Source organism: Ammodytes marinus, assembly GCF_949987685.1.
Source record: "Ammodytes marinus genome assembly, chromosome: 17".
Lineage (NCBI taxonomy): Eukaryota > Metazoa > Chordata > Actinopteri > Uranoscopiformes > Ammodytidae > Ammodytes > Ammodytes marinus.
The window spans coordinates 19,058,401-19,130,245 of NC_137221.1; the positions used below are offsets into that span (position 1 = coordinate 19,058,401).

General features: G+C 43.1%; 4 protein-coding genes across 5 annotated transcripts in view; 2 read left to right on the plus strand and 2 right to left on the minus strand.

Moving 5' to 3' along the window:
• Nucleotides 1-1,560: 1,560 nt before the first annotated feature.
• LOC307264466 (progranulin-like) lies at nt 1,561-7,086 on the plus strand (the record flags this gene model as incomplete). The annotated part of the gene is made up of 6 exons (XM_080045878.1): nt 1,561-1,581; nt 4,632-4,781; nt 5,216-5,401; nt 5,707-5,880; nt 6,129-6,275; nt 6,812-7,086. 6 exons carry the CDS (start codon nt 1,561-1,563, stop codon nt 6,938-6,940), a joined length of 807 nt encoding a protein of 268 aa, XP_079902004.1. The 3' UTR covers nt 6,941-7,086.
• Nucleotides 7,087-8,203: 1,117 nt separating this feature from the next.
• LOC307264261 (serine/threonine-protein phosphatase 6 regulatory ankyrin repeat subunit A-like) lies at nt 8,204-30,782 on the plus strand. 2 transcript variants are annotated; one of them, XM_080045612.1, is made up of 29 exons: nt 8,204-8,337; nt 15,353-15,436; nt 18,429-18,507; nt 19,761-19,831; nt 20,394-20,594; nt 20,676-20,763; nt 20,910-21,052; nt 21,216-21,323; nt 21,416-21,520; nt 22,129-22,207; nt 22,833-22,947; nt 23,321-23,403; nt 23,495-23,558; nt 23,752-23,820; nt 23,978-24,118; nt 24,481-24,592; nt 24,789-24,815; nt 25,224-25,298; nt 25,440-25,641; nt 25,822-25,909; nt 26,170-26,287; nt 26,670-26,889; nt 26,978-27,065; nt 27,169-27,252; nt 27,348-27,496; nt 27,596-27,678; nt 29,062-29,144; nt 29,257-29,348; nt 29,461-30,782. In XM_080045612.1, the coding sequence occupies exons 1-29, from the start codon at nt 8,311-8,313 to the stop codon at nt 29,760-29,762; spliced, it is 3,180 nt and encodes a 1,059-aa protein (XP_079901738.1). In that variant the 5' UTR covers nt 8,204-8,310; the 3' UTR covers nt 29,763-30,782. The 2 variants fall into 2 exon arrangements, with proteins under 2 accessions (XP_079901738.1, XP_079901739.1); XM_080045613.1 differs by lacking the exon at nt 8,204-8,337 and adding an exon at nt 13,388-13,549.
• A 191-nt stretch (nt 30,783-30,973) lies between these two features.
• Nucleotides 30,974-34,309, minus strand: LOC307264468 (biotinidase-like; the record flags this gene model as incomplete). The annotated part of the gene is made up of 6 exons (XM_080045883.1): nt 30,974-31,246; nt 31,542-32,141; nt 32,254-32,431; nt 32,557-32,708; nt 33,212-33,361; nt 33,992-34,309. The coding sequence occupies 6 exons, from the start codon at nt 34,307-34,309 to the stop codon at nt 30,974-30,976; spliced, it is 1,671 nt and encodes a 556-aa protein (XP_079902009.1).
• Nucleotides 34,310-57,017: 22,708 nt separating this feature from the next.
• Nucleotides 57,018-71,845, minus strand: part of LOC307263942 (biotinidase-like) — a 15,722-nt gene continuing 894 nt past the window's right edge. The window contains exons 2-6 of the mRNA XM_080045245.1: nt 59,979-60,128; nt 58,708-58,859; nt 58,420-58,597; nt 57,703-58,314; nt 57,018-57,422 (exon numbers count right to left, since the gene is read on the minus strand). Coding sequence (XP_079901371.1) covers nt 57,150-57,422; nt 57,703-58,314; nt 58,420-58,597; nt 58,708-58,859; nt 59,979-60,128 — 1,365 coding nt within the window. The 3' untranslated portion in view covers nt 57,018-57,149. The remainder of the gene's footprint in view (nt 57,423-57,702; nt 58,315-58,419; nt 58,598-58,707; nt 58,860-59,978; nt 60,129-71,845) is intronic.

The following is a 71,845-nucleotide window of genomic DNA, read 5'->3' on the forward strand; positions in this document are numbered from 1 at the left end:
TTAAAATGTGCCCTCCATTAAGGGCCATTGTACGGCACACAGAATTCTATTAAAACCACACTTTTTGACCCTGCTGCCAAAAGATGAGAGAAACTGATTTTTTTTATTATTCTTTTGGTTCCTTGTACTGATGTCTTGACATTTTCCATTTTTTGTGTTTTTTACTAGTTGTTGCTAATTTCACACATATGCCAGTGTTTCAACTACAGGCTAAAATGTAAATTTGCACTCCCTTGCTACTTAGGCCACTGCAGGCCACATGAATAAATTATTTAAGATAACATGCTCTGTCTGGGTTCTTCATAATAGCATAGAGTAGTGTATATGTGTATTTCAACAAATATGTATTTGTGAATATGTGTGCCTGTGTGTTTATCCAATAACAGATAGTGAAATTCACATAGAAATACAGCTCAATGTAAATCCATGAAAACAGCATGTTTCGATCCCATGGTTAATTGATGATATATTTGTGAATATGGTAATATTACACATTCATCCTGCTCTTATAACTTGAAATTTAATATTTTTATGATTTTTTCAGATGTTTTATGAATTAAGTCCTGCCTATAGCCTTTACAACTAATAACAATACAAAATGAATCACAGTTCCCTCGTTTCCACTAGGGGTATCTTTGCTCTTCAGGCCTATAAGGATGAAATTCACGCATCAGCTGTAAAATAGTAAAAATGTAAAATGTCAAGGTATAAGAACAGGATGAATGTCTAATATGACCAAATTCATGTATTTAACCTCAATTGACCATGGGATCAAAACATGCAGTTTTTATGGATTTACACTGAACTGTTTTTCTCTATGTGAATTTGAGTGTCCGTGTTTGGATACACACACAGACACGCACACACACTTATTTGTCGAAAAACACATCTATACTATACTATGCCATCACTAAGAATACAGAGAGAGCATTTTAGCTGAAACAATTTATTCATGTGGCCTGCAGTGGCTAAAGCCTGGTCCAACCAGACCATCGTATTTCATTTCATTTGTACAGAAGGGAAAATGAAATTTGGCCGGAAGTAGGCGGGCGGGCGGAGCCAGGCTAGTGGCTAGTAGCAGAGGAGAGCAATATTAAATCTCAGCCTGTAATTAAAGAAAACTGGTATATGAGAGAAAACCGATGCAATTTAAAAAAAAACACAAAAAATGTAAATTTTCAAGACATTAGTTGTTGGGGTTATAAAACCTTGCGTGTAAGACAAGAACCAGGTGTGAGTTCAAACAGACCAATGAGACACAGACACAAAGATACACGGAGACCAAGAGCTCTTTTTACTTGCCAAGGAGAGTGGTTTAGGCAACTGTACGTCGTCAATCTTGGAACCAACTTTGTCCAGCCGCCTTTTATTCACCTCTTAGATAGTGTTTTACAAGCACATTGTATGTTGCAGTCTACTAATTTTCATTTTTCATTTAACTTTTATTTATCCTCGAGAGACCAATTGAGGCCAAATGATTGACTCTGGAACTTGTTTGTTTATCCCAGCTGGGACATATGTCAGCGTGTCTTGACTGCTGGAAACCGGTCATTCCCGGTCATGGCGATCCCAGAGTACAGAGTTCGAAACGTCACGTATCAGCTCACTTCGGATCACATGCTTACACAATGAAAACATTAAGCAAGGAAATAAAACAAAACAAAAAAATATCAGCTATTGGCAGCAGGGTCAAAAAATGTCGTTTGAATGGGAGTCAATGAGGCGCTTATTTGGCCAAGGAGGCTGAGTGTGAGGAAAATTAATATACAGGGCATTATAGTGTAAATCAATGAATTGAGGTTAAAATTCATAAATTGGTCAGAAAACATTAGCCTTGACCAAATATGAAGCCATTTGCATGAACACAGCCTCAGCAGTTGTGAAATGAAAAACCAAAATGTACCAAAAAAGGCCTAAGATGCACTGAAGGTTAAATGTGCACTATGCGGTTTTAGAAGAGGGGGCTTGCAGAGCATGCAAATAGTTTCCATAACGTAGCAGTGTTAATTTTGGCAGCACATTCTGATTTAGTCTTAGTCTTAGTCTTTTGAATATCACACCATTTAGTCTTAGTCCTATTCTAGTCATCTACAATATTTTAGTCTTAGTCTAGTCTACTAAATATAAGCAGATTTTAGTTTGACTAAATCTACAGCGGACTTTGTCGACTAAGTGTTTTTCGTCATTGAATGGTATTAAGGTTTGATCAATACAGACACAGATTTAATGGTTGTAATACAAAACATTATATTTCATTAGTAATAATCTCACATAAAATCAGTGTACCTGACTGGATAGGGGGAGGGGGGGCTTTAAGAGCCTGTGCCCGGCGGTCCATTATCTCATGATCTGTCTATGAACCAACTGGATTCCACAATCTTTTTTCTTTTTGCGGGGAGCATGCACAAGCATTGTTTATAAAAAAAAAGAAAATAAAGAAAATATTTTAAAAAAGTGGGGGGCCCCACACTAGGTCTTGAAACAGGCCCCGAGATCGTTAAGGCCGCCCCTGGGCAGCAGCAGCAGCACGCAGTTGAGGTGCTGATAAATTTGAGCAACTGCGCCTTCCTTTAAGCAACACTGCTGCCGCCAGTGTTGGGAAAGTTCTTTTTCTACGTGAACTAGTTCAAAGTTCAGTTCACACCCTTTAAAATGAACTAGTTCAGTTCATAGTTCATAATTCAAAATTATGAACTAAGTTCACAGTTCAAAAATGAACTAGTTCATAGTTCTTTTTTTTTATATGTTGCTGCAGGCTATTATTTTTCTAAATAATTGCCACATACCATATAGAACCACAGACAGAAATTATTTCAATAACATTCAGTCCACACTAGAAGCCAGCTGCAGCTTTTACCCCTACAGTATATTCTCAAAAACATGAGGAAAAAGTTGCTGTTTGAATGATCTTTTTAATGAAGAATTATTCAAACAAAAACGGTTAAGGTGCAAATGTTTTCCCATTTTTATAATTTTCCAAACCTGGAAACAATTCACATGAAATTTCATTCAAAGAAAGCAATACTGGAAAAATATACCAGGCAGGTTCTACAAACAAATTAGCCTACAACTTAAACTAGGAAAACCCTCAAGGAGACCATTCGAAACTGCAGTGTAGGGCCTACTGTTAACAACAAAGTCCAGAAAATGTGTTGACACACTTATTAACACAAACACAATCTGAGGTAGGTAACAATCATACGAAGAAGAGGGTATAGCCTGAGGCTAGGTCCATGGTCTGAGTAAGTGCTGCTGCATTCATTTGTTTTTGTTTTTTTCCGCGGTGTTTCGCATTTTGATGACGCAGCGGCGGTGCGACGCTGTGGTGGCATGTGTTGCCAGATTGGGTGTTTTTCAGCTACATATTAAGGGCTGTTTACGCTGTCTTTTAGCGGGGGTTTTCTTTGGAAATCGGGCACTCGATGAACGATTGAACGACTGTAAGAGCGCCGTTCACGAACGCCAGAATGAGCGCGTTCGCAAAAACGTTCATGAGGCAGAAATACATACGTTCAGTTCACGTTCGCCCCCAATATGAACGAGTTCATGAACGAACGTTCATTGAACGCGTTCAGGCACAACACTGGCTGCCGCTGTGTGTGTTCGGACTTCTTTTGCATCAAAGCCTTTTAGATAATACAATTAAAGGTTTTAATTGAACGCTGTCCATGCGTCGGAGTTGATCTTAAAAAACAGAAACTAACGGACGGAGGCGGCAGTTTCACATGGCTCTGTGTATTCAAACTCGAGACAGAGCCTACTACAAACAGATCGCGGAACTTAGCCGTTCCCCTAGACATCGTTAACGGGCAGGATATCCCTGACTATCATTTTTGTCCATCATACCGCAGAGTTTTTCAGCACAGCGGCTCACTCCACCCGCTCACACCTGCGCGGTCTCCCGTCGATTTTCACCGACACAGGGTTGAATTCGCTGCTTTGCACTGATTGGATTTCTTCCCAACTTGTCCCACAAAAAGAGTAGTTCTGATTGGATCTCTTCTCCATTCGTCCCGCCCTAACAGTTTTCGTTCCTATTCGTAGACAATAGTGTCAGTTAAATTAGTCTCAGTCTTCGTCATCACATCTGCCTTTTTATTTAGTTTTTATTTAGTTTACGTCCGTGAAAAAGGTTCGTAGACGAATATTTTTCGTCATAGTCTTAGTCTACGAAATTAACACTGTAACGTAGGCTATTCATTATCCATGTAATTCTTAGTATTGAATAATTCTATCATCATAAATCAAAACTGAATTATTTTGAGGTAACTGGAACCAAACGTGAGACTAGAATATGTTTGTGAACCAAACTGTGGGCCCTGCTGCTGAAAACAACAACAATGAAACAGTAACTTTTCAGGAAACTTTCTAACTTCAAACAGTGTTACAGGGATCCAATTTTACTGTGAGGAAAGTTTGCTAATGCCATTATGAGAACAAACCTTAGAAAGTGTTCCCTTCTCTGGCAAACACAAAGTTACATAGTGCACCTTTAAGTCACGGAATATGACTTAACTGAAAAGAAAGCACGGACTTCAATGTTTTTTCTTTCTTTTTTTCTTGAAATGGCACAAAATGTGTCACATTCACTTGATTCAAATATACTTCATGTGAATGCTTTCCTCTTGCAGATTCTGAGGATGAGCTTGTGGGTGTTAGTGGGGGTGTTGATGTGGGGGCTGGCCTCCTGCTCCATCACCTGCCCGCATGGGAACGTCTGTCCTGATTTACAAACCTGCTGCAAGTCTTACCATGGATACAGCTGCTGTCCATATCCAAATGTAAGTAGCACGTGCCAACACATGAAGCGACTTCTTCACCTGTAGTTACTAAGACTGTATGTACGATTTTCAATTTAAATTTTTTTTTTTCATTATTTTTGTCTACAATCACCATTCACTGACGGTGCACTGCACCGTATCAGTCAGCAAGTCAGCAGTGGAAAAATCCTAAATGTAGTGTACATTGAACAGATATTAAGTTATTAGGTAACCATCTATATACAGGCCGAAAAAACTTTTTTCGGTTGCCTTTGCAACAGTAACGCTCATATCTGCAACAGCGACGTCTCTCCCAAACTTTTTAAAATGACTGCTCTGACGGGCATCTCCATAAAGTTACAGAGTAACTATGCATAAGTACCTCATACAACCCCACTTGAAAACATACTGAGCTATCCATTTAATCTGTGTGTCTGTACTCTGGTGTCCTGTAGGCCGTGTGCTGCTCTGACATGGCACACTGCTGCCCCTCAGGGTTTAGTTGTAACCTGGCTGCCAAGATGTGTGAGCATGTATACAAGCCGTGGTTGAACGTACCCATGGTGGGGAATGAGGCTGCAGAGGATCCCAGAACTCCCTCTTTTCCGCAGTCTCCCGTCGGAGAGCCCCAAAACGAGCAGGTTCCAGACCAACTAAAGAGTTCAGTTGTTTATTGTGACAGCTATACCGTCTGTCCCGACCGCACTACCTGCTGCAGACACCCTGCAGGCCCCTGGTTCTGTTGCCCGTACCCTAATGTGAGTGGAGCCGAATAGTGATTTGCAATAAGAAACGTGACTTTAATTACAATTACAATAACTCAAGGTTTGCAACCTGTTTCAATTTTGTTAAATTTTGTTTGTTCATTTCATTTTTGCAGTCACAAGTATTGGTTACATTGTGTTGTACTCTGTATTGACTGTTCTATGACATGTGTGCATTGCAGGGCTGGTGTTGTCTGGATGGCTTCCACTGTTGTCAATATGGTTACCACTGTGACTTGACATACACACACTGCATAAGGCGAGGCCTGCCGTATCCTTTCAGCCCCAGACAAGTCCCGTCTTCGGTCCCTGCCTCTTTCATTCCTATTCCAGAGGACAAAGGCAGCTTGCAAGAGGTAGGACACATGACGGCCAATGGGCATAGATGGCTGTTATCAATACATTTACATTAACAACGATAATGTGTGAATGACAGTATTGTGTATTAAAACCAACAAGTTTCTGCTTCCACCTAGTGGTCAAACATCCATTGTTGCAGGTTAAAATGATCTAGTTAATAAATACTTGTTATCGAATGTATATTTATGATTAAATATTTAGACATTAGCCAAGGCATAATGGTCCATTTGTGTTTACCTTTTAGCAGACACCGATGACCGCTCTAACAGAAGCCAGTGGCGGCAACCAAGCGGCCGGAGTCATTCGCTGTGATTCCAGGTTTTACTGTGCTAAGGGGACAACTTGCTGCAAAGGGTCCACGGGCCAGTGGGGCTGCTGTCCCTACCCACTGGTATGGAGCATGCATCAAATATTTAAGCCATCACAAAACAATGCTGCAGTGATCTGATGTAAAATCATTTTGGCAGATGTGCTCAGACAATGCACAGAGCAGTTAACAGAGCAATATGATTGGTTAGGTATGAATGAACTGCCTTGTTCTGAACACAAACCTACAAATGAACCTGCTTGATGCCTTTAAAAAGGTGGAGTCAGCCATTTTGGCGAAAGCCTGTTGTCAAATCACTTTGTCAAAATCAGTGAATATCTAAGCTCTATAAACAGGCGTGTTGCAAACTACAGTTTGCCCCATTTGTTTACATATGCTTTGTTTACATAACCCTTTACAGAGCCCTACACTGTGTATTATTAACACTGGATTTTTTTCAGCGAGCAACACAGTACAGACTGGTTGCGGATAGTGAGATATTTGCCGATTTTGACAAAAAGTATTTTGGATTACAATGACTGAGTATGCCTTTAATTGTAGTAACTTATTAGGTATTAGTGTGTTTCTTTCTAACATGGAGACTTGTGATTGTGTTTCAGGGCATGTGTTGTGCTGATGGTAAGCACTGCTGTCAGTATGGATACACCTGCGACCCCAACTCCTATAAATGCAGAAGAGGGTACTCCCAGATCCCCTCGGGAACACAGGAGCATGCCAAAACAGACTGATGACATGTTGTGAACGTTTGTGCACTGTGATGGCTTTGTTGTTATTACGCTACATATTTCAATCAAATCTAACAATGCATCATAACACAAACCGGAAAGGTTTGGGGTCAGACACTGGTGTTTACAGTTTGAGTAAGTAAATTGCTAAAATATCTCAAGACCTTTTCTTTTTCTTTTTCGATGATGAATGTCATGTAAGGTGATTGGTAAGCCTACAATATATTCTGTGTTCCTCTCAACTTGTTTCATGATCTTTTCTCGTGAACCAGAAAATGTAAAACTTTAAAAACAATTAAAGCACACAAATGTGAGTGTGTTGTTTTTAATCTATTCAGTTTTCTCATGCCACCTTAACTTAACCTTCCTGTTGTGTTCGTTACAATGTGTTTTTATTTCAATCTTATTTCAGGCAAATGAATCAAGCGGTCACACTTTCATTTGGCGAGGAAGGGTGCCCAGGATAATTTAATCGTTAGAGATACAAATTTGCAAACCAGACCCTATGGCTTCACCAGCAATCCGATTGTTCTCACCAAACTAAAGATTTCAATTTCAGACTGATGCTATGAACAATGTTACATACCTAATACAAACCTACATACCTTCATTGTACATTTACCAAAATCCCAAACAACAAATGCAGCACCTGCATAACTATGCAATCACTTTCAACAAAAGTATGCAGCTGTAACATCTTTGATTTGAAATCATTGATGACATTTCTTACAACAGTTTCGACAACGGTGCATTCATTGTTATTGGAGTGTCAGAAGGATGCAACCCTTTTTGGACTAAAGGTTAATTAGTAGCCTAGCGCTTTCTTTCATTTTTCTCTTTGCTTTCTGTTACTGTGAGAATATTCTCAGCTGTCCTTGCCACAATGATAGCCTACCCCTTTCACTTAAAAAGAAAAAAGGAAATGTGGAAGAGTGAGGAATGCAACACTGTACTTTTACCACATTTAAAAAACTTGTGACGCAAACAGCAGTTTGTTTTTTTGTTTACCCCCCTTTATCAACAGTGAGTCATCCTGAGTTGCAGTACTCAGAACAACTGCAAATCAAAGCAGAGCAAGTAGCCTACTAAAATGCGACAGTCGAATTGTCCACATCAGTAATACAATAAATAGTTAAATAAAAGTAATACATTATGCTTAGTGCAGTTTGTTTACTTGTTTTAGTCCTAACCTTCCCGTGTAGTCATTTCTGTCCCATATGTGGCCAGTGTGTCCATTGCAGGAAGGAAGGGAGGGGGGGCTACACCGTCTGACTCCGCTCCGCAGAGTCTTCACTTCATTCCTCATTCAGCTTCACCCGGTTAATTTACTGTAACTCCGGGGCGAGTCACTGCCTCCTTTTCCACAGGGGAATATGGCTGTGTTGAAGATACAAGACCAGGTTGGTAACTGTAGCTACCTAGCTTAGCTATCAAGTAAAGTTTAGTTAACGCTTTGGTGATGTTAAACCAACCCACACTACTTTGACGCTGGTGTTTTCATGTGAGGTTAGTTAAGTTTAACATCATGTAAATATACAGTTCTTCGGTGATAGCGTGACTTTACTATCATGAAACAGCCAAGTTAATTTGTGGTCATTTAACCAACAATGCAGTTGAACAAAATAAAGGTCTAAAGGCTAAGATAATGTAGCATAGGTTTGCTATCGTTACCGTTAGGTCAACTGACATCTGACTAGCTAACTCGCTAGCGGTGAACAGACAGACAACCGGGTTAACGTAACGTCAACTTCATGTCATCGGTCGCCTTTCCGTTAACTTACATGCGTTAAAATGGCAGTTCCATGTCAAAACAATGGTCACACGACCGCTTACCCGTTTTCCTTGGTGTTATTTACATTTTGCTGTGTCTGGTGATGATGGACTAGTGAACACAGCTGGATAGCTATGAGGTTAATATGGTGGCTAATTATCTTGCCCTGCTAACGTTAGTCAGCAAAGTGTTACGCCATCCCACGGTCAGAGTATTAACGAAAGTTGTGGAAAACGTATTGTCTTGAATTAGGGAGCATTAAACCGAATTCACCGACTGTCAGCCAATATTGTACTCAGGGAGGGAGCGTTTCGCTTTGTCAGCTGTCTGCTTCAGCTGCACATTTTCTCCAGGGCAGCAGTGTCAGTCACCTGTTGCTGGAGATAAGAAAGGCTGTCAGACTAAAATAGCAGGTGGTGCTGGCTCCAAAGCCTCCAGCTGTGGTCGTGAATTACTACTGTCCACAAGTTAAATTAGTTGTCATGAACACTGCTGCTGTAGGCTAAGTAATGGATAGTTAGGTAGGCCTATTGTGTATAACATTTTTTCTTTCTTATATGATAGGCCTAAATGTACACAATTTAACAGTCAGTAAACAATTGCACTCAATTTACGATATTATGAAAATAACCTGAATAATTTTTAAGTTATTCAATCTGACATTGTGTCAATCAATACAAATGTTACTTTACATTTATTATTGATTATTTTCATCATCAAATACTTCTTGGATAGTCCATACATATTTTATAAACAAAATATTTTTCCTTCTTTGCTATTCCCATTATTGTAAATTGAGTGCAATTGTTTTCTGACTATTGAAACATAAAATGTAAAGTTACTTTGGGTTCTTTGACTTATGATAGGCATTCTCCTGATAAATGATGTATCAATGTATATTAATGATCGATATAAGTTATTAATTGAATGAAATAAATTGTTAGTTGCACTAAAGTCATTTTGGACAGAAATATATATATATATATTTCTTTTGGCTGAAATGGTTATAATAAGATTTTTATTTAAACATTTTTTTGAGGAGAGTCTGGTAAAAGAAAATAACTCCAGTCAAAGTAGGGCAATGATGGGCGCTCCGGTGGCGTAGTGGATAGAGCGCGTACCATATTGTCTCCAGCCTTCGTTGCAGTGGTCGCGGGTTTGAATCCGACCCTTGGACCTTTACTGCAGGTCATTCCCCCCTCTCTCTCTGTCTCCCCATTTCAACTCTGTACTGTTAAATAAAGCTTGAAAATGCCCAAAAAATATCTTTAGAAAAAAAAGTAGGGCAATGATTGTGCAGCTCTGTGTCCTGTCCTGGTCTGACCGGTCTTCCGGGCGGTCAGCGGCGGCACTCAACAAACAGAAGAGAGAGAGAGAGAGAGAGTGTGTGTGTGTGTGTATTTGTGTGAGATAAAGCCCCCTCTCTATTCTCCATTGTTCTCTGCAGTGCTTGCTGACAGAGAGCCAGACAAAGAGACAAAAATAGTCCCATTCAGAGAGGGCAGGACTGGGGGACAGGAGTGCGTGAGTGTCACTTTTGGCAAGGGCTTCTATTGTCCTCTAGAGGGCGTCCTGTAGCTTTTGGAGCATGCAGATTGACCTAACACCATGCACACTGTGGCAAGAGAACACACTTAATGTAAACAGAGGGGCACTCTTGTAGTTTTGTTTGTGTACCTGTACCTTTTTCTTTTTTTGGATGTGTCTACAATGCATACCATCAGAATTATGATGTTAATGGCTGGTAGAGGGCGAGAGCCTCGAATGTGTAAAATCGTGTTTGTGCAAAGGAAAATGTGTGTACAGAAGAACTGCGTTTGGCAAATGTAAATGATTCAATCTCAGTTTGCCATTCAGTCAGAGTATTTTATGGATTGAAGTGGATGAATGGTATGAGTGTGCATACCTACACTTCGGGACAAAAAAAATAAAATTTTGGTAGATCACCCTCCGTTGATCATTCAAATCTTTTGAAATCTATAAAGGTTCTTCATTGCTGCTGCCTGACACCCACACCCACACATACACCCCCCCCCCCCCCCCCCACACACACACACACGCGTACGTGCTGGCTTTTGTGTTTCTGGACTGGGATTACATTACACACAGTGCATCCTGTTGCTGGGTCAGAGCAGAGGTCAGTGCAGGGCCGGCTGCATACTTTCACTTACAAATGCCGTGAAGTAAAGCTCGCTGGTTGTGTTGGAAACTGTATTTGTGATAAATACTGTGCTTGCATCATCTTCTTGTTGTGCTGGGATCTGGTTGACCTACTGTATGTTTTCCTAGTTTCCCCTTGTGTTCTAGGAGTACCTGCTCAGCATTAATGGAGCAGGCATTGGAGCCCTGCCTGCCTTCTGAAAGCACATGTCCAACACATCATAAAATGAATTATTGCTGCCACACAGTCACGTTGCTTGTATTTTGGAATGTTCATCTTAGTTTGCTGTTGATCACACTACTGTAAAAGCGTTCCTTTCTATGATACACATGTTCTTGCCTGGCTATGATTTAAATTCCCTGATTACCTGAGGCACAATGAGAATATGCATGAAGTGGTTCGTGTGGGAAATGGCACCAAATTAGTTGTAAACATCTTTGGGCTACGTTCCGGAGAGAATGCCAAGAGCTAGCAAGCAGGGTAACCAAACAAGAGTGTTTGTTGTTTACTTTTCTTGACAGGCGTCAATCTTTATTTGTGCCTTTGAAGCAAATCTCTGCTGTCAACTCAGTAGTGAGATCAGAAATACTGTCTTAGGCTGTGTTTCATATAAAGTTTAAACTTTATAACTGGTAAGTTGATTACACTCAAAATGTGGGCCTGCACAAAGGCTCCATCCAACTGAATGTCTCTTATTCTCATTCGCCCTCCCCGGCTCCCTCCCTCTGAGTTAATAGGGTTGTGTGGCTTGGCAAGATGGCTCTTTTTAGGATCTGTGTTGAATATGAAGGAGACTGAGAAACACACACTCTCACACACACACACACACACACACACACACACACACACACACACACACACACACACACACACACACACACACACACACACATACATGCACCCACAGACTGGTCTTGTTAGCTGCACTCACATACTCTGGCACAGCCAGTTTGTTCCAGTTTTATAATGAGGAGATGGGGACTTCTGAAGCTATGCCACAGATACACCAAAGAGGATAGTGGGACATGCACAGAACCATCTCTCTCACATTTGAATGACCATTTCTCTTACAGCACCAACTTATAAAGATGGCGCCCACTTATTTAGCAACTTCTAAAAACAGCACAACATTTTTAGTACTTTTGTTTTTACCATGTAGCTTTTATGATTGGCTTTGAGGAGACTTTCAGTGTAGCACACCATTACTTGAATGTACAATACCATAGACCAGAGCCTTGTTGAGTGGATTAGCATCAATTAACGTGAAAGAAATGTATCAGACAATGACATTACAGTTGTAAACATTCACATATCCGGGCAGTATTTAAGCTTTCAACAAAAAAAATATGCCGTTAGTTGCTGAATAAAGCAGGGCTTTCAAAAAAGAATCAATAGTGCTGCACCATCCATCTCTACATTAGCGTCATCATTCCACTTTGCACTCTTGGTATTTTAAATGAACTCACATTGGACGCCTAGGTCAGCACTATTGCCAGGAAGCGACCTGAAAACTAATAGGTATCGAAATAAATGTTTATCAGTCCAGTATTTCTCTAGTTGTTTCTTGCCATTCATTTGACTATTACTTTTTTCATCTCTTGTATCCCCCTCTTTATCCCGGTCTCTTTACATTATTTTGAGTCATTTGGTTTCTAGGTAACGTTTTGTGACCACAGCTTTCCCCCGGTCCGGTCTTTGTCCTTTACTCCATTCATCTTTATGTGTCTTTTTGTGTGTGTAGTGCTCTACTGTAGGAACCTGCCTACATTTACTCTCTCCCCTTCTGCCCTCCCCTTTCCTTTCTCTCTCTCTCCCTCCCTCCACCCCTCCTCCTCTCCCTCTCTCTGTCTCTCTTCTTTGAAAGAGCTGGCTTCAGCAGTCTGCCTGAAACGAGCGACGCATGCCCACACATACACTGACTGTCTGCTGCTACAGCCCTCGTCCACGCTAATCACAGGGTCTGAGTGTGTGTGTGTGTGTGTGTGTGTGTGTCTGCATCTGACGTGTTCTTGTGTGTGTGTCCCTGGCTGCAGTACAGCAGTGAGGATATGAAGCTTTCCGGTGCGCTGCTGCTGCTGCTGCTGCTGCTAGGCATCCAAAGCTGATTCTGCCGCATGCCGCTTATACCGCCACCATTACGCAGAGGAATTCCCTGCTGCCTCCTCCACTACCGCTGCTCCTAGAGAGTGTGAGTGTGTGTTAGAGAGACTGGAGGAGAGGAGAGGAGGAAGAGTGGAGACATGCAGGAAAGAAACACTGACAGAGAGAGGACAGAACTGGATGGCCTTGTTGGATTTTACATCAAGATGTGCTGTGTTTTTATCCAAGGAAACTGCTCTGCTTATGGGATTAATTGCTGATCTTTTTTTTTGGGCTCCTGAATTGCGCACGTATGTAAGAGGGGAAGACTGTGTATTCATGTATGTGTGTGTGGGAGAAAGAGAGAAGGAGAGACAGGTAATGTGTGTGTGTAAGTGAGTGTTTGTGTCGGTGTGTGTGTGTGTGTCTGAGTGTGTTCCTGATGCGGTCAGAGCGGGCTAGCCGTGTTTGTATCGTGGTGCTGGAGGAGGTGGAGGAGGACGAGCCCTCTTCGTCTGCGCTCCCACCTCCTCGGCCCAAATCCTCCCCGGACCGCAGATCCCATCATGCATCACGTAGGGCTGCCGCTCAGGAGGACAAGGTGAGGTGATGATGATGATGATGATGATGATGATGATGATGATGATGATGGGCGCTTCAGTTGTTTGCTTCTTTGGCTATCTATAGAGTTTGCTGAATCAGTGTTGGAGGCTTTTCTACGTTTAAGGTTTTATTTACAGTATTCTGTGTGAATGACCATCGCACTTCTCATAACTGGCCTGAAGTTCAAACCTTTGCTGAAGTATACCGACGCATCCCATTGCACAAAAAATACAATGGACTGCCAACACCTGCCTTACCGCGCTAAGTATAGCACCACCAGTAATAAGCACCGATATAGCCCGGCTGCCATATAAGATGACTGCTGGTTTGTATAGATTAGCAGCACAGACTGGGCCTTTGTAGTCCCTAGTGTTGGCTGTGTCAAAGGGCAAGCCTACCATTGGAAACATGGCAGTAAGGCTTTTCATCCTATTAAAGCTGCCCCTTTGAAGTGTACACAGATATAAAGGGGTAAAGCCAGAGAATATGTGACGGCTCAGATGATAGTACTCTTCTTGGTCCATGGCTGTCTACCTTCTCCGATCTGGGACATAGTTGAAGTAGTGTAATAGGCGTGAGGCAAAGGCCAACGTGCCTGGCAGTCCCATTTATTTTTAGTTGGTTTGAAATGAGAGAGGGATGGGAGAAAACTGACAGTAACGATGCAGATCTACATCTTAGTACTTACTGTTAAGTGCTACTGAATGGTAAACATACCTAGGCAGCCCTTGCTGGAGGAAAAAAACGTGTGCATATGACAAAATTGTATCAATGAGACTTGTGTACTATCCTAGTTGAAAAGACTTGATGGCAATAACGAGCAAGTCATGGTTGTGTGGTTTATTGTCCAGCAATATAAGGTAATACCAAACCTCAGCTGTGTAACAATAAGTTTACATGTAGCTGCAGCAGTTTGCGGACTGTCATGTGAAAATAACTAAACTATATAATGAGGCAGGAAGAACACACAAAATATGGTGGGAATTAGATTGACTTTGCGTTTTTATAATAGGTATAATAACACCAATAAAGAGATATATTTTGAACCCAGTGTTATACAGAATGGAATTGTGAGCTTAAACTAGTGTTACTACTTCCCTTAACCTTTTATTATGAATGAGCTCATGCTCTTCTGTTGCCCACACCAGTACCTCTCAAAGGCTTAGGTGACTGCTGAACAACACTGCTTACAAATCCCACATGCCCTCATGCCCACTCTTTACGTTCACACACACAGACAGACGTACAGAAATGAAACTAAAGTCAGTGAGAGATAGTCTTACAGAGGTGTGTGTTTATTGTTTTTATTGTAGCCTACGTCTCATTTGTTTTTCTGGTTTCTTCCTTCTAGAGGAATGTGTCACAGCTTCTTAGGAACTTGCATACAACCTTGTAGTACTTGTTTAAATTCAGTAGTATTTTTGTCCCCAGTTCCCTTTGTACATTGCAATTTTATTTTCCTTATCCCATAACAAGAGAGCACGGCTTTAACCCCCTCATAGACACATTACATTGATGCAACAGTGTACACATGCATGAGTAATTTGATGTCATGCATAATGCAGCTGCTACTGTCATAAACAAATCTGTGATACACAAGCCATTTGTGACCTATGGCTCTCTCCCAGCTCGGGGTTATGTTGTCTGTGACTGTGGGACTCTTCCATTTGGAACTCTCATAACTCTCACTGATAACACAGGTGTCGTCGGCATAGAAAGATATTACCAGCATTGTCAATCCAGTCTGTGCTAGAAGTAGCACGCCTCAGCATTTATTCCTGTCCTTTTTGTGTCTCTGTAGCCGTCTCTGTTGAAAGCTATCTTCAACGTGGACCCAGAGGAGGTTCGCTCCCTCATATTCAAGAAAGAGGATGTCAACATTCAGGTAAGCCACACACTCTGTTGTATTCCCCCCCCCTGAGTTTTATCCAATATATGTGTATTTTGGTGTAGTTACTGTGATGACACTGCAGCTTTACACACACGCACACGCACACACACACCATGACGGATATAAAAACACCAAAGAGAGACGCAGTCAGCCAGCAGGCTACAATTGATCTGGGTTCTTTAGATCAGGGGTTCTCAACCTTCTGCAAGCTGGGCCCCCCCAAAGCTGGGTCATTGCAGTTGGGCCCCCCCACCGACCCTGACAACCCCCCCCCCCCCCCCCACCCCCCCCCACACACACACACCACCCTACACAGATAGATAGATAGATAGATAGATAGATAGATAGATAGATAGATAGATAGATAGATAGATAGATAGATAGATAGATAGATAGATAGATAGATAGATAGATAGATAGATAGATAATCTATTATTGTTATTATCAAGGGCTAGGCCAGTGGCGCACCTTTGAGTTGAACATTGGGTTTAGGGTTGGGGTCCGGAAATTTCTTATATTTTAACGTTAAATTCTGGTGCACTTTAAAAGCTAATTATGAGATTGTATCAATGAGACACTGAGGAAATGTTTTTTTTTTTTTAAATCTCCTTAGAAGAGAAGAAAATAGTAGCCTAAATAGAACATACACAGAATACATTCTACAATAGGTATACCTGTTATGAAAAAGCTTCACAAAACAAAGTCTATGATCAATGGGAAACACTGCTGTCTGACAACCCAGTTCAGAGAATGTTTCAACTATTGAGTCTTGGATTTGGAAAGTGGCCAGATTTAGCTCAAAATGCTACCTGCGATTAATGTGCTGTGCAGCCTGAACGCGGAGTTGTGTGTCTCAGTGGCGATTCCAGGAAATTTTGACTGGGGGTGGCCAAGGTGGGCCACAGAGCTAGAGTGGGGTGGCCATCGCACCCCTGAATGAATAGCATGTGATATGCTGTACAACCAATTCAAAGATGATTTATAATCCCAAATGCCCAAATCATGTTAGTATCCATTGTAATGTTTGTCAGAAAACTAAACCCCTGAAGGGGGGTCTGGGGGCATCCCCCCCCCCCAGAAGATTTTTTTGTGTTTTTAACATGTAATCTAAGCATTCTGGTGCATTCTGGCGAAGATAATAAAGGAAAAAGTCAATATTTATTTCAGTTCAGATGAATAGTAAAATTAGCAAGACAACATAACTTGCTAGCAGCCAGATGCCTAACAACTGGACAGAGGGACGGATGACCACTAGCTTTTGACCAAATATCTTTCTAAAAAAATAAACCTTTATTTATGAAATTCTGCCCTAAGAACATGTTACACTTGCTAACTACAAACTTACATTTTTTTATTCAGATTTCAAAAATCTGCTGGGACACGTGCCCATACACATGCATGGGTGGCACGCATGTCACAAGCACACTTATGCTGTTTTCAAGACCTTTGCTGACCAGAGACCAGTTCTAGTGGCCACAGTCCTACCATTAATTTAGTACTTGAAAATTGCAAACTGATCTCATATCAGTGGATTGGAGTGTTTGTGTGATGAACTTGGCAACTACCTATCAAAAAAAGTTAAGAAAGAAAAAAAATACATATCATCTCTGAACTAGGCTACATATCAGGAAAAAAATTGAAATTACAAAAAAAAAAAAAAAAAAAAAAAATCTTATTTTATTTATTTATTTTTTTTTCATCCCCCTCGCGCCCCCCCGGTAGAGGGTCCGGCGCGCCCCACCGGTTGAGAACCACTGCTTTAGATCGATGGACTAACTGAGAGGGCCTTCTGGCAGCTTCTTACCTTACCCATCCTTAACAGCTGTCAGCCAGGGCAGGACACACATTACAGCAGCCAGTCCAATACTTTAAAGAGGACCTATGATACTTTTCGACTTTTATGACCTATAAACGTTGTTATAATGATTTAAAGTCATGTTTAACCATACTAGAGTATCAAATAATTACGTACATGCATTTCGACGTATTCCCTGCTGACCGTCTGGGGTGGCTATGCAGAGCTCTAAAAACTATGGCAGCCGGTCGAGGAACAACTTGTTCAAATTTCCGGGTTTTCTCTGTCACGCTCGGGTCGTTTCTGTCATGTTTCCATGTATGGTAATGCTGCTCAGGCAAGCTCCGGCTGCATGCCCCCACCTTCCTGGAAATTTCCCGCTGCTGGAAGGAAGGTAACCAATCACAACGGAGTGGGGTTTGCAGCAGGGGGGGAGGGGCGGAGAAGCTCAAAGCAGTGTGTAGAGAGAGACTGCTGTGCTCGCTAGGGTAAGAGGAAGAGTGTCCCGAAAATCTACATAGTTTTTTGTGATGTGATTCGTGTCAGGTTGCTCTATAGCAGTTTTTAACAAGAAATTAAGACCAGAAAAGTAGTATAATAGGATCTCTTTAAGGACATAACCTTCACTTGATATCTCTCCTTTTTTATTCTCCTATCATTTTCACTCTCTGCCCCTAGCCTCTTTCTGAATATATTTTTCTCTCTTTTCACTTTCTGTGTTTTTCTCACTGTGCCTCTCTCTCTCTCTCTCTCTCTGTATTTCCACCGGTCCGTAATGCTGGGGTCATCACAGCAGTCTTCCTAGAGTCAGCAACACTGGCCCAGGCCTATTACAGTCACGTGACGTTTGTTTATAGCCCCACTTTGTTGATTGCTCTCCACTGCACTGAAAGGAAGAGAGAGAGAGAGAGGGAGGGAGGGAGGGAGAGAGAGAGAGGGGGGGTGTGGTGGCTGGCTGTGTTGAAGTGATGGAGCGGAGTGAAGAATAGAAGTGAACACATGATAGACGGAGAGTCCCTGTGGCTCTAGTCTAGTGTTACTTGTGGTCTGTGACAGTGTGAGATCCATATATTTTTTATCAAGGGCATGTCCATCCCTTCATGATGTCTCCCTGGGCCTGTATTTATACCATAAAGACAAATTATACATATTCTTACATTAGTTATTTTTTTTCTGTCTTTGGTGATTCAGGACAACGAGAAGCGGACGCCTCTGCATGCTGCAGCCTACCTGGGAGACGCTGAGATCATTGAGCTACTCATCCTCTCAGGTAAACCCTGAAGACCAGCTTTGACACCTACAATCTACTGTACCTATCTGCTCGGCCATCTATTCCATTTAACTTCTATCAAATGTCCATCCCCATCTAGTTTTATTGAAGTTATTTCAGAAGCTTACTCATCCATCCACACCAGCTGTAGTTTGCAGCATACCCCTGTAGGCGTACACCTGGTCCTGTTTTTTCATCTGGACATCCGCATTCTCTAAATTGTTTATTAAAGGTACAGTCTGTATTATAGGAGTATTTAGTGGCATCTAGTGCAATGCTTTATGTAGGTATAAAAGGCTTATTCTAAAGTTATAATAAAGAATTCAAGCAATTATACACCAATTTAATCATAAGTACGTTTGTCATATTTCTACCTAGTCTGTACATTCTACACACTGTACCTTTTTAATTCCCTTGCATATGTAAACAGTCATTCTTTAATCAAACTGGTACTGAAGTTAACATACAGCTTACATTAACTCTAATCCTACTTTTTGCAAATGAGAGAAACATCTATTATTGGGGACAGACCATTTTTAATTGTTAATTGTCGTATCTCAAGGTAAATTCACTGGATTTCGTTGCACAGTATATTTTTTGCAAGGAATATTGAACTAATGTATTCATTTTCAGATTTGAACGAGGTAAAACTAAATTAGAGACAAATTCTGGTAAAGTGTTTTGACTTGTCTGGTCCTCACCCTCGCATGTTTACTACTTCTAGTAGTATTTAATTCCTGTGTGTCAGTGTCACCCTCTCTTAATGATTCATCCATCATCTGATAGGGTCTATATCGGCTTGACTCTCTGTGAATGTAGGGCCCACGCTGTTGTAACGCAAGCGTAGTGTGGAAGAGTGTGTGTGTGTGTGTGTGTATATATATGTGTGTGCGCCCCCCCTCAGTGATCTCTCAATAATGTGGAGAGGAAGCAACAGGTGCAGCTTCGGGGCTATTTAAACCCCATGCTGTGCCAAAGAGAATCATGGGAGTTTTATATCTTTAGGCAATATTGGCTCACAACACCAATTTCACATAGATCATGCAAAAAAACACATTTGAATTATACATTTTACTTCTTCTTTGAACTGTTTATTTTGGGTCTGTTTAATTGATCTTTCGAGGATTGGACATTTTTACAGGTTTCTGCTATCTTTTCCTTTGCTGTGTGTGCTGTTGTTGACATGTCTCTCAACATCTCTCTCTCTCTCTCTCTCTCTCTCTCTCTCTCTCTCTCTCTCTCTCTCATACAAGGAGCAAGAGTTAATGCCAAAGATAACAAGTGGTTGACTCCTCTCCACCGAGCTGTCGCCTCATGTAGTGAGGTAACACATTACACAAACACACATGCTAATGCTCACTGTGTTGGCTCCACTTTAATTGTGTGACTTTGCTCTTCTCTGTCACTAGCAATGTACTGTACTAAGTATCACAATAAGGTTACTACAGCTCCTCGTACCTTAGAGAAGCCCCTGCTTGATCAGACCAATTCAACCATACTAAAGGGCAAACTTCCTCTTTCATTCTAAATACACATTCACATTGGAGTATCTTGTAGCTACTTTCCTGGCATCCTGGAGAAAATATTCACTGCCTGAATAATGTTTACAGATTTGGACTCTGGCCTAAAAGGTCCAACGTGCTGGTTGTTTGATAAACCTCAAAAATCTTTTTATCTATTCTGCTTGCTGGTCCTAGGCAGCTTGCCTGCACTAACACAGCTTCTTGTGCTGTTTCTCACTCTCAGTGTTAGAAGGAGTCGACCTCCCAAGAATAGCAAAGATTTTTATAACCACCCACACACAGCCACCTGCACACACTGGCATGCAAAAGAAAAAAAATAAACTCTGTTTGCACACTCTGAACTATTTTCCCTCCACATTCCAGGATGCAGTTGCAGTGTTGCTGAAGCACAGTGCAGATGTAAACGCGCGGGACAAGAACTGGCAGACGCCGCTTCACGTTGCAGCTAGCAGCAAGGCGGTACGCTGTGCAGAGGCTCTGGTCCCGCTGCTTAGCAACGTCAACGTGTCCGACCGGGCGGGACGTACCGCCCTGCACCACGCAGCCTTCAGTGGACACACAGAGGTTGGTCTCTCTTTAAGACACACGGACATACACTCGTATGCAGGTCAAAAAACATGTAGGTCATTTGCTTTTGTGTGATAGATGGTGAAGTTGCTGCTGTCCAGAGGAGCCAACATTAATGCATTTGACAAGAAGGACAGGAGGGCCATCCACTGGGGAGCCTACATGGGTGAGACTGTTATAATGTGCGGTTCTAATGCAATCTTTTATTAGACTATTTATAGCCTCTGTCTCTGCCTAGTCACACACACACACTGCTTTCTAGAATGGTTCAATTCCCTAGTGTTTTGAATTGAATTCCCTTCTCTGTTCCAGGTCATCTGGAGGTGGTGAAGTTATTGGTAGCCAGCGGAGCAGAGGTGGACTGTAAGGACAAGAAAGCCTACACCCCGCTGCACGCAGCCGCCTCTAGTGGCATGAGCAGCACAGTGCACTATCTGCTGAGCCTGGGAGTCCACGTCAGTACAAACATACACACACACACACACACACACACACACACACACACACACACACACACACACGCACAAATGGTGTCATAAAAAAAAGCCTAAAAGTTATATTATATTGTTCCTTAAAAAAAAACACACATAAATATAGATTTCTTCTTTCCTTGCACAGGTCAACGAGGCGAATGCCCACGGAAACACGCCCCTCCACTTGGCCTGTTACAATGGGCAGGATGTGGTGGTCAGCGAGCTCATCGAGGCAGGGGCCAACGTCAACCAGGTGTGTGTGCACGCGTCTCTCTTTGCTAGATAGTAGCACGTACGCAGTGACTGTGTGTGTTTTAATTGGTTCATTTTGGTGCCACTCCTCAGGTGAACGAGAGGGGTCTCTCTGCTCTCCACTTTGCCTCCTCCTCACGCCAGGGGGCGCTGTGCCAGGAGCTGCTGTTAGCCCACGGAGCTCACATCAACATGCGGGTGTGTGTGTGTCCATAATACACCGATACGCCTTCATGCAAACACTGAAACACACTGGTTTAGCTGAGAAAAACAGTATTAGCTTCATATTGATACAGATGTGAGTGTAAGTGTAAAGACATCCCCTGTACATATTATCAAAGGAAAACGATTCTAACAAACAAAAACAGAACTGTGCGTCCTCAGCTCTTACCAATGTGAATGCGTCGTCTGTCTCTAGTATAAATTGATATGACAGTGTTGTTAACACTTTGGTTCCAGTGATGGAAACTGATCTGAGGTCCCCACAGCCTCAAGACGCGAGGCCATATGGAAGATGACGGGGGGGGGGGGGGGGGGAAGTGGGTGGATCCCTGAGGCGGCAAGCTGCTCAGGGAATATGTGTGTGGGTGTTTGTGTGGTCCAAACTGGGTTCTAGGATAGCTTCTGTTCAGTCTTAAGCTCTCTCACACTGCGGTAGTACACTTATAATCGAGTCGGCTTCCCACACTGCACCTATGCGTGCGACACAACACGGATATTAAGGCTTAATGCTCCACAGGAAAATCAAAATCATAATCTTTGTCCCTCTCTGCCCCTCTCCACTGTCTCTCCCTCCATCTGTCAAGAGTGAGGACGGTAAGACTCCCCTCCACATGGCAGCGACCCATGGAAGGTTCTCCTGCTCTCAGGCCCTCATTCAAAATGGTGAGAGCCCGTGCAGTATGCCCTGCATTCAAATTAGTTTGTGTGTCCTGGTAGTGATTTGTAAATGGTATGTTATGAAGCACAACATGCAAAATTGTCTGGATTTTTTTTTTAATACTGTATATCAGACCCGCTCCACTGACATGCTTATGCTTTATGTCCCACAAGCCCGGTCTGAGCTGAGAAAGACAGCTTTTAGCTTCAGTGCCCCTAACTCCTGGAACAACTTACAGCAACAAATTAAACTAAATAACTTCATATCATTTAACCAATTTAAACAAACTATCTTAAATCTGCCAAACTCTACCTGTAACTGTTTTAATTAGGCTATATTGTACTTTCACCCATTTAATTTTAATTGCTGCCACTCTTCACCACTGTCTAAATGTTTCAATTGTTTTTCTCTTCACCTCTTGTTGTGTATTTGATGTATTTGCGTTGAATATTGTTTATGTATTGTTGTTTTTCCTTTGAATTTGTTTGAACTCGACGTCATTGAAAATGAGGGTCACCCCTCAATTGGTCTCTCGAGGATAAATAAAAGTTAAAAGAAATGAAAAATGAAATATGTATTATTTAATAGATAATCCCTTATACCCCTGTATTTTGCTGTATGTGTGTGTAGGAGCTGAGATTGACTGTGAGGACAGGAGCAGAAACACAGCCCTTCACATCTCTGCCCGCCATGGCCATGAGCTTATCATCACAGCACTCATCAAACACGGAGCCAACACCGCCAAGTGAGTAATAACTGACATGCAGCCATCTGTCTCGATTTCTCAATAGACCCATTCACTCAGAGATTACGTCATATTGACCCAACGACAATCGGCCGATATGCTGGGCTTTGTTCATTTATACTCACTTGACCAATCTTACAACCTCCGGGGTAGTAAAATTGCCTGGACATAATATTCCCGGCCTTCAATGGGCAGTGTAAAAGGGGATTATGCAAAGAAATCTGTGTTTTAGTAATATGAAACGCCAATAAAAAGGCAAGTCGGGATAAGTCTTTTTTGTTTTCTCATCAAAATTGCACCCTTTGCTCTCACACCTTTACCCTCCATGTCCTGTGATGACTTGACTTCTCTTGCCTTCCATCTTTTTTTTCAGGAGAGGCGTTCACGGGATGTTCCCCCTACACCTGGCAGCTCTCAGCGGCTTCTCAGATTGCTGCAGGAAGCTGCTGTCCTCAGGTACATTTCCCTGCTGACACTATGTTTCTGCCACTAGAATCACCTGGTTGACATGGTAAATGATGCCCGATGCATTTTTCTTTCTGCGCAGGGTTTGACATAGACACCCCCGACGACTTTGGAAGGACCTGTCTACATGCTGCTGCAGCTGGAGGGTGAGTCATCATTTTCCCCGCTTAATGCCATGCTATTGTTATATGAGCCTCCTTCTATATGCTTTTCATTCTTCCCTCATTTAACAACACTCAGAAATCTCGTATGCACTAAAATCTTATCGATCCACTTGGTTACATCAGATCGGTTTTGTGAAAGAGAAGATCATTGTTGAAGTTGTTTCTCTCCGAGCAGGAATCTGGAGTGTCTGAACCTGCTGTTAAACATAGGAGCGGACTTTAGCAGGAAGGACAACTTTGGGAGGTGAGCCAAGCATACACTGTAATTGTAGGAATGCTCGTAACGGGAAATAATATCAGGTCTGAAGACAGAGGTAGAAGTTTGAACACATTCTGGGGAGTGTGAAGTCCTCGCTGGGATAAATAATAACAGATGTGTTGACTCTCTCTGATCATGGTAGGACTCCACTACACTATGCATCGGCCAACTGTAACTACCAGTGTGTGTTTGCCTTGGTGGGCTCCGGGGCAAGTGTCAACGAGCTGGACCAGAGTGGCTGCAGCCCCCTGCACTACGCTGCTGCAGCTGACACTGATGGAAAGTAGGTTGTATGTTGTGTTTGATTCATACACTTTGATACTTGAAGCTATAGTTTTTTAACTTTTTCATATAAATGAATATCGGTTACATTCAAGCCACTGCCCAACGAGTTGAAACAAAGTTGATTTAATCAGCTCCACAAAACTCTCTCTGTATTTCTCAGTATGACAGCGTTAACAAACTGGTGTCACCCCTTGACACTGACGCAGGAGCTCAGAAAAATACCAAGAAGCGCCCAAGAAATGTTTCAGAAAAAATTAAATCAATTGTGCGCTTACCTAGGCTACACACTATAGCTTTAACCATAAACTGAATCGAAGAACGCTCAGTATCAGAAACAGAAATCCCCTTTCTTTTTGTCAGGTGTGTGGAGTACCTGTTGAGGAACGATGCTGATCCAGGAGTGAGAGACAAACAGGGTTTCAGTGCAGTGCACTATGCCTCAGCCTACGGACGCACACTCTGCCTGGAACTGGTGTGTACCACAGCTGCAACACTGAGTGGAAAACATGTTGCATGTCCTCCGGAGGGTCAGAAAATCAGACAAATCTTGCAGATTAAATCTGATCTCTTCCATGTGCTAAAAGGTTTTTTTAACTGCAGTGAAAAAAACTACAGCACACACGAATACTAGTCATTGTATCATAACAGTCCTTTTTGTTTTTTTTCAGATGGCAAGTGAAACACCTCTTGATGTGGTAAGAAAGATATTTCCATCTTCCGCTGTAACACAATGAGCCATTACACTGATTCTTTGTTTGTGGCTCCCTCTGTTGATCAGATGGGGATTGTGGTAGTCAGATCATCTGGTGGGCAGATGAAGCTACTGTGGGATCTCTATCGTCTTGTTATTAGTTGAATAACCATTTGTGGGTCAATGTTGTCCACATTGTACAACATTACTTTTGAACCTAAAACACACACCCTTACAAATCACTCTTCACATCTAATCCCATTCAGCTGCTTCTTATTGTCTTTTAGTTAACACACAGAGCAGTGTGACCTTTGTTTAATGTCTGTACCGCGTTGACGGGGCAGTGACTCGTTGACATGTGTGTAAACCTGGACCTGAAATGAGCGATATGTGAACAATCTCTTTACCACAGTTAATGGAGACATCAGCAACAGACATCCTGAATGACTCAGACAGCCAAGCTCCCGTCAGCCCACTCCACCTGGCGGTGAGTTCAAGGACTTGTCAGTGTGTCTGCATTTGGCCGTTTGTCTCTGTCACACCCAGGATTTCGCTGTCTCCGCCATTTCTGCTTCCATTAGACATAAACGCAGTGTGTCTGTTGCTGTGTGTCTTCCCATTGATTCAGGCTTACCACGGACATTGTGGAGCTTTAGAGGTCCTCTTGTCGTCCCTGCTGGAAGTGGATGTTTTCAGCCCAGAGGGCCGGACCCCCCTCAGCCTAGCCTGCTCCAAGGGCCATCAGGAGTGTGTCTCCCTGCTGCTGCACCACGGCTCCTCACCCATGACCCGCGACTACACCCACAAAAAGACAGCCATACATGCAGCAGGTATGCTATCCACACAGGCAGTTACAGACTCATTACAACCACATCAATATGTTTGGATGCAACACATTGTCATGTAACCCTTTGAAATCTATTAATTACGTGGCTTTAAAAAAATAGGAAAACATGTTGTCGCTTTAGTGAAGTCATTCCTAGCATGCTTGTGATATCTGTCTGCCGTAGCTATGAATGGCCACCCAGAGTGCCTGCGCCTGCTATTGAGCAACAACAACCAACACCTTAATGTGGATGCACAAGACACCAACGGACAGTAAGTGTGTGTGTGTGTGTGTGTGTGTGTGTGTGTGTGTGTGTGTGTGTGTGTGTGTGTGTGTGTGTGTGTGTGTGTGTGTGTGTGTGTGTGTGTGTGTGTGTGTGTGTGTGTGTGTGTGTGCATAAACATAACAGCTAAGGCTGGAGGCGTTTACTGAGATTATTGTGCTACTCTTTTCTTTGAGAATAATATTTTAACTGGTTCACCTGAAAAATCAATGAAATAATAGTTCTGTCATGTTTCCACATTGTGTTCAGGACTCCTCTGATGTTGGCAGTGCTGAATGGACATACAGAGTGTGTGTACTCTTTACTCAGTCAAGGGGCCAGTGTAGAGAATCAGGACCGCTGGGGGAGGACGGCCCTACACAGAGGGGTGAAACATTCACACACACCCACTTACTTTTAAACTTAAAGCGACACACTGCAGGCAATTCTTTTGGCTTCCAGAACATGTCTTCTTCATGTTAGTATAAAAAAGGACCTAAATGTAAATGTAGGTGTTTATATATCTTAACCTGGTCTGTTTGCGTCTGTACCAAAAAACTATTTTCCCCAATACTCTTAATCATCTGAAGCACAACATTTCAGAAAAAATTGTGATACAAAAAAATAAAAATGTATTGTTAGTAATCAGCTGGCAAACTCTGTAAGTTAAATGTGTACCCTATTTACCTGCAGTGTCAAGCCTTATATCTAAAACTTTATTAAAATGAAAAAGTTCTAATGTTTTCCATTTTGTCCTTTTTTTCCCACAGGCGGTGACGGGCCAGGAGGAGTGTGTGGAGGCCATCCTCCAGCGGGGGGCCAGTGTGTGTGTCAGAGACATCCGGGGCCGCACCCCTTTCCACCTGGCATCCGCGTGTGGCCGCGTCGGTGCCCTGGGCGCTCTGCTGCAGGCCACCACCAATTCACAAACTCACACACACCTCACTGACAACCAGGGCTACACACCACTGCACTGGGCCTGCTACAACGGTACTTTGATACAATTGTTGTGTGACACACTTGATCAACACATTTCAACCTATTGTCAAAGTGCTAATATCTTCTCTGTATGTCCCAGGATACGATGCTTGTGTGGAGGTGTTGTTAGACCAGGAGGTGTTCAAGAAGATCAAGGGCAACTCTTTCAGTCCGCTGCACTGCGCTGTGTAAGGCAAAATGAGCCTGTTGTTTGTACCAGTGAATGTTTTTACGTAGACAGACACTGGTCTGAGGGCATATGACAGTATAGTATGTGTTGTGTGTTTTCAGTATGAACGATAACGAGGGAGTGGCCGAGATGTTAATAGACTGCCTGGGCTCAAGTATTGTCAACACCACTGACTCCAAGGGCAGGTGGGAGATGCAAACAGACACAAATTAGGCAATGTTTTTATGACAGTTCCAAGCTGACATTCTGTTAAATCTGTTTTTTTTTTTTCTCGACCCAGGACCCCCCTTCACGCTGCAGCTTTCTCCGACCACGTGGAGTGCATTTCCCTGCTGCTGAGCCACGGAGCTCAGGCTAACGCAGTGGACACACATTCGCGCAGCACACCGCTGATGATGGCAGCTCTCAATGGACAGACCAATACTGTGGGTCAGTAATAGTACACCCACTGACACATGTAGATACACCCATTGGCCTCTGAGTTCTAAACCTTTGCCCATGTAACTGTCCTTCTTCCATGTGTTGCAGAGGTGTTGGTGAGCAGTGCTAAAGCAGACCTGAACCCACATGATGCAAACAGGAACACAGCATTACACCTGGCTTGCAGCAAGGTAACAACCAATCACAAAGACAGGACTTTTTTTTTCTTTCTAAATAGATATGCATAGATAAACGCCATAGAAGCAAATAATGTAATACCGCCAGATAACGTAATAACTGACAATAACATAATAATTTAAACGTTTTGTATGTAATAAAAGTAGATAATGTAGTAACTTGCCATTAACATGAAAAAAATGCATGTTAATGGTACACGGTACGGACAGTTATGCCTCGTTTCCACCGAGTAGAGCGGGTCGGATCGGAGCGGCTCAGAGCGGGACAGCTCACTTTTAAGAATCTCGGTGTTGTTTCCACCGCCGACCCTACCCTTACTGGTAGGGCGGGGTTTAGGCTGGACTGCGATAGCCGACGCCAGAATGTGGGTCAAACTATCGGGCTGTGGGAACAACTGTGGTCAAGCCAGCGGTCTCTTGTTTTTGCTTGGTCAAACCAGCCGCTTCTTTATTTATTCCCCCCGTGTTGTGAGCACAGAGACGGCTCGGTGCAACTGATAGAGACAGTGAGCGAACAGCACTGGCTGCGGCAGCTACGTGACATCGTAGCAGTGGGACACAGTGTAGCCAACTGATTCATTTAATGACGAGGAAAAACACCACACAATAAACAGTGCCGCGCTCACATTTTCGCCAAAACTCTCTTCACTCTAGCCGAGGTGACTACAAACGGCGGAGATGATTCAAACCAGCCGCTTCTTTATGTATTCCCCCCGTGTTGTTGTGAGCGTGTATTTTACTACTATCTATGGCGTAAACACACAGAGACCGCTCGGCGCAACTCATAGAGACAGTGAGCGAACAGTGCTGGCTGCAGCAGCTACGTGACTATGGGACACAGTGTAACCAACTGATTAATTTATTGACGAGGAAAAACACCACACAATAAACAGAGCTGTGCTCACATTTTCGCCAAAACACAAGACTCTCTTCACTCTTGCCGAGATCTACACATGGCGGAAATGATTCTTTCGACCAATCAAATGACGGCAGTGTGTAGCTCCGCCTTCTCATGCATTTTCGGCCCGCTTTCAGGCCGCTAGTACCCCTACGGAGGAGTACTGAGATCGGGAGCGGCTCAGAGCGGTTAGGTGCGCTTAAACCGTACCCTACCCAACTTTTGGCAAATGAAAAGCCAAACTACCCGGACCGAACCGCTCCGACCCGACCCGCTCTACTCGGTGGAAACGAGGCATTAGTGGATCTTGAGGAGATATTCCTGGATTTTGACAAAGTGATATTAACAACAAGCGTTCTCCAGAATCGTTGACTTTCATTTATAAGTGATAAGCAATAGTTACAATGGGACAACTGTGCAAGACATCTATGATGTGACTTTTTTTTATAAACATTTTTTATTCTCCCTGTCCCTCCCAGGGTCACGAGACGAGTGCCTTGTTGATTCTGGAGAAGATCAGCGACAGGAACATCATCAACTGCACCAACGCGGCTCTCCAGACGTACGTAGTCTCCACCAGGGTGCTGGCAGACACCCGGCCATACAGCTGGGGTCATATTCTTAGCTCAGAATAGATCAAATTCACAGTGCATCTCCCCTCTCCCTTCCTACAGGCCTTTACACGTAGCAGCCAGACAGGGGCTGACGGTGGTGGTCCAGGAGCTGCTGGGGAAAGGAGCCAGTGTGTTAGCAGTTGACGAGAACGGTCAGCTTGCACCTTGCTTTCTGTGGCACACTTAACTTTTCGCACATACCGCTAGAGTGAAATGTTAAATCTTATTTCACTCTCTCTCTCTCTCTCTCTCTCTCTCTCACAGGCTACACTCCGGCCCTGGCCTGCGCTCCAAACCGCGACGTGGCCGACTGCTTGGCGCTCATCCTCAACTCCATGATGCCCGCCTCCCCCATGGTCACCATAGCGACGCTGCAGCCCTTGCTCTCTCTCACTCAGACGGTCATCAACCACCGGCCAATCAACAACCACGTCTCCAAGGGCGTGGCCTTCGACAGCCCGCCCCCTCTGAGGCCAGACCACGCCTCCTACTGCAGACCGGAGCGCCCGCTGTCCTGCATCACCGGGGACGATGAACTGAATGACTCTGATTCAGAGACATACTGAGGAGGACGTACTGTACTGTGATGCTATTGGGCAGAGCCCCCCCCCCTTCCCCTCCCCCCCGCAATACTGGCAGGCTGGCCAGCCACTCAGGAGCCTTAACAGATAACTGGCATGTAAAGAAAAAAAAACAAGAAGGAAGAGAACAAGAGGAAAGTGTGCAGATTATTTTTTAGGTAAGCCTCTTTCAAATCTAAAAATAACCCTTTTGTTGTGAACCAGATGTTTGTTTTAAGGTGCACACCCAGGATGGGGTGGAAAATGATGTACTTAGATATAGAATAAGTTATATACACACTACATTTCCCTTAGACAGTGTCACTGTATGGTCAGTAACGTGGCCAGTGTCTTTTTAAATTAAGCTCATACTCTTTGCTGATTGTTTCTGAAGTGGTTTAAAGCCTTTTCAGTTTTTTCTTCAACTATTACTAGAGAAGTACTGGAGAAAGGGGACGATTGCTTTTTTTAGCACGATTGTCTAAAAGAAAAAAGAAAAAAACAGATGGACAATCTTCCGGGACCAGGACATTGATTACTGTTTTCCCTACTGTCTTTGGGTTTTTGATTCTTCGAGTTGTCGTGGCAGACACTGATGGCTGTCACAGACGCACATTGTTAATGCTGCAACATTCTTTATGAAACCACTTATCAATTCCTAGAAGAGGAAGTCGTTATTGAATCCTATGAATTTATTCAGAATGGTGTCTGGATCCTCGGGAGCTGATTCTGACAGCAGGTGGATGTAAGACTCCACTTTACTGTACGATTGGTCCAGGAGTCAGCTGACTGAAGACCCAAATGAAGGGCCCAAGGAACCATTCATTTTCAATGCTGTAACTGCTCAATGTCTGTGTACTGTACTGGAGACGGGGGGAACGTGGCTGACACTACTGTGTATACTTGTGTGTGTGTAAAAGTGTGTATGTGTATAAGAGTGTGTTTGTGTGTGTGTGCACATCTGTGTGAGTGTGGGAAGAAGAGAGAGAGACAAGTTTGGAACAAGCTACTGTCATGATGAATGCTACTCGGTGCAATGTTTGTACAGATTAAGTAATGAATGAATAAAGAGATTTGTTTTTGATTTATTGCAGTGTGTATACAACAAACAAGACAAATGTGTAGCAGTTGAATTGTTCTAGTCAGTCTTAGTCAGAATCAGTTTTTAAACATGTATTTTATATCTTTCTCTTGACACACATATCTTATTAAGCAGTTCATTCATTGTCTAGGTGATACATTCGTCCATACAGACAGGCAGTGACCAGCCCAGCCGTCATGTTTGAGTGTTTCATGATCACTGTGCCGTCTGCCCCTCTCTCCAGACGCTCTGGCTGCTCCAGGATCAGCTGGCTCGCCAAAACTGATGGGTACACATATTTAGTCGCAAACTTCCCCTCCAACACAAAATCCATCTTAGTCTCAGCTTCTTCCACTTCCTGTCCACAGGAACTGGTGTCCAACCCTTCACAGCGGACTATAGCACACACCTGCAACAGAAATATTACAAGTTACAGGTCGTATTAAGATGATTCTTAAGTTAACCTTTTATGTTAAATGCACTTTTTCATGTTTCTTCAACATTGATATGGTTCCCCGACCCAAATTGTGAGAAAAAAAACCCAGTCAGATTTCTCTCCCCTTATGATGTCATAAGGGGAGAATTATTAAGGTGTTTTGTACACTACACCAAAACAGTTTCTAGTATAAACCCAAATTACAATTTGAACCTTAACTCAGCATAATATGTTACCTTCAAATATCTATATATCTTCACATGCATACCTGCAGGGCATAGCGTCCGTTCACAGTGTGTGTTCCAGCAAATGCTCCCAATGCATAGAGCTCTCTGCTGCTGCCGCCTTGTGGCAACAACCGGTACTGCGCGTGACAGCAAAAGGTGCCATGGCACACGCTCACTTTGTCCTCCGTCTTGTTTAAGAAGACGAATGTGAATGGGTCGTACATCATGGATGACGTGAAGGTGTCGGGGGAGGAGGAAGCGCTTTCAGAAGGAGAAGAATCAAAACAACTCTCCCTGTGACAGAAAGCAGAGTCTGTATTATCAAGTGTGGATGATGTGGACTCAACCTTAACTACCACCTCCTCCGTGGCCACACTCTGGCCCAGCCACAGTGGGTCTAAGACGGGCACTCCGGCCACCAACAGCCTGCCCTCCTCCGGGTCTCCTCTCAGGGCATGGTGGTAGGTGGCAGTAAAAGGTGTGTAGATCCCACTTCCTCTCATGTTCAGTCTGTCTTTGCGTATGTTGGATGCCAGCAGAGTCACGTTGGCGCCCAAGCTGAAAGCCCGATGGAACTGGATGCTGTCCAGTAAGGGGAGCTGGTTCATCCAGGCTGTGGGGAAGATCAGCTGACGCACACCCTAAAAAAGTGGTCCAAGGAGGGGGGACAGAAATTTAGAAAAAAGAGAGAAGACCAAACACAGCAACATTTTTAGTTGGTACAGAATTGGTAGCGTCTAGTTCTTTCCCTACCTTCTCCACCAGGGCAACCGTGGGCTCGTGGAACAGGATGTCGAAGCAGATGAGGAGACCAAACCTCCCGGCGAAAGGCGTATCGAAGGTTATGATCTCGGTTTGCGGCGGAGTGTCAAAGGAGTCCTCAAAGTAGAGGTTCTGTTTATGGTAGCGGGCCACCAGCAAGCCATCTGAACTGTGACGCAAAACGGGGGGGGGGGAAACAATTCACTTAGAATAGAAAATTATGTATTGATGAACTTGCTGGATTTAAGCTCATGTACAACTTTAACCGTCATTTCTTTAATGTCTACACCGCACCTGAAAACCACGTTGGTGTTGAACTGCCAGTGTCCATCGGGAGGACAGGAGGAGGAAGGATCAGTCTTCAGGGGACAGGGCTGCAGGTCGCCCATGTTGGCTACCAGATAGAGGCTGTGATGACGGGCCATGCAGCTCAACCGCTGAAGGACCTGTGAAACACAACCCCACCATAATGTTATTTACATTTACAGATCGGTTGCATCAGTGAAGGCCCTTGACATCAGAATGCCCAATCAATGACAACATTAAAGGTGCACTATGCAAATTCAAGGGAGGGGGATTTGTTCACATTTAGAGAGCCAGTAGTTAGTTTACAAAACACATGTTCACTAGCCTACATGTGATTCTTAGTATCGAATAATTCTATCAACATAAATCAAAACTTATCAAAATGTATTTTTTTAGGCACCTGGAACCAAACGTGTAGGACTAGAATATGTTTGTAAACAAAACTGTGAAGCCCTGCTGCTGTTAACATCAGCAGAGAAACGGTGACTTTTAAGATAGCCTAGCTTTCTGACTTCAAACAGGGATCTGATTTTCCTGTGAGGAAAGTTTGTTTATTCAGTAACGAGAATTTACCTCAGAAAATGTTCATTTCTCCAACACCACAAAAAGCAACACAGTGCACTTTTCAAGTATGACAGTTCACCTCAGTGTTGCTGTGTTTGGCCGGCTCCGTGCAGGGGTTCCATCTCTCCTGCTGGGGGTCAGGAATGGTTTCTAGGTAGCCAGAGATGCACGACCGGCTGAAGTTAAAACCCTGAAGACCATCTTCTGGAAACACCAGGATCTGGACACCCTGACCAAAGCAGTATGGAGACACGATTCCACTGTAGTCACACACAAACTCTGATAGTAAATGTAGCCTATGTCTTTGTGTGAATATTCAGAGAAATATAACCACTCGTGATGACTTTGAGACACTGACTCGTTTGCAGTAATAACCCTGCCATATAAAGTATTCATTACTATGCTGACCGTGCTTTTTAGTTTAATGATAAAACTGATTGCTAAATGTACTTGTGTCTTGTTATGATCCAATGCTCCATGTTTTGCAATGTTTAGCCAGTGACAATGGCGACAACATCTGAGACTTTCCTGAAGGGTCCAAGGAGCAAGTTTAAAGTTCAAAATGAAAAACTATTCAACATTGTTTGAAAGCTTCAAAAGGAATATATCCACAAAAACTGACGTGCAGAGAATCTGTAACACTGTAAATATGTAACTTTTATGAGTTTATCTCCTTGGCTAATTTAGTCTAAGTCTTCTCTGCTACATTATCTTCAGGCACATCATTTTGAATGATATGGATACTGGATACATTTTTTTTGCAACATTGTTTCTTTGACTGAAAACACTAACATTTAACCCATTATTAAGCCGACTGAAAACACAAACATTGGTCACATTTATAATAAGCTGACCCTACCTGCTGAGCAGCACGTGCAGCCTGCTCCTCATAGACGTCCAGGTTTTTCTGCATGTGTTGCAGGGCGGCGCGGCGGGACAGGCGCACGTGAGGCTCCGGGTTCAGGATCACGTTGTGCTCGTACACAGCAGCGACATACGATGAGTCCACAACGGGCTCCGACTGAGCGAAGGCCGTTAAGATGACAATAACAGCGAACAAAAACATGGTGGTTGTTCCTTCTTTAGGAGACCGAGGTGAAAAGAAGAATGAATAGAGTTGGACCTTATCCCAGTAGGGCAGTAGGGGCAGAGGGTAGACGCGTTTCAGTTTGGTCATGGTTCGCAGGTGAAGAAATTCCACTTGCGAAATAGTGTTACCTGTATGGATCCACATATTTGTGCGGCACCTCCGTGTTTTGCATTTTCTAACGGCCTCCACACACATCCTGCGTCTACCTCTGGAGCGCGTCGCGTTACCTTACTGCTGCCTCTCTCGGACTTTTCTCGGACACACATGCAACGTCTCAGCAGCTGCTGCTGCTGCAGCGCTGCTTCTAAAAGCCCTATCTTTCTACATAGAGTTTTCATAGATAATTCCCATTAAAAATGAAGTTCTTTCATGTCATCTATGATGCATATGATTTATATTGAGTCTGGACAGTAATCCGTGCGCCCCATTGCCATTTTTCTTCTTTTCTTTTGCCATATTTTCGCTTGTTGGAAGTTTTATTTTGAAGGGGACACACCAGGAAATGGTGAAACTACAGCGAACGCTGCCAGTATGAAGTCAATATGACTCTCAGCAGAGTATTTCAAAAATCACTTTACTGATTTATACGGGAGAGAGAGAGGGGGTGTGGTCGGGGAAGAAGAAGGCCGTAGACACAGAGCAACGGAAAACTGTTGCGCTCGTCATGATCTTTTTTATTTCTTCACTATATTGGATCTCTATATGTGTCTTTTATCCAAAAATAAAATGCCAGAACTAATTGAAAATTAGGTTTTAAATCCCTCGGATTTTGATTGCACAATTAAATCGTGAAATAAAGGGATTATTCGCGTAGGCCTATACGACTGAGGGATGTTTTATTTTGAAATAAACACATCGGGTAAACGTGTAACTATGAATGCTGCTGGTATGACTGTCAGCAGAGTAGGCCTATTTCTCTATCAGTTAAAGCACATAGACGCGAGAGAGACGCGCTGCTCTCAGAAAAAAAATAGGCGAGCCTCCTGAGGTGAAGGGGAGCGTCGCTGCAGACGTGCCTCCGACGCGCCTCAGCAGTGCGTCTGAGGTTGGATGTGTGCCCGCTCTACGTTGATTTCACAGTCTGTGACAAAAAGTCAGACGCAGACGCGAGGTAGACGCGCAGTAGAGGTAGGATGTGTGTGGGGGCCGTTACATAGGCTAGGTTTCCTTTGGCCGTTTGCAGAATACAGCTTTATCACAGCAATACCGACACACTAGCAAAACACAACATAAAGAAAAACTTTCATTTTGAAAACACGAAGACCGTAAACATTAGACACCTGACACGGTACTACTTTTAAGACAGCTGACCTTTCTGTAGCAAAGCATGAGCGAGAGCGAGGAGAAGTAGGCCTACTTGAGAGCGAGACCTAAGAAAATCGGTTGTAGTAACTTTTTGGCTGTGTTCGGAAAGCCATACTAACGTCCTACTCATAGGCCTACTCATTTGGACTTCAATTTGAGTAGCCTATGTGACGGTTGGGTATGCAAGTTTGGGTATGCGAGAAATTTCCGGATGAGTACTAACTTCCGGGAAGATTTTGGGTATACTTTTCCTACTGAACCGCCCCACAATGCACTGGGTCAATTCTACCCGCACAGGAAAATGAAATATTTTCGAGCAAGTTGCTAGGCAACGACATTGTATGGGGTCCGCAATAGAGACAGTGCATGAAATAGGCCACGCCCATTCTGGACAGCATCCAGTGGGGGAAAACTATGGTTGCGTTCCGAATCGCATACTCTTTCTTTTTTCTATTCTACATACTACACCCGACGATAAAAATAATCTAGTTAGGATGCAGTTAGTCTGGCATGACCACTTCCGCCAGCGTCTATTCGCTTGCGTCGAAAAGCAACGCAGCCCTGACGCAGCCCCCTCCTTTTCCGGTTGCTGGCTTTCCCCTATTGTGATCCCCCTCAAATTCGGAAACAATTCGCTCACAGTCAACCCGTGTGCTTATGTGCAGCGCTCTCTCTCACACACACACACACACACACACACACACACACACACACACACAGGGTGTGAGAAGTCACATTACTGTAGACAGAAATAAAGTGTGGCTATACTTCGGGATAATAATATTGGCGGCGGCGGTCCGGGACGCAGCCTAGCCTAGCTGTCCAACTTCATTGTACAACTACCCCCGGGCAGAAATACCCTCATAAACTCTGGAAAATGAAGCGTGGGGGTTTGAATTGAGCACCGGACCTTATAACCATAGATTAAGATCCGCCGTTCCCTTTCTTTGGTGAGGGACTAAGCAGCGGTGTTTTAGCGACGGGGAAAGATTCCAACGGCTTCCACTATCACCTAGCAACTCTTACGGCTACTTGCTGCAGTTGGTGTAGCGCTCACAACGTCAAAACCCTGTTCTGCCTGTAAACAGACGGACTACGGCTCTGACTACAGCGATAGGAGGTGGTGACATAAGTTCTCGAATGCTAAAAATTCTACTCGACCGCCGTAGCCGTCCTCTCAACCGCCGATGATAATGTTACCAGAGATAACACTACGTGGCTAGTTAACTCCGGTTAAGTTATCCCGTGAGCTCCTCGGGGGCTAAAGTGTATGGTGTCTTGACATGCTGGTTAGAAAGCAACACACTATGTATATTCCTTTTGTCTTTAATAGTTTTTGTGTAGCGTTTGCGGGTTTAGCCATTTCTCTGACAGTCTCTGGACGTGAAGACGTTCCATCAAAATAAGGCTAGTCCAGTTTCCCCCGGTTTCCCCACCCGAATAGACGGCTCTAAACAGAGTGCTTCCAGACCATACTACGTGCTGTAGTTTGGTCTGGCTTTGCGAGACTAGGATGCAGTAGGCATACTATTGGGACATACTTTTCTCTCTTATTTCATCATAACATTGTGCCTTGATCTCGCCTCTTGCTTTTATATCCGTCGCATCCCCGTTTGTTTTCATATGGAGGCTTCGTCGATGTTACGTCACTTCACGTGCGCACTGGATTGTGGGTCAGAATCGCCCAAATAGGATGCACTTTTCAACACTAACAATCTTGGCCGCATGAAGCAGGACATCCGGGTACTTCTAACCATCCTAAATCTGGCCACAAGAATCGGGATATCCTAAATCTTTTTTCTACATACTATATAGTAGAAAGTAGCTATGCGATTCGGAACGCAACCACTGAACAGCGTTCCATTCACTTTGTATTGAAGGAGACCTGTCTTCTGCAAACAAACTTAATTAAAACTTAATCAAACATCCATTTAACAAAAAAACGTTACTTTCTTGAAAGCTACGACTCTTGTCTGTCTATATGAGCTGTTTTTGTGAAAAATAATTGAGTAATTTTCAATATTGAGGTGTTTTTGTCTGGTCGGACCTGCAGTCCATTCATAAACTCTTCAGTCTACGTCACACAGCGTCACTCCCGGTCTACTGCGCATGTCCGTTGCAGAAAGAGACAAGAGCGACATGAGCCACTATCATGTCTTGTTGTGCTGTTGGATGCACAAACCATTTATTTTTTGTTTGAATGGTGATAAAGCTAGAAATGCCCAAATGCACCGCTGTATAATTATTACATAAATGAGTTGTGAAATGTTTATGTAACCCAGTGACAAAAATGGGTTAACATAAATAAATAAATGCCCATAACCCCGTTGATAAGATCATCATAATACATCATTATATATGCTTATTTAGTTATTATTTTATTTCCATCATTCCTATTCACTTAAATAGCTTGTCAATCAATGTTGGTCTTGCATTGAGGCGTTTGATTGGTTATGACAAGGAATAGAGACTGCTCATTGGATGGTTAAGTTAAGTTCCGCCTCCATGACAGAAGAAAGAAAACTTCATCAGAGAATGAGACGATATTGATGCACACAGAGATAAAATTGATTCAAAGTTAAACTGCAGACTCTAGAGCAGGGGTGTCCAAACTACGGCCCGCGGGCCAACTGCGGCCCGCGGCCCGCTTTTTATTGGCCCGCGGCCGATTTTAAGAATATAATGTAATATGGCCCTTTAAAAAAAAAATATATATATTTTTTTTTTTTTTTTTTTTTTGCATTTCTTAGTTAACCCACTAGTGCAGGGGTGTCAAACACTGATTGATTGGCCTGTGGCACATTTTAAAAATATAATGTAATATGGCGCTTTTAATTTTTAAATAATTTAAATGCACTCATTATATTACAGAGAAATATGTCCCATAAAAGAAAAAGAGCCCATCCCAGAGGACCCTGCATAATATTTTATTTTAAATTAATATTATTATGGAAAATCGATGTCCTTCTCCAATAGCTTCTAATTCATCTGACACAGTGTCTCCATTTTTTTTTCATACAAAATTAATACTTAAAACTTAATTTCCCTCTCAAAGTGCACCAGATTCATGCATTTCACTTTAAAAACGTAAAAAAAATCTCCCGGGGGGGCATACCCCCGGACCCCCCTAGGAGGGTCGAGACCTCGGCTGGATACTATTTTCACCCTGCTGGATATTGGACGCAAAGGCAGAAAACACTGGATGTATCATTGGCATATAAGCAAGAGGGGAAATGTGTCTGTTTAATGTGCAAGGAAAGTGTTACCGTGAAGAAGGATTACAATTTACGAAGACACTATGAAACTAAACATCAGAGCAGCTACATGTCCTGATAAATGTGTTATTTTTGCAAAGTGGCCCGGCCCTTCGTAGATTTTTCTGTATGTGGCCCTCAGTGAAAAAAGTTTGGACACCCCTGCTCTAGAGCGAGGCTAGAGCGTATGCCTTTTGACGTGTTGTCTGTCTGAGGAGTTGGAGGACGGCCGTGTGTCGGAGGTTAACTGTTTCTAGCATTGTTTCGGTGAGTTTTAAGAACTTGGGCTATGGCTATTTATAGTAACAGGTGTTCCCTGCCGATACGGCTAATGCTATTTATAGCACAGACCTGTGTTGCCTGCCGATACATGGCTAATGGGCTAATATAATTACTGGTGTGTTATCCACGTGTGTTATATAAAGCATGTGGTTTCTTTATTCATGTACAAATAAGTGTTAATGCTGTAGTTAAAGCAGCCTTTGTTGCATTTAAAGAGTAAAAATAAGTCATAGTTACATTATTTTATCACAGTGCTTGATTTATTCATTTTTGTATTTTGATTCGGGCAATATGCTGAAAACATGCAGTGTAGCTGTGACATTGTGCACAGTTAGTGTTAATATTAATATGTAGAATGTTTGAAGGGACAATTGAACATTTGTGCTATATGCTTAAATGTAAATGTGAGGTTTATGATGGATATCATATAGTTCATGTTTTGAAAATGAGATAAGAAATGTTTAATCATAATTCATGGTTAAAATGCTAAAAAATTCATAAGTTGATCACTATTGAATTACAGTAGAATTTGGAACTGAGTTGTGAATATTCATAATGGCCATAAGTGATTTCATGACTTAGAATAGTAATAGCCTTGTTTTGTACAGGCTGGGTTTTTTCGTTGGATTAAATTGGATTCTGGATTCTCCTGGACAAAGGAGATGGCGAGCTACCCTTGAACCATCGAGCAGCTTCTCATCCAGAGGAGTTGGAACTGATAAGCAATTCAGAGGAACATCTCAGAGGAGTTGGAACTGATAAGCAATTCAGAGGAACATCTCAGAGAAGTTGGAACTGATAAGAAATTCAGATGAACACTTTAGAACCTTTCAAGCAATCTGTGTATTTCACTGTGAGATATTGTCTGTTAAATTGTCTTATATAAGAGAGGAAACTTTATTTTATTTTCTTATGACAAAGCGCTCTTTGGGAGTAAAAGTTAATATTTACAACATATTTTGTCTGGTGGTTTCATGTGTCGTCAATGGTTTATTCACTCAGCTCCTCCCGAACCTAGAGCAACTGTTCTTTACCTAAAATAGGGTTACCACGGTTACATAAAAGTTGGCGAGCTAGCCAGGAGCTTTGTGACTATTGACATACATGTAAACCACCTGTAGCGCCACCTACAGGTCAAAACGTGAATTGTAGATTTATCTTTTTTTGCGTTTTTGCTGCTTTTCTTGTTGAAATCCATACATTGAGGTTGAACATCGTAGTCTAAGTGTTACACCTTTGAAATGGAGGTTGTTGAGACAGAAAATATCAAAGTGACAAACTCTGTAATAGTTAGTGGACTATCCTTTACCCCTCTAGATGAGGAGGTTTTTGATTACCTAAAGCAATATGGGTCAATCAGCAGGATAATTAATATTGACAACCCCCAATCTGAGTTCCACAAACAAGTTATCATTGAGTTTGAATCAGGTGCGACACTGCAGTCACTTGCAGACCTATTACCCTTCGACAGGCCAAGTACTGAAGACCCCAGGGTCTTTCACCATGTGAAAGCACTGGCTAGTGTTTACAGCAGCAGGTTGGGCACTGAGGTCACTCACACTTTTATTTCTGAGCTTAAAGGCTTAGCCAAATTAAGTGGCATGTCATTTGAGGACATTTTGCGAGATGAGTTGACAAAGATAACAGAAACTATTGTAGCACAGACCCCAGCGGAAGAGGTGCAGATAGTTCATGACCCTACCCCTACCCAACCATTAGTGACTCCCTCACTTACTGCCCAAGCTCAGCCCAGACCCCCACCAGGCCAATGGGGACAATATCCTCAACCCAGTGAAACAAAACTGAGCCCTGCTGAAACCCCACTTAGCCCTCACTATGGTGGACTAAAACCAACCCTAGTTCAGCCCCACACTGAGCCAGTAACTTCTTTAACCCCACCTCTCTTAAGCGATCCCAGGCCCAATTTTAACTTGTCCCCTGATCATCTCAGCACACCTGAAGTTCAGAGAGTAGTAGTCGAACACATTGTGAAAAGCACAGAAATAGCATCTCACCTGCACTCACGTGCTAAATTGAGGCCTTTCTCAGGCAGAGTCCCTTGCTCCAACTATGAGGTAGACTATGACACCTGGCGGACCAGCGTTGATATCTACTTAAATGACCCCACTGTCTCCCATTCACAGTTGGTGAGGAAAATTGTTGACAGCCTTTCACCCCCTGCTATCAAAGTGGTAAAGCCCCTAGGTCCCCAGGCTACTCCAAGAGATTACCTGGATTTGCTTGATTCAGCATACGGAATTGTGGAAGATGGTGACGAGTTGTTTGCTAAATTTCTCAATACTCACCAGAATTCAGGAGAAAAACCATCAAGTTATCTCCATAGACTGCAGTCATCTCTCATTGAAGTAGTGAAGAAAAAGGCTGTATGTGCCGGTGATGCAGACAGGCAGCTTCTCAAACAATTCTGTAGAGGGTGCTGGGACAACACAGTAATTACAAATCTCCAACTGGAACAAAGACAAAGTAACCCACCAACCTTCTCAGAGTTTTTGCTGCTGTTGCGAACTGAAGAGGATAAGCAAGCTGCCAAGGCAAGTCGAATGAAGCAGCACCTTGGATTCACAAAGACAAAAGTTCAGGCTAACACACAAGCTGCGTGTGTCAATGACATCGAACCCCAAGATAACAGTATACCGTCAACCATGAAACAGATGCAAAAACAAATTGCTGACCTCCAAACTCTGATTGCATCATTCACAGCTTCCAATGGAGAAAAGGCAGTGAAACCCAAAACAGCTAAGGCTCAAAAGTCAAAGCCAAAAGAAAGTCCCCCTGTTTCTCAGAACCACTCCCCAGCTCAACTCATGACCACCAGGAGGCCAAGGCCCTGGTATTGTTTTAAATGTGGGGAAGATGGTCATATTGTCACCAGTTGTAGTAACCCTGCTGATCCTACACTGGTCTATGGCAAGAGAAAGGAGCTGAAAGAAATGCAACAGGCTTGGGATGAGAAGAACCCTTCTAACGATGCTCTACCTTTAAACTAGAAGAGGCTCCTGTAAAGGGACTATCAGGAACCGAAAAACAGACAAGTCCCAAAGAAAAGCACAACACAAAAGCAATTTTAAAAGAGCAAAACGTTGAACAAACCAGAAACATTCCAAAAGGACTTGTAGGAAGACAGAGCACTGCTAATGTTACAGTTGGTGGAGTAGAGTGCAACTGTTTACTCGATACAGGTTCACAAGTTACCACTGTATCACAATCATTCTACAATAATCACCTGTCAGAGTACAAGATCAAGCCAGTCAGTGACTTATTAGAGGTTGAAGGAGCTAATGGCGAACCTGTCCCTTATGCTGGTTATGTGGAGATAAGTCTGAAGTTTCCTAAAGAGTTCATCGCCTCAGAACCTGAAATGGAAACTCTAGCTCTGATAGTGCCAAATACTCGCTCAAGCAGCAGTATACCAGTACTAATTGGAACAAACACTCTTGACTCTCTCTATGAAGAGTACTGTGATGACAACACCCTCAGATCTACTAAATTCTGTGGTTATGCTCAAGTACTCCAAACCCTGCAGCTACGACACCAGCAACACTCCAGTGGCAGACTTGGCCTAGTCAAACTAAGAGGCACTACTCCTGCCACAATCCCTGCCGGTCAAAAAGTCATCCTGCAAGGTTTTGCTGGTTCAAAAACTGTCAACAGTGAACAATGGGCGCTGCTTGAACCACCAACCATGTCATCGTTACCTGGTGGAATCTTCACAGACTGTTGTCTCATAACCATACCAAACCAACATCCTTACAAGGTACCTGTTGTACTCAGAAATGAGACCGAGCATGACATAACACTACCAATTAACTGTGTCATAGCTGAGCTAACAGTAGCTCGGGAAATTGTACAACATACTTACCCCAATCAAAGACCTTCTCACCTGGAAAAAGAATCCCTTCAATCTGATGAGCTACAAGATGCAGCCTGTACTTCCAGTCAGCAAAAGGCAGAAGCAGATGTGAAGTTGAAGTTTGACTTTGGTGATTCACCACTTCCTGAGAACTGGAAAACCAGAGTAACAAATAAGCTAAATGACTACTCTGATGTTTTTGCTCATCATGATCTCGACTTCGGTCATGCAACGAAAGTCAAACATCACATCAGACTGAAGGATGAAACGCCTTTCAAACAGCGACCCCGTCCCATACACCCGCAAGATTACGAAGCAGTGCGACGCCATCTCAAAACCCTTCTCGATGCTGGAATCATCAGAGAGTCTGAGTCCCCCTTTTCGTCACCGATTGTTGTTGTCAAAAAGAAGAATGGTGACATCAGGCTGTGTGTGGATTACAGAAAACTAAACCTCCAGACTATCAAGGATGCATATGCCCTACCCAACCTGGAGGAATCGTTTCTGCACTCACTGGGTCTCAATGGTTTTCTGTGATGGATCTAAAATCTGGATACTATCAGATTGGGATGGAGGAGACTGACAAACAAAAAACAGCGTTTGTCTGTCCTTTAGGATTTTGGGAATGGAACCGAATGCCGCAAGGAATAACAAATGCACCCTCAACGTTCCAGCGCTTAATGGAAAAGTGCATGGGAGATATGCATCTGCGGGAAGTGCTCGTTTTCCTTGACGACTTAATTGTCTTCTCCAAATCCTTGGAAGAACATGAAATCCGACTGACCAGTGTCCTGAACCGACTGAGAGAAAACGGCCTCAAGCTTTCACCAGAAAAGTGCCGTTTCTTCCAAACATCAGTCCGTTACTTAGGGCACATTGTGTCAAGAAGCGGAGTGGAAACTGACCCAGAAAAGGTTAAAGCACTCAAAACCTGGCCGAGACCTCAGACTTTGAAGGAATTAAAATCCTTTCTTGGGTTCTCCGGTTATTATCGGAGATTCGTGCAAGATTACTCCAAGATTGTGAAGCCCTTGAACAACCTCACTGCTGGTTACCCCCCACTGCGAAAAGGAAGCAAGCCAACCTCAACAAATGGCAAATTCTTCCACCCGAAAGAGCCATTCGCTGAAAGATGGACCTCTGCTTGCCAGCAGGCTTTCGAAAGCATCATCGACAAGCTCACATCGTCTCCTGTGTTAGGATTTGCAGATCCTAAAGTACCATATGTCGTCCACACAGACGCCAGTACAACTGGACTAGGAGCGGCATTGTATCAGGAACAGGATGGACAGAGTCGTGTCATCGCCTACGCAAGTAGAGGCTTATCGCGCAGTGAAGCGAGATACCCGGCGCATAAGTTGGAATTTTTAGCCTTAAAGTGGGCTATCACTGACAAATTCCACGATTACTTGTATGGTAACTACTTCAAGGTTGTAACTGACAACAATCCGCTGAGGTACATACTCACCACTGCCAAGATGGATGCTGCCAGCTATCGCTGGTTAGCTTCCCTGTCCACTTTTACGTTCGACATCACATACAGAGCAGGCAAGCAGAATCAGGACGCAGATGGGTTGTCAAGGAGGCCTCATGGAGAGTTAACCAACGACGATCAGTCCCAAGGCGAAAGTCAAAGGATACATGAGTTCACCTCCTATCATCTGAGTCCTGAGAACAGTCGATTCTGCTGCCCAGAGACAGTCAAGGCAGCCTGCCAGAGTCATACTGCTGCTTGTGTGGAGGAAGACTCTAACCCTCCTAGCTTAGTAGAGTCCCTAGCTATGCATGCTGATGCTATACCTGCCGAGTTTGAGGAGGAGGGATTCCAAGGTCTCCTAACAGTCCCCAAGTATAGCAAAGATGAGCTTGCCAGACTACAAAAAGCAGACCCAGTCATCAGTAACGTCTTGAAGTTAATTCGGTCCAAAGAACCTGTACCTGCCAGTCTCAAATCTGAGTCGCCTGAGTTTCAGCTAATGCTCAGGGAGATGAGTCGTCTCGAACTGAAGGATGATTTGTTGTACAGGAGACGACATTGCGACAATAGACCAGTTTGTCAACTTGTCCTGCCACAAGTGTTGAGGTCATCTGTACTTACCAGTCTTCATAACCAAATGGGACACATGGGTATTGAACGCACTCTTGAGCTAGTGAGGTCAAGGTTCTATTGGCCTAAAATGGCATCTGAGGTTGAAACAAAGATCCGGACTTGTGAGAGATGTGTGAAGAGGAAAAGTCAGCCAGAGAAAGCTGCACCTCTGGTTAATATCAAGACGAGTAGACCTATGGAACTGGTCTGTATGGACTTTTTGTCCTTGGAACCGGATAGCCATAATACCAAAGATATCCTGGTTATCACTGACCACTTTACGCGGTATGCGGTTGCTATACCTACAAAAGATCAAAAAGCCAACACAGTCGCCAAATGTCTGTGGGAGCAGTTCCTCAGTCACTACGGGTTCCCCGAACGCCTCCATAGTGACCAGGGACGTGACTTTGAGTCGCAAACCATCAAAGAGCTATGTGCTTTGGCTGGCATCCGTAAAGTGAGGACAAGTCCATATCACCCCAGAGGGAACCCAGTAGAGCGGTTTAATCGCACATTGCTAAGCATGCTGGGAACTCTGCAAGAAAAAGAGAAGACGAAGTGGCGGGAACATGTCAAACCACTCGCTCATGCATACAATTGCACGAGAAATGATTCAACTGGTTTCTCACCCTACGAACTGATGTTTGGGCGTCAGCCCAGATTGCCTATTGACATTGCATTTGGGTTACCAGTCAAAGACCGTTCATCCACTTCACATTCCCAATACGTAAAGAACCTCAAGTCTCATTTGAAAGAAAGCTACAAGCTTGCCACTGAAAATGCAAAGAAAGTTGCTGATAAAAACAAAAAGAGGTTTGATCTGCGAGTGAGAGAATCCACACTTGAGGCAGGAGACAGGGTTCTTGTGCGAAATCTTCGCCTTCGCCAAAAGCATAAACTTGCTGACAGGTGGGAGTCAACAGTCTATATTGTGCAGAGGAGAGCTGGAGATATACCTGTCTATGTAGTGTGCCCTGAAGGTCAGGATGGGCCCACACGCACATTACATCGTGATCTACTTTTACCTTGTGGTTTTCTCTCTGAAACAGAGGAAGAAGAAGTGAGGCCTAAGAAAACTCACAGGCCAAGAACCAGGCAGACATGCAACCAGCCAAATGAGCAACCTCTATCTTCAGAGGATGAGGATGATGATAACCCATGGTTCTATCCCATGAAAATCTCTGAGATAGAGACAAGACTGGTTGAAGTCTCAGATATGCCTAAAACACAGACAGCTCTCTGAGACAACGTACCTGCTAATTCTGAAGACCAACAGGAAGTGGAACACACAATCTTACCTGAAACCTTATCTGACCTGTCCTCCACTGGAAACATTCCCAACCCTGTGGAAAGAAACCATGTGGAACTAGAACCTGAGGAAAACGTACCTGATGTCGTTGAACCTGAGGAAAGACAAGAAAAGACAAATGGTGATATTGAAGCAGAGACAGTAAACCATCTTACAGATGCTGAAATAGACACAGACGAACAAACAGAAAAGGAAACACACTTTCCTGATGTGTCCATCATCGATACAGAAAATGGTACCAAAATACTTGGACAAGAAGAGGAATCATCAGTGCAACGTTTGGATGAGTCCCTACCCGAGCTCCTTACAATGGAAAATGACGAACAACCATTACATTTTCAGGAGGAAGGAATGGAGAATGGTATTCATTCAACAAGTTTGTCTGATTCACAGGTTGAATCTCAAGAGGATGATCTCCAGACAGCGATAACTAATGGTCAAAGTTCTGATTCTGAGACGGACAATGGCAATAGTGAGAATGCCAGTGAACATCCTCGGAGGTCCGAGCGTTCAAGAAGAGCACCTGGAAAGTTCACTTATCCCCAACTTGGCAATCCCTTTATTTCTTTTGTCCAGACCATACTAGAGGGATTCAACCAAGCTTTAGTTGAAACATTTGAAAGTAATTATGTAGAAAGAAGGACATGAAGGGACTCATGTCAGTTAAGGGGGGGAGTGTGTAACCCAGTGACAAAAATGGGTTAACATAAATAAATAAATGCCCATAACCCCGTTGATAAGATCATCATAATACATCATTATATATGCTTATTTAGTTATTATTTTATTTCCATCATTCCTATTCACTTAAATAGCTTGTCAATCAATGTTGGTCTTGCATTGAGGCGTTTGATTGGTTATGACAAGGAATAGAGACTGCTCATTGGATGGTTAAGTTAAGTTCCGCCTCCATGACAGAAGAAAGAAAACTTCATCAGAGAATGAGACGATATTGATGCACACAGAGATAAAATTGATTCAAAGTTAAACTGCAGACTCTAGAGCGAGGCTAGAGCGTATGCCTTTTGACGTGTTGTCTGTCTGAGGAGTTGGAGGACGGCCGTGTGTCGGAGGTTAACTGTTTCTAGCATTGTTTCGGTGAGTTTTAAGAACTTGGGCTATGGCTATTTATAGTAACAGGTGTTCCCTGCCGATACGGCTAATGCTATTTATAGCACAGACCTGTGTTGCCTGCCGATACATGGCTAATGGGCTAATATAATTACTGGTGTGTTATCCACGTGTGTTATATAAAGCATGTGGTTTCTTTATTCATGTACAAATAAGTGTTAATGCTGTAGTTAAAGCAGCCTTTGTTGCATTTAAAGAGTAAAAATAAGTCATAGTTACATTATTTTATCACAGTGCTTGATTTATTCATTTTTGTATTTTGATTCGGGCAATATGCTGAAAACATGCAGTGTAGCTGTGACATTGTGCACAGTTAGTGTTAATATTAATATGTAGAATGTTTGAAGGGACAATTGAACATTTGTGCTATATGCTTAAATGTAAATGTGAGGTTTATGATGGATATCATATAGTTCATGTTTTGAAAATGAGATAAGAAATGTTTAATCATAATTCATGGTTAAAATGCTAAAAAATTCATAAGTTGATCACTATTGAATTACAGTAGAATTTGGAACTGAGTTGTGAATATTCATAATGGCCATAAGTGATTTCATGACTTAGAATAGTAATAGCCTTGTTTTGTACAGGCTGGGTTTTTTCGTTGGATTAAATTGGATTCTGGATTCTCCTGGACAAAGGAGATGGCGAGCTACCCTTGAACCATCGAGCAGCTTCTCATCCAGAGGAGTTGGAACTGATAAGCAATTCAGAGGAACATCTCAGAGGAGTTGGAACTGATAAGCAATTCAGAGGAACATCTCAGAGAAGTTGGAACTGATAAGAAATTCAGATGAACACTTTAGAACCTTTCAAGCAATCTGTGTATTTCACTGTGAGATATTGTCTGTTAAATTGTCTTATATAAGAGAGGAAACTTTATTTTATTTTCTTATGACAAAGCGCTCTTTGGGAGTAAAAGTTAATATTTACAACATATTTTGTCTGGTGGTTTCATGTGTCGTCAATGGTTTATTCACTCAGCTCCTCCCGAACCTAGAGCAACTGTTCTTTACCTAAAATAGGGTTACCACGGTTACATTTACAATAAGGACAGTGACCGGATATTTACAATGCTCCAGACCAGACGTTATGTCTCCGTCCTCTTCCCTTGTGTAGTATATGGTGAGTATGTAGGATGTAGGACGCTAGTATGGTTTCCGAACACAGCCTTTGTCCTTCACGAGGAGGAATGACCGATGAGTTCCAAAAACGGCGTATTTTTTCATTATTTTGCCACGTTTGTCTGACGCACCCACTTATTTTATCCAGGAAATGCTTTAGCACCACACACCTTACAGTAGCCTACAATGTCAACAGAACCAGAAATACACTTTCAAATAAAAAAAATAACCCCTTTGTTGTGAACCAGATGCTTTGTTTCCTTAAGGTGCACACCATAGATGGTAGAGGCCTATATAATGGGGGTGATGGGGTGGAGGATGATGTAGCCTAGGTGTAACTGTCTGAGAGACATTTTTGTTGATATTTTATTTTGAAAATCGGACTGTTCAGGATGTGATGGGTCACATGACCGGTTTAGTCATTTACATGTTATAGGATGCAAGCTAGCATACCTGCAGAGAGACTCATGCCTACAAAAAAGTAACGCACAGCTACAAACTATTATTCTGCACGGTTCGAGAGGCGCACACGGTAACTTTAAGTTTAATTGGAATTTCAGTTGTTTCCACATTTGCGAGGTATTTGTGCGCACTTGTATTGTATGTTTACATGCAATTTGTGTCTTTGTTTTTACTTGTAGTTTTCACGGTGTCTGATAAGGAGAAGAGAGAAAATAAACCTTTCAAAGACAGCTGTATGAATCGTGGCCTTTATTTCGTCGGACCGGCGGCTATAGTGAAAACGTAACGCCATACGGAGAAGCAGCGATTGCCGTGAAGAGAGAGAGAGAGAGGGAGAGAGAGAAACGGGATCGCTGTAGCCACGTGTGACCGGAGAAAAGAACGGCCGATTCAGAGGAAGAAAGGGTCGTTCCTGAAACTTGTTGGACAATAGGACAGTGTCGCAACTGCACCACCAGAGGGCAGCACAGCGCTAGGTTTGAATGTGCTATATCCCTAAAGGACATTTGTACCCTTTGAAGAAAAGAGTGATCCCTTTAAAAACATGTAAAATGTCAGAACATGGAGAAAAACTACAAGATGTGGAAATTATCGTAAAGATTACTTCTCTTCAAGAAGAGTTAGACAGGCTAAATGAAAAATTAAAATCAATCACTGATGATGTTGAAAAGAACAGGTTGGAGTTGCTCATAGGCGATATTCGCGCTGAAATAGAAATACTCAAAATAACAGTGGTTGAGCCCACATCTGCCATCTCCCAGCCAGTGGAACTCAGAAAATCTTCTAGAGAGAGAACGTTTACCCCAAAGATGCTGGAGTTGAAGCAACAAGATGTTTCTAAAAAAGAGAAGAAATTCGTGAGTCTATATAGTGAATGGAAAGAGCAAGTTAAGGCAGTACGCACCAAACTTAAAGATGAGCTCTCCGACGATGACCTTGTTGAAATGATGGATAAAGTTGAGGGGCTAGAAGAGCAAGTGAAAGGTGCGTATGAAAATGTAAGATCACAATCAGCACCATCAACTGAAATAAGAAGAAAGATGGATTCCTGCACAGCAGTTTGTAGAGATTTGATTGAGCTAATGAAAGTACGCATGAGTGAAGTAGGGCAGGACGAATTTGACGCTAAAGCAGAAAGTTTAAGGCTTCGTTTGGTTCTCAACAAAGATTATGCCCAGTCAATATTTGAATCTACTCTGACCAAATCCATTGTTCGTAGTCAACACTCAAGCATTCGATCAGAGCAGCAAAGCATCACAGCTAAACGTGCAGAGTGTGCGGCGCAGTTGGCGGCAAAGCAGGCTGAAATGAACATGGAGGAGGCAATCTCAGCACAAAGGCAGGAGCTTAAAAGACTGGAAAATCAGAGAGACCTTGAGATGATAGCTGCTAAGCTTAAAGTATACTCAGAAGCTGATTCAGGTGAGGCTTGTGAGAATAAAAGTGCACACAGTCATCCTCCAGTAACTGTTAAAGAAATAAAAAGGGAAAAAACATGTCATAATACCAAAGAGCAAGCAAACAATAATGAAGCATCATCGTTGGCACAAGCCCTACATGACACAATGATTCTTACCAGACTTCCTGCACCTGAGCCCTCAGTCTTCTCAGGAGACCCACTCATGTTCTTGGAATGGAGCACAAGCTTCAAGGCATTAATAGAGCGTCGATGCACAAATCCTGCAGACCGGCTGTTCTACCTTCAGAAATACATCAGTGGTGAGGCCAGATCTGTGGTTGAAGGCAGTTTTTATAGAAAGGACGATGAGGCTTATGACCAAGCATGGCAGGCATTGAATGCTCGGTACGGACATCCATTTATAATACAGCGTGCATTCAGAGAAAGGCTGAACAACTGGCCAAAGATTAGCTCAAGAGAGTCTGTTAAATTGAGACAATACAGTGATTTTCTGACGGCCTGCAGAAATGCTATGCCACATGTTAAAGGGCTCCAGGTGTTAGATGATTGCGAGGAGAACCAGAAGATGCTGCAAAAACTACCTGATTGGTTGACCTCACGCTGGAATCGCCACGTTACAAAGCAGATGAGAAAAACAGAGGAATATCCCAACTTTAAAGAATTTTCTGTTTTTGTTGCAGAGGAAGCAGAAATTGCATGCAACCCTGTTACATCCTTTCAAGCATTGAGAACAACTGAGGAAAAGTCAATAAGAGATGCAAAGCGCCCAAAGGCTAATGCGTTTATTACAGATGTGAACGCAGCAGATACGACCACAACAGTGATGACGACGCACAGTGCTGTGAACGGCTCAAAGGATTCAACTGCACCAAGGAAAGTTAACTCTTCCTTTCCATCTTCAAACCCATTTCCATGCATCTTCTGTGGAGAAAGTCACTCCATCCACAAGTGCCAAAAGCTTTCCAGTAAGCCTAAAGAGGAAAAGAGAAGGTTCATACTGGACAATAACCTATGCTTTGGTTGTCTCAGAAAAGGACACAATTCAAAGGACTGCAAGAATAAATCTACTTGTAGCGTATGTAAGAAACCGCATCCGACACCACTTCACGAGGACCGCTCTGTTGATGCAGATACATCATCTTCTCACCCTCTCCAAGCAGAAGCAAACACTTCTTCCCTTTCTTGCTGCGTGGGCAGAGGTGATGGTGGGAGCACATCCATGATAGTACCTGTTTGGATTTCCTCAACGACCAACCCTGAAAAGGAAACCTTGGTGTACTCTTTGTTAGACACCCAGAGTAGCAACACATTTGTAGACCAAGACATTTGCAGTAAATTGGGGGTGGGTTCAGAGCCAGTCAAGTTGAAGCTTACCACTATGATGGGTAAAGATTCCGTTGTTCAGAGCAAAAGAGTCAGTGGTCTTCGAGTAAGAGGATTTTCCTCACAAAGCTTTATCAACTTGCCACCTGCCTATACCAGAGATTTCATCCCACTTGAACGTTCTCACATCCCTACCCCTGAAACCGCCAAAAGATGGAGGCATCTGAACAGGATCGCTCAACAAATACCAGAGCTGTTTGAGTGTGAGGTTGGACTTCTCATTGGTTATGACTGCTCCAGAGCCTTGGCTCCACGACAAGTTATAACCGGACATGGCGATGAGCCGTATGGCATTAAGACTGACCTGGGTTGGAGCATTGTCGGCAATTCATCGCAGGTCGTAAAGTCAACAGAAGTAACAGGTCTGTGCCATCGCGTATCTGTAAAGGAAATTCCACCGTTGACACCAGCCACTGTCATCAGAGCCCTTGAAGCTGATTTCAAAGATACTAATGTTGGGGAAAAGAGCATATCACAAGACGACATACAGTTCATGCACTTACTGAATGAAAGAATATCTCAGAATGCAGATGGTCACCTAGAAATGCCCCTCCCCTTTAAGTCACGCCCACAGCTGCCAGAAAACAAGCGTCTGGCTCTAGTGCGGCTGAGGCAGCTGAAAGGAAAGTTTGAGAAAAATCCCAAATTCAAAGCTGACTATGTTAAGTTTATGGCAGGAGTCTTTAAGGATGGCGATGCAGAGAGAGTGGAAAATCAACCAAAGGAAGGAAATGTGTGGTATATTCCTCACCAAGGGGTATATCACCCTAGAAAGCCAGAAAAGATTAGAGTTGTTTTTGACTGCTCCGCCAAGTATGAGGGCACAGCTCTGAATGATCACTTACTAACTGGACCTGATCTCACAAACGGGCTGGCAGGAGTGTTGTGTAGGTTCCGCAAACACCCCATTGCATTAATATGTGATGTTGAGAAAATGTTTCACAGGTTCCATGTGAGTGCAGAGGATAGAGACTACTTACGGTTCCTGTGGTGGGAAAACGGGGACACAAACTCAGAGCCAAAAGACTATCGTATGCGGGTTCATCTTTTTGGAGCAGCGTCTTCTCCAGGCTGCGCAAATTATGGGATGAAGTATCTTGCAAGCCAAAACGAGAAAGAATACCCCGCAGCAGCCAACTTCATCAAAAATAATTTCTACGTTGACGATGGTCTCATCAGTGTAAAATCCGTGGACACAGCCATAAAACTGGTGAGAGAAGCACAAACTGTGTGTGCAAACGGGAGCATGCACCTCCACAAGTTTATTTCAAACAGCAGAGACGTCTTGGAGTCTATTCCTGACAGTGAACGAGCTAGTGGAGTTCAAGATGTAGATCTCAATCGTGAAGAACTACCAGCTCAAACTGTGTTGGGTGTAAAGTGGAGTGTGAACAGTGACACCTTCTCCTTTAAAGTCACCCTAGATGAGAAGCCTGCAACAAGACGAGGAATACTCTCCACAGTTGCCTCTGTGTTTGACCCACTAGGCTTCCTGGCTCCTTTTCTTCTGCTTGGAAAGAAAATACTGCAAGAAATGTGCCAAAAAGGCATTGGATGGGACGAACAACTGCCTACAGAGTTACAGCCAAGATGGAAAAGCTGGGTGAAGGATTTAGAGAATCTGCATACATTCCAGATCCCAAGATGCTTCATTCCGGAAACCCTGGGGAAAGTTAAGAGGACTGAATTGCATCACTTTTCGGATGCGAGCTTCCAGGGATACGGTCAGTGCTCATATATCAGAGTGGTGACAGAAGACAGAGTACATTGCTCCTTAGTCATAGGTAAAGCGAGGGTTGCACCCACAAAAGTTGTAACTATACCTAGACTTGAGTTAACAGCCGCAGTGGTCTCCTCATCGATCAGCAGTATGTTAAAAGAAGAGCTGGAGCTCGAAATCGACCAAGAATATTTTTGGACAGATTCTCAGGTGGTCTTGGGCTACATTAACAATGAAGCAAGAAAGTTCCACATCTTCGTGGCAAATCGTGTTCAGAGAATCAGAGAAACCACTGACCCAACTCAGTGGTACCATGTCGATACTGACCAAAATCCAGCGGATCACGCCTCCAGAGGGCTCAAGGTGGCGGAGTTGATGAGTTCTACCTGGCTGACTGGACCAAAATTCCTGTGGGAAAGAGAGATTGTGACATCAAAACTAACTCCACAAGTTATGGTGGGAGATCCAGAAGTCAGAACGATACAAGTACTGCAAACAAAAGTAGCTGTGGAAGACAAGTTTTTGGAGAGACTTGAGCGGTTCTCAAAATGGCATACAACACTGAATGTTGTCGCTCGGATCCAGAAACTAGCCAAAAGATCCAATGCAGCAGAGCCTATAAATGTTGAAGACAGACGAAAGGCCAGTCTTGTGCTGGTTGAGTTGGCACAAAAGGACGCCTTCGAAGAAGAAATGCGAACATTGAGTCGAGGCAAACTGCCAAGTAGTTATCAGTTGTTCCAGCTTGACCCAGTATTGCAAGACGGTGTTCTTAGGGTGGGAGGTCGATTAAAGAGAGCCTCTTTATCTTATGATGTGAAACATCCGGTAATCTTACCAAGAGAGGGTGTGGTCACACGTCTGGTCTTAAGTTACTGCCATGAAAAAACACAGCACCAAGGCAGAGGTCAGACTCTCAACGAGTTAAGAGCAAATGGTTACTGGATTGTTGGTGGAAGCAAAGTTGTTGCTAACTACATCAGACAATGTGTCACATGCAGACGGGCTCGCAAATCAACAGAAACCCAAAAGATGGCGGATCTGCCTGCTTGCCGTGTTGACCCATCTCCACCATTCTCGTTCTGTGGGATGGATTGTTTCGGCCCCTTCTTCACTAAGCAGGGTCGTAAAGAGTATAAAAGATACGGGTTGATATTTACCTGTCTTTCCTCGAGGGCGATCCACATCGAAATATTGGACGATCTTACAACCGATGCCTTCATAAATGCATTGCGGTGTTTTATAGCTATCCGTGGAGCTGTAAGACAAATCAGGTCAGACCAAGGGACAAATTTCGTTGGAGCGAAAAACGAGATGACAAAGGCCCTAAAAGAAATGGACAAAGACAGAGTGAAGACTTACCTGGCAGAGAAACATTGCGACTTCACAATGAACGTTCCTGATGCCAGTCACATGGGAGGGGTTTGGGAACGGCAAATCAGGACAGTGAGAAGTGTTTTAAGCTCTGTCCTCTCAAAATGCACTGGAAGACTAGATGATGCTTCTCTAAGAACATTTTTCTATGAAGCCATGTCCATCGTAAACAGCCGCCCACTCACTACTGACAACATCAGTGATCCCAAAAGTCTAGAGCCACTCACCCCGAACCATATACTCACCATGAAAAGCTCTGTCCCGCTGCCTCCCCCTGGAAAGTTTGTGGCAGAAGATGTTTATGCAAGGAAAAGGTGGCGCAGGGTGCAATATCTGATGGAACAATTTTGGGGCAGATGGAGGAAAGAGTATCTAGCAAACATCATTCTCAGGCAACGCTGGCACTCTTCAAGACGGAACATGAAGATCGGAGATATTGTCATTCTCAAAGAAGAAGAGATTCCCCGCAACGAGTGGAAACTTGGAAGAATACTGGACGTTTGCGAAGATGCAGATGGACTTGTCAGAAAAGCCACAGTTCAAATAGGAAACAGAAAGCTTGGGAAAGAGGGTCAACGACTCACCAGTCTTTCCATCCTTGAGCGTCCTATTCATAAACTAGTGGTGCTTGTAGAAAGCAACTAAGAGGGGTTATTGAAACCATCACTAAACACTTACTTGGGTGAGAAGTTAATTGTCTGTTTGACTTGAGAGATAGAAAGTACCAGTTGTATTTATGTAAATTACTAAATTTATTCAAATGTGCATAAGAGTTCTCAAAAATTGCAGTAATTTGGTGGGAGTGTAACTGTCTGAGAGACATTTTTGTTGATATTTTATTTTGAAAATCGGACTGTTCAGGATGTGATGGGTCACATGACCGGTTTAGTCATTTACATGTTATAGGATGCAAGCTAGCATACCTGCAGAGAGACTCATGCCTACAAAAAAGTAACGCACAGCTACAAACTATTATTCTGCACGGTTCGAGAGGCGCACACGGTAACTTTAAGTTTAATTGGAATTTCAGTTGTTTCCACATTTGCGAGGTATTTGTGCGCACTTGTATTGTATGTTTACATGCAATTTGTGTCTTTGTTTTTACTTGTAGTTTTCACGGTGTCTGATAAGGAGAAGAGAGAAAATAAACCTTTCAAAGACAGCTGTATGAATCGTGGCCTTTATTTCGTCGGACCGGCGGCTATACTAGGCCTACTTAAATATAGAATAAGTTAAATACACACTACATTTACCTTAGACAGTATCACTGTACGGTCAGTAACGCGGTGTCTTTTTAAATTAAGCTCATACTCTTTGCTTCTACTTTCCGGAGTGATTCTAAGCCTTTTCACAGTTTTTTCTTCAACAATTACTAGACAAGTATCCGTGGGAGAAAAGCTCAGAGGACTGCTTTTTTTTGTTTTTTTAGCAAGATTCTCTAAAACATAGATAGTAAATAATAAGAAAAAAAAAACAGAAAGACAATCTTCCGGGACCAGGACATTGATTACTGTTTTCTCTACTCTACTTTGGGTTTTTGATTCTTCGAGTTGTCGTGGCAGACACTGATGGCTGTCACGGACGCACATTGTTAATGCTGCAACATTCTTTTTGAAACCACTTATCAATTCCTTGAAGAGGAAGTCGTTATTGAATCCTATGAATTTATTCAGAATGGTGTCTGGATCCTCGGGAGCTGATTTTGACAGCAGGTGGATGTAAGACTCCACTTTACTGTACCATTGGTCCAGGAGTCAGCTGACTGAAGACCCAAATGAAGGGCCCAAGGAACCATTCATTTGCAATGCTGTAACTGCTCAATGTCTGTGTACTGTAGTCTGTACTGGAGACGGGGGGAACGTGGCTGACACTACTGTGTATACTTGTGTGTGTGTGTGTATAAGAGTGTGTATGTGTATAAGAGTGTGTTTGTGTGTGTGCACATCTGTGTGAGTGTGGGAAGAAGAGAGAGAGACAAGTTTGGAACAAGCTACTGTCATGATGAATGCTACTCGGTGCAATGTTTGTACAGATTAAGTAATGAATGAATAAAGAGATTTGTTTTTGATTTATTGCAGTGTGTATACAACAAACAAGACAAATGTGTAGCAGTTGAATTGTTCTAGTCTGTCTTAGTCAGAATCAGTTTTTAAAAATTAATTTGATATTTTCTCTTGACACACACATCTTATTCTTAAGCAGTTCATTCATTGTCAAGGTGATACATTCGTCCATACAGACAGGCAGTGACCAGCCCAGCCGTCATGTTTGAGTGTTTCATGGTCACTGTGCCGTCTGCCCGTCTCTCCAGACGCTCTGGCAGCTCCAGGATCAGCTGGCTCGCCAAAACTGATGGGTACATATATTTAGTCGCAAAGTTCCCCTCCAACACAAAATCCATCTTAGTCTCAGCTTCTTCCACTGCCTGTCCACAGGAACTGGTGTCCAACCCTTCACAGCGGACTATAGCACACACCTGCAACAGAAATATTACAAGTTAAAAGGTTCGTATTAAGATAATTCTTAAGGTAACCTTTTATGTAAAATGCACTTTTTCATGTTTCTTCAACATTGATATGGTTCCGCGGCCCAACTTGTGAGAAAAAAAACAGTCAGATTTACATCATAAGGGGAATTATTAAGGTTTTTTGTACACTACACCAAAACAGTTTCTAGTATAAACCCAAATTACAATTTGAACCTTAACTGAGCATAATATGTTACCTTCAAATATCCATATATCTTCAGATACATACCTTCACGGCAAGGTGGTGTCCGTCCACAGTGTCATTTCCAGAATATGCTCCCAATGCATAGAGCTCTCTGCTGCTGCCGCTTTGTGGCAACAACCGGTACTGCGCGTGACAGCAAAAGGTGCCATGGCACACGCTCACTTTGTCCTCCGTCTTGTTTAAGAGGACGAATGGCAACGGGTCGTTCGTCATGTATGACGTCGTCATGGATGACGTGAAGGTGTCGGGGGAGGAAGAAGTGCTTTCAGAAGGAGGAGAATCAAAACAACTGTGACAGAATGCAGAGTCTGTATTATCAAGTGTGGATGATGTGGACTCAACCTTAACTACCACCTCCTCCGTGGCCACACTCTGGCCCAGCCACAGTGGGTCTAAGACGGGCACTCTGGCCACCAACAGCCTGCCCTCCTCCGGGTCTCCTTTCCGGGCATGGTGGTAGGTGGCAGTAAAAGGCGTGTAGATCCCACTTCCTGTCCTGTTCCTACTGTCTTTGCGTAGGTTGGCCGACAGCAGAGTCACGTTGTTGCCCAAGCTGAAAGACCAATGGAACTGGATGCTGTCCAGTAAGGGGAGCTGGTTCAACCAGGCGTTGGGGTAGATCAGCTGACGCACACCCTAAGAAGTGGTTCAAGGGGGTAGTGGGGGGGGGGGCAGATATTTAGAAAAAAAGAGAAGACCAAACACATGAAAATGTATAGTTTGTGCGTCTTGTTTTTCTACCTTCTCCACCAGGACAACCGCGGGCTTGTAGAACGCGATGTCGAAGCAGATCAGGAGACCAAACCTCCCGGCGAAAGGCGTATCAAAGGTTATGAACTCGGTTTGCGGCGGAGTGTCAAAGGCGTCCTCAAAGTACAGGTTCTGTTTATGGTAGCGGGCCACCAGCAAGCCATCTGAACTGAAAATCGGGATAACAATTCATTTAGAATAGGGAATGATGTATTGATGAACTTGCTGGATTTCAGCTCATACAACATTTACTGTAATTTTTTAATGTCTACACCGCACCTGAAAACCACGTTGGTGTTGAACTGCCAGTGTCCATCGGGAGGACATGAGGAGGAAGGATCAGTCGTCAGGGGGCAGGGCTGCAGGTCGCCCATGTTGGCTACCAGATAGAGGCTGTGATGACGGGCCATGCAGCTCAACCGCTGAAGGACCTGTGAAACACAATCCCACCATAATGTTATTTACATTTACAGATCGGTTGCATCAGTGAAGGCCCTTGGCAGCCTATAGTGTCTCATTGACTGCTCTTATCAGAATGCCCAATCAATGACAACATTAAAGGTGCACTATGCAAATTCAAAGGAGGGGGATTTGTTTACATTTAGAGACCCAGTAGTTAGTTTACAAAACACATGTTTACTAGCCTACATGTGATTCTTAAGGTGCGAACACACTCGCCACCGGCAGTTGCCGTAAGAAACACGATCATATTGGGTCATATTCGCGGACGCCCGCCGATAAACAACGTTACTTCTTCTGAAAGCGTGCTCTACTCTGGGGCTTTATGCTGGTGCTAACCGGTGCTGAGCGGGACAGTCTGCTGTGCTGATGGTGCTTTACCCAAATGCTAACCGGTGCTGACTTGGCTCATATAAAGCAAAACCGATAGCTGTACGCAGCTGTACACAGGCAACAGACAAATATTCACAGAACTTACCAGGGAGCTTGACCTCCTCGCTCACCCTGAGCCACGCCTGCTCCTTTTTGTTACGGTCCTTGTAAAGGATTATTATTATAATTATTTTTTCTTTCATTTTATTTTCCTCTGTCCGTCATCCCGAAGTGAGTGACGTCGGGAGGAGCTCAATGCTGATTGGATTTCGCGGCACGGTGACAGTGAAAAGTTCAATATTTTTAACTTCTGCCTTCGCCGTGCAGCAAATGCCGGGTGACTACGCGCCGCTTGAAATGCTCAATGCCCAATGCCCGCCGCTTGACGCCGATTCGCTTGTACGTTGACTTTGTATGTAATCTCGCCGCGCGTCAGAGTACAGTGTGTTCTTACCTTTAGTATTGAATAATTCTGTCATCATGAATCAAAATAAATTTATATTTTAGGCACCTGGAATCAAACGCCCTGCTGCTGTAAACATCGGCAGTGAAACGGTAACTTTTAAGATAGCTTTCTGACTTCAAACAGTGTTCCAGGGATCTGATTTTCCTGTGAGGAAAGTTTGTTTATTCAGTTATGATAATATACAATAGAAAAATTTTCATTTCTCCGACACACCCAAAGTTACATAGTACACCTTTAAAGTATGACAGTTCACCTCAGTGTTGTTGTGTTTGGCCGGCTCCGTGCAGGGGTTCCATCTCTCCTGCTGGGGGTCAGGAATGGTTTCTAGGTAGCCAAAGATGGAGCACCGGCTGAAGTCGTAACCCTGAATACCATCTTCTGGAAACACCAGGATCTGGACACCCTGACCAAAGCAATAAGGAGACAAGCTTCATTACTGCACTGAAGTCACACACAAACTCTGAAATTAAATGTAGGAGAATATTCATTGAAATATAACCACTTATGATGACTTGGAGACACTGACTTGTTGGCATTAATAACCCTGCCATAACTTAATAAGAATGGCCTTTTTATGTATCATTATGCTGACTGTGCTTTTTAGTTTTAGGCTACCACTGATCAAACATCAAAATTATTGCAACATTTAGTCTACTTTTGTCTTGTTATGATCCAAGCTGCATGTTTTGCAATGTTTAGCCAGTGGCAACAGCGATAACATTTACTTAAAGGGTACAAAGAGCAATAATAGTGTGAAAGATTTGAGTTAAAACATTAACAATTAGGCAATGATTTACTCTAATTTTATGCCGACCTCACACCACACGACTTCTCACGCGATTTGACAGTCAAATTTACAATGTCAGACTGATATCACGAGAGTCTTGCTGGAGTTGTGGCATGCGCCTGTAATCTATAGGCCAGGACACACCAGTCCGACTACCCGAAAATGGAGGCGGCCGATTCAGACACCTCCAGTCTTCCCGTCGCGGCCGAAAAAGTGCAAAGAACACACCAAGCCGACTGCTGACTTTCCGTACGCTCTGCGCTTGCGCGGGACGTAATGTCTCCACAACAGCAGGCGGCGCTAATCTGTATTGTGGCCCGAAAAAATAAATTAGCCGGAAATGATGGGACGGCTCTCAAGAGCATAAACATAGATAGAAATACGTATTTATATTTATGGACCATAAAGAGCACCATTTTTAGCAGAGAGTGTGGAGCATGGTGTCGAGCAGTCAACAAGGGTTGATGCATGTGAGTAGCCTACTCGCTGAACAAAACAAACAAACACATTAAAACAATGGCTAACTGTAGTTATAGTTGTTTGTGCTACCCGCCTCACTTCCGGGCTTCACTGATTCGCTAGCCTTCCACTAATCAAATTGCTCCAACTGAAAGACTGTGGCTCAAAAGAAGCCCGACGACATCTACGACGAACGATTTCACGGCACACACCAAACAGATTCGTGTCCCCGCCCCCTACCGGCGATTATCGGGCCGGTGTGTCCGGGCCTTAAGTCGTTTGGTGTTAGGTGGTCATCCGACCCAATTTCAGTCAGTCTTCTTCCCGTCTTGACGTTCTGACAATATCAAACAGGTTTGATATTATCGTGAGGGTTGGCTCATGAAAATAGGGAAGTTAAATGACGTGAACACTGTCAACAACCAATGGGTGCGCACTCTCCAGAACCAAACTCTACGCAGAAGGAGCGGCATTAAGGCTGTTACATACTCCGCGAGAAGAACAAAGTTCTCGTGACAGAGCTGCGAGAAGTTCTATCTGGGGCCTATTTCAGGTAGCTGGTTTTACATACTCTGGGTTTAATCCTGCGCTCTGAGTTGGTCAACTCAGAGCGCAGGGTTGACGAGCAACTCTGGGTTTTCGGTTTCAGAACAGTGGATCAGCGTTGGGTTAATCAACTCTGAGCGTGTTCACTCTGGGTGGAGCGTGTGCATAAAAGCCATCGTCAATGGATCGCTGATAACATGATTCACCATGGAAACAGAAGAAACAAATGCTTGATCCTCCCACTTCTCCACTTCTCAAAAAAGAAAAAAAAAGAAAACTTCTCCGCTCCTCCCACTAGAGTAAGAAATATTAACGAATGAGCTTATGGAGAAGAATGAACGGGGATATTGTCTCATAACTCTGACCTAATCACTTCGGCAATTCAGAAAAAAACGGTGCAAAAGTTTTTTTGTCAAGAGCATCATTGCTTCCGTATGAGAAGCAAGTCTATTTTAAGAATTAAGTTACGCATATCAGCAGCAACAAAATTATTAAGCTGCCGCTGCACAGCATTGCTGACAGTGTTTTATATTCGCTGTAGCCTATTATGTAGGCAAGCTATAATAGGCCTACTGTGCAGTAAACAGACTGTCGCTTCTTTTAAATGGGGAGTGAAAGATATTAACGTTTGACACATAAGGTGACAGTTTCCATTGTAGATCCTGATTGTTTTATTACCAGATCCCTTGTCCTCTAGTGATCACAGTTTAAATTATTATATTATTTCTATATTCATATTGGGCTATTTAACGAGGCTCTGTGACTTTGGGATGACACTAGTGAACAGTAACGATCGCGTGCAGCCGCAGAATTACATTTCAACCTGACATAAATAGCCTATATGTTCAGTGGCACAGATGTTAAAAAACTACTGATAATGATAAAAATAAATAACGAGATACATACAATACAATAGGTTTATTAATCTGAATGTAAAGCATGTTCACGATGTGTAAGCTGGCCGCATATGAACGGCCACCTTACACAAGGCTACTGATCAGATAAATGATCGGTCAAACGTAAAATCATCAGGAAATGATAAAAACATCCCGATGGAGATTTCTATAGAGTGATTTTGCTTCAAACTGTACAGGGACGCGTGTGACAGTGACACTCTTTCTTCAGTCGGAGCTGCAGCGTAAAGTGAAAACAAACTCGGGTAGGTCTAACCACCTATCCAGCAGGTTAGACCCACGGCGTATGTTGCCGCAGTAACTGACTCTCGGTTGCGCTGAACCTGCTACCTGAAACGGAAAACCCAGAGTTTCCACTAACTCAGAGCGAACAAACTCTGGGTTGCCTCAAAACCAGCTACCTGAAATAGGCCCCTGGTCTGACATTACATACTTCACGAGAACTCAAGTGCCGAACTCCTCACCACGGCACACGTCACGTGTTGTTACCATAGTAACTGACTCAGTAGCGCCAGCTGATTTTCCTTATTTCTTTAAAACGGGCACTTCGCTTTCCTCATTGACTTCAGACTGACCAATCACACAATTGTTCTCGGACAAGCTGCGAGAAGAAAGTTCGGCCCGGGTGATGTGTCGAGAACAAGCTGCGAGAACAGCTGAACAAGGGCTGCTAGAAGAAAATGACGTAATTTTCTTCTCGCAGCTCTGTCACCGAGAACTTTGTTCTTTCTTCTCGCGGAGTAGGCCTATGTAACAGCCTTTAGTAGCCTATTGTTAAATTGGGACACTTTTCGAAAATTAGATTTTTTCTTCACACAGCTTTCCTTCCTATATTTGATCCAGTTTAGATTTTTTTTAAATTTTAATATAGAAACTGTTTTATGATCACCAATAAGAGTTTTCCTCTCTTAAAATGACAAAAAGCAGTGTCCCATTTTGACAATAATATAGTGTCCCATTTTGTAAGCAACTGGCAATTTGGGACAGTATCAAAACAAGCATTTTACAAAATTGCCTAAGGTTTTAGAAATTAATTAATTGTAATTTCATGCACAATCATTCACCATTACAAAATAGGCTATATAAGAATGAAATATTTAGTATTTGTTTTTAGATTTATAAAAGCTTAACACGTTTTAGGTCAGAATGCTATGTCATGTCACTTACCATTGTGATTCTTGGACCAACTGTCACTGTGCGCGAGGCCACGCCCCCATATTAAGTCATACCCAAGTGACCTTTTTTAATTTATCACAGACACCCTAAGCTAATACATAGGTAGAGTTTGAGCTGGGCGAGCTAACTGGTTGATTTTCGGTGTAGCGACTGCTGAGTTCCATGCGTGTCTTTTGTTTTGTTTTCTCACCTTTTTCTTTTTTCTACTTTTTGTTTCTTTCATTATACCCAGGCCAGGGGGCAAAGTGATTTTATGGACATGGAGCGTTGTAAAAGGTTGTTCACCAAAAATGACATCTAGGAGGACCTTCCACGATCACAACCTGGGTGGACAACCTTGTCAACAAGCTGCTGGTAAGCTACAGTGGGCCGACATAGCAAATCAGAACCACTGTTTAAGTGAATGGGGGTGAATGGGGATGGGCTAATGGGGAATTTTTTAAACTTATAGATATCATTATGAGACTTTGCCAGTTGATTACTGACATTAAAACAAAAACATTTTGTATTACAGTATTTTCCAAAATGTTTAAATAAATATGAAAAATCATCAATATCTTACTAATGATGCGAAAATTTGCATATCTGCAAAGCCCCAAAATCTAGATGTTGGAAGAAAACCAAGTCAATTTGTTTTAAAATTTTGAAAACAAAACAAGTGTCCAACTGCCTGAAGCCTTTCCTAATCACAGTTCAAATTTGATCAATAACCCATAGAAAATACATTTTTTACACAGTTACATTTCATGTGCCATGGACCAAAAGTGTCCTTTTGGAGTCTCCAGCTGGTATTTTAGGAAACGGCTAGACATTCCCTTGGAAAAAACAGCGTAAAAAATTAATTTTCTATGGGTTATTGATCAAATTTGAACTGTGATTAGGAAAGGCTTCAGGCAGTTGGACACTTGTTTTGTTTTCAAAATTTAAAAATAAATTGACTTTGTTTTTGTCCAACATCTAGATTTTGGGGCTTTGCAGATATGCAAATTTACGCATCATTAGTAATATATTGATGATTTTTCATATTTATTCAAACCTTTTGGAAAATACTGTAATACAAAAAGTTGTTGTTTTAATGTCAGTAATCAACTTGCAAAGTTTCATAATGATATATATAAGTTTAAAAAATTCCCTATTAGCCCACCCCTATTCGCTTAAACAGTGGTTCTGATTTGCTCTATGTCGGCCCGCTGTAGCTTTCCAGCAGCTTGTTGACAAGGTTGTCCACCCAGGTTGTGATCGTGGAAGGTCCTGGATATCATTTCTGGTGAACAACCTTTTACAACGCTCCATGTCTGTTTTAAAAAAAAAGGGGTTTTGCCCCCTAGGTATTAAGAATAGGGCTAGTATAGAGGGGGGGAAAAAATAAAAAAAATTAAGGGGTTTTGAAGCCCATGGATTCTGTGAGCGGGGGGGTTCAGGGTGGTAGTTGGCACACAGTGGGTCGGGAAAAGGGAGTAGGTAAGAGAAGGGCTTCAAGTGAAAGGCCTGAAATGTCAGGAGATGAGGGAAGTAAAGTGAGGAGAGCTGGGGCAAGTGAAGAGTTTGTTGTGTTGTATAAAGTAAAAGGGGCTGAGCAGGGAGATCTGGGATTTAAATCAATCAGTCCATTAAAAATAACAACCACTTTAGAGAGTCAGATAGGCAAGAACTTCCAAGCCAAGTTATTGTACAATGGAGTTCTTAGGGTCTGCTGTAGAGATGAGAAACAATACAATGATGCTCGGACGGTGGGGAAGTTGGTGGTTAAGGTGGAGGTTGTGGTTCCGAAAGTAAGTCAACAAGGGCTCAGGGGAGTTGTGTATGGGGTGTTTTCTGGCTTGTCGGAGAGGGACATCCTGGAGAATGTTAAGGGTGGTCAGGTAACGGAGGTGGTGAGGTTTAGGCGCAGGGAGGGAGCCGATGGGGATCCACCGGTTCTGCTAACATTCACGGATAGGGAGCTGCCACAAAGAGTGTTTTTAGGTAGTATGGCTTACCAGGTAAGAGAGTATATTAGGCCGCCGCTACGCTGCTATAATTGTCAGCGTTTTGGGCATGTGGCCGGGTCTTGTCGAGGGAAAAGAAGGTGCGCAAAATGTGGTGGGGATCATGCTATCCAAAATTGTGAGACAGATAATCCGAAGTGTACTAATTGTGGTGGGAATCATGCAGCAGCATTCAGGGGGTGTGTGCATTCAGTTCAGGCTAGGCGGGTGCAGGCTGTGAGGGAAAAGGATCAGCTGTCATATGCAGAGGCAGTGCAAAAAGTGGCGAGAGAACGCACAGTTTCCGGTGCTAGGGAAGTAGTGACTGGGAGCCAGCGAAATGTGTCAAAACTGTTGCCGGAATCTCTCTCTGGCATGCTGATATTTAATTTAATTTAATAATATTTTAATTGCTGATGTGTTAGTGGGAGCTCAAAAGGCAGCCAACAGGTCAGACATCATCAAGCTAGTGGTGGGGGCAGCTGAAAGGTTTCTTGGTACAAAGCAGATGCCAGAAAGATTACACCAATACATGACGGAGAATCGGGACATTAACACGTCACAGTTGTCGAGGGCCAGCAGTATGGAAGATATAAGCGATGGCTTTGTGGTTCCTTAACGTTTTAATGTTGTGTATTTTTCAGTGGAATGCCCGGAGTTTGATCGCGAATGGCCAGGAGTTAAAGAAATGGGTGGGTGAACTTAAAGAGCCACCAGAGTTAATATGTGTGCAAGAAACATGGCTAAAACCCTGTCTGGATTTTGTCATCCCAGGATATGATTGCTTGAGATTAGATAGGCCTGATAGATCAGGTGGGGGTTGTGCAACTTTTGTTAGGAGTGGAGTGCAATATAGAAAACTTGAGGTTTCTTCTTGTAGTGAATGCTTGGCTGTGGAAGTTTGGAGTCATCACAATCCTATAACTGTGTTAAATTATTATAACCCCTGTAAACCTTTGTTAGTGTCAGACTTTGACGAAATAATAGATAAGATAAGGTGTCCTGTTATATGGGTTGGAGATTTTAATGCACATAACCCATTATGGGGAAGTTATCATAGAGATAGTAATGGTGTGGTAGTAGAAGATTTTTTGGATAAGTATGGTTTGGTAGTACTAAATGATGCAAGGCCAACTAGGTATGATGTTATGAGAAATAAATGTAGTCACATAGATTTATCAGTTGCCTCTTCAAGTTTAGCAAGAGTCGGTGAATGGGATGTAATTGATTGATTGATTGATTGATGGAAGGAAACACTCTGGGTAGTGATCATTACCCAATTACTTGTAGGTTTGGGAGGGATTTGAGGAGAGAAGTGGAGGTGAGGATTCCTAAATATAATTTCTGTAAAGCCAATTGGGGGAAATTCCAGGAGCGTGCTCGCAGCTTAATTGAAGAGGGTGACAGTGAGGGTTCTGTAGATGACTGGAATGCTGCCATTAGCTTGACATTACATGAGGCTGCCCGTTGCTCCATTCCTTTAAAGCAAGCACCTAGGCCCCGTGTGCTGGTTCCATGGTGGAATAAAGAATGTGATGAAGCTGTCAGAAACAGGAATGTGGCATACAGAAGATTAAGATGTAGTTGGAGGAATTTCTGTGGTATAGGGCCTGAAACCCCAGTAAAACAGCTATGGTCAGCGGTACGTAAAATGTCAGGGGTGTACAAAAGTAGGTCCATACCTGTGCTACAGCAAGGTGAGGCTGTTGCAATCTACAGTAAAGATAAAGCTGACATGTTTGTGGAAAGTTTTCAAAAGGTGCACAGCTCAGGGAGCCTGGGAGTTGAAAGGTGTGAGAAAAGGACAGAATTGATGGCTGCTAATCAGGGGAAATTGATAGAGAGCTTAGATAATGTAAATCCAATAAATCTGTTTTTCACCATTAAAGAGTTGAGGGAAGCAATTATGTCGGGGGCGAACACTACCCCAGGGAGGGATAGGCTGTCGTATGAGTTATTTAAACATCTGGATGACGTTGTCCTCGAGGATATTTTGGCTTTGTTTAACACTGTGTGGGCAGGGGGCCGTTTGCCAAAGGAGTGGAAACATGCGGTTGTGGTCCCTATCTTGAAGCCAGGCAAGGAGGCATCTGACCCTAGTTCATACCGTCCTATAGCACTTACAGCAGTGCTATGTAAAATTATGGAAAGAATTGTCACTAATAGATTAGTGTATTTTTAGAGACCAAAGGACTCATTGTGAACTATCAAAATGGTTTCCGTAATGGGAGGTCCACAATGGAGTCGGTTGCAGTTTTAGACCAGGATATTAAAAGGGCATTTAGCAATAGGGAAAGTGTAGTTTGTGTATTTTTAGATATTGAGAAGGCATATGACTCTTTGTGGAAGGAGGGTTTAATGATTAAAATGTTTGACTTAGGAGCGAGGGGGCGGATGTTTAATTGGATTAGGGACTTTTTAATGAACAGAACTATTCAAGTCATGGTGGGTGGCGTTAGCTCAAAGAGTGTAGAAATAGAGAATGGTACTCCACAGGGAAGCGTTATTAGTCCGGTTTTATTTAACATAATGATTAATGACATTTTCTGTAAAATTGAGGGAGGGTTTGGGTTGTCCTTGTTTGCTGATGATGGGGCTATCTGGAAAAGAGGGCGCAATGTTGAGTTCATTTTAAAGCAGGCTCAGAGAGCGTTAGTGTCAGTAGAGGAATGGGGGAACACGTGGGGCTTCAAAATTTCTGCCTCTAAGTCTGACGCGCCCCACACACATCCTACCTCTACTGCGCGTCTACCTCGCGTCTGCGTCTGACTTTTGGTCACAGACTGTGAAATCAACGTAGAGCGAGCACACATCCAACCTCAGACGCACTGCTGAGGCGCGTCGGAGGCACGTCTGCAGCGACGCTCCCCTTCACCTCAGGAGGCTCGCCTATTTTTTTTCTGAGAGCAGCGCGTCTCTCTCGCGTCTCTGTGCTTTAACTGATAGAGAAATACTCTGCTGACAGTCATACCAGCAGCATTCACTCTAGTTACACGTTTACCCGGTGTGTTTATTTCAAAATAAAACATCCCTCAGTCGTATACGCGAATAATCCCTTTATTTCACGATTTAATTGTGCAATCAAAATCCGAGGGATTTAAAACCTAATTTTCAATTAGTTCTGGCATTTCATTTTTGGATAAATGACACATATAGAGATCCAATATAGTGAAGAAATAAAAAAGATCATGATGAGCGCAACAGTTTTCCGTTGCTCTATCTGTGTCTACGGCCTTCTTCTTCCCCGACCACACCCCCCTCTCTCTCTCCCGTATAAATCAGTAAGGTGATTTTTGAAATACTCTGCTGAGAGTCATATTGACTTCATACTGGCAGCTTTCGCTGTAGTTTCACCATTTCCTGGTGTGTCCCCTTCAAAATAAAACTTCCAACAAGCGAAAATATGGCAAAAAAAAGAAAAAAAATGGCAATGGGGCGCACGGATTACTGTCCAGACTCAATATAAATCATATGCATCATAGATGACATGAAAGAACTTCATTTTTAATGGGAATTATCTATGAAAACTCTATGTAGAAAGATAGGGCTTTTAGAAGCAGCGCTGCAGCAGCAGCTGCTGAGACGTTGCATGTGTGTCCGAGAAAAGTCCGAGAGAGGCAGCAGTAAGGTAACGCGACGCGCTCCAGAGGTAGACGCAGGATGTGTGTGGGGCGCGTAAGTATATGGTATTTGGCTTTAAAAGGAAGTTGCCTAATATTGGGTTGCAAATGTATGGGTCTTCACTGGAGAAGGTAAAGGTTTTCACATTTTTGGGCATTTGGTTTGAAGAGCGGATGACTTGGGCTGTGCACATCAATAAAATTGTGTAGAAGTGCGGAAAAGTGGTGAATGTTATCAGAAGTCTAGCTGGGTGTGAGTGGGGCGCTGACAGGGAATCAATGCTTTTGATTTTCCAGGCCATGATCAGATCTTCTCTTGACTATGGGTGTTTTGTGTATGGGTCTGCGTCTAAATCAGCTCTGTCAAGGTTAGATGTGCTGCAGGCCAGGGCTTTGAGGCTTTGCTGTGGGGCCTTCAGAACTTCCCCAGTCCCTGCCCTGCTTATTGAAATGGGAGAAATGCCTTTATGGTTAAGGCGTATTAAGTTAGGGTTACAGTACTGGGTGAAACTAAGTGGGTGTCATCAAACTTTTTCAGCAAGGCGTCTGTTACAAGAGTCTGATGGGGATAATAAGTATAAAACATTCTTTGCTAAAATAAATCAGTGGGCTAGGAGGCTGGGTATGGATCAGGGAAGTGTAGCGGAACATACAAGCTGTCTACCTATGCCATATTGGCTGCTGCCCGAGCTCAGTGTTGAACTTGGTTCTCTACAGGAAAAAGATAAGAAGCTGGCAACTCCAAAAATAACAGAATATTTAAAGTCAACTAGTGACAAAATGTTGATTATTTTTACAGATGGATCAAAAGATCCAGTTACTGGGAAAGCTGGGTTTGGAATGTGTGTGGAGCAGCTTGGGGTGAAGTTTGGTTGGCGCATCTCTAATGGGAGCTCGGTTTTCACGTCAGAGTTAATGGCAATCTTATGGGCTTTATGGTGGGTTGAGGAAACCAGACCTAGAGAGGCTATCATCTGTTCTGACTCTGCAGCTGCTCTGGAAGCCTTAAGAGGGGGGAAATCTAAGGCTAGACCTGACATTATTAGAGTTCCTGGACATGCTGGGGTCGAGGGGAATGAGCAGGTGGATCAGATCGCAAAACAGAGTTTGGGTAGAGAAGTAGACGTTCATATATCACGGGGGAGAGTGGAGCTGAGATAAATAATTAAAGAGGGTTTAGTGAAGGAATGGCAGAGAGGGTGGGGAAAAGAAAGCAGGGGAAGACACTATTTCTCTTTACAATCCCAAGTTAAAAAAAGAGGTATCTGCACTTTTCATTCCAGAAGGGATTCAGTTAAATGGTGTAGATTAAGGCTGGGGCACTGTGGGTTAAATCACTTTTTGTTTATTGTTGGAAAACATGTGTCTGGGTTGTGTGAGTGTGGGACACCTGAAACAGTAAAGCATGTGTTTCTTGAGTGCAGAAAATATCGAGCAGAAAGACATTTATTATTTGATAGACTGTTAGGACTTGGAGTTGAGGTTTTTTCAATTTTTTCTTTATTTGGACACAGTGAGAACCATCAACTGAAGTCAAAAGCTATTCTGCAGTTCCTGCACAACACAGGGCTGTATGTAAAAATGTAGGACAACGTCTGACCTGTGGAGGGCAGTAATACGCTAAACAGCGTCTAAAATGCTGGAATTATATAAGAAGAAGAAGAAGAAGAATACATAGGTACTTTTATTGGGTTATTTTGTGTATTTCTTGAACATTTATTTCATGGCAAAGTTTAACTGTCCCATTTTGACAGTGTCCCATTTTGACAATACTCACCCTAACAGGCTTTTGTCGCAACCTGTGTCTGCCTGTGAGTCACTTTTTCCGCTACTTTCACCTGACAGACTCGGATGAAGAAACGGGCCGACAACTGCGCAACCTTAAAGGCCAGGACACACCAGCCCGATAATCGCCGTCGTCAAAAAAAAAGACGAATCTGTTTGGTGTGTGCCGTGACGTCGGCCGACGTAGAGGTCGTTGGGCTTGTTTTGAGCCTGTCGGCCGCCGATTGAACATGTTCAATCGGCGGCCGACCGTCTTTCATTTGGAGCAATTTTATTGGTGGAGGACTAGCGAATCAGTGAAGCCCGGAAGTGAGGCGGGTAGCACAAATAGCTAACAACAGCTAGCCATCGTTTTAATGTGTTTGTTCGTTTCGTTTTGAGAGTACTCACATGCATCAACCCTTGTTGACTGCTCGACACCATGCTCGACACTCTCTGCTAAAAATTGTGCTCTTATGGTCCATAAATATAAATACGTATTTCTATCTATGTTTATGCTCTAGAGAGATGTCCAATCATTTCCGGCTTTCGTATTTTTTCGGGCCACAATACAGATTAGCGCCGCCTGCTGTTGTGGAGACATTACGTCCCGCGAGCGAACGGAAAATAAACAGTCGTCTCGGTGTGTTCTTTGGCAGCGACGGGAACACTGGAGTTTCCTGAAACGGCCGACTCCATTTTTTGCGTATTCGGAACATGTCGGACTGGTGTGTCCTGGCCTTAACACTTTACCGTCACATTTATGGTTAGGGTTATTGGGGGACGAGATCATCAAATAAACCCGGACAAAAAAAAACAGGATGTCCCCCGCTCCGAATATTGAATTAACTTTTTTAAATTAAATAATCAAAATCACGTTTGCAGTT

What these genes read in the sequence shown, in the direction of transcription:
- LOC307264261 (XM_080045613.1), top strand. Translation starts at nt 13,391, where the DNA reads ATGCGGTCAGAGCGGGCTAGCCGTGTTTGTATCGTGGTGCTGGAGGAG. An exon ending in CACGGAGCCAACACCGCCAA is followed by an intron (nt 22,948 to 23,320) that starts GTGAGTAATAAC and finishes CTTTTTTTTCAG; the next exon opens with GAGAGGCGTTCACGGGATGT. An exon ending in GCACTGGGCCTGCTACAACG is followed by an intron (nt 26,890 to 26,977) that starts GTACTTTGATAC and finishes TGTATGTCCCAG; the next exon opens with GATACGATGCTTGTGTGGAG.